At 43.2% G+C, this 72,089-nt stretch overlaps 2 protein-coding genes and 2 pseudogenes across 3 annotated transcripts in view; 3 read left to right on the plus strand and 1 right to left on the minus strand.

Annotated features, from left to right (window-relative positions):
* The first annotated feature begins 3,181 nt into the window (after window positions 1–3,181).
* Window positions 3,182–4,201, plus strand: LOC113886246 (calmodulin-like). Its single transcript, XM_027532303.1, has one exon. The coding sequence runs from the start codon at window positions 3,365–3,367 to the stop codon at window positions 3,812–3,814; it is 450 nt and encodes a 149-aa protein (XP_027388104.1). The 5' UTR covers window positions 3,182–3,364; the 3' UTR covers window positions 3,815–4,201.
* A 17,838-nt stretch (window positions 4,202–22,039) lies between these two features.
* On the plus strand, window positions 22,040–33,455 carry LOC113885996 (annotated as a pseudogene).
* Window positions 33,456–42,899: 9,444 nt separating this feature from the next.
* Window positions 42,900–43,465, minus strand: LOC113885871 (annotated as a pseudogene).
* A 26,171-nt stretch (window positions 43,466–69,636) lies between these two features.
* Window positions 69,637–72,089, plus strand: part of LOC113886365 (pregnancy-associated glycoprotein 2-like) — a 17,731-nt gene continuing 15,278 nt past the window's right edge. Inside the window, exons 1-3 of one of the 2 annotated variants that reach the window (XM_027532525.1) lie at window positions 69,637–69,745; window positions 70,881–71,031; window positions 71,988–72,089. The exon at window positions 71,988–72,089 is cut by the window's right edge and continues 16 nt beyond it. In XM_027532525.1, the coding sequence (XP_027388326.1) occupies window positions 69,693–69,745; window positions 70,881–71,031; window positions 71,988–72,089 (306 nt within the window). In that variant the 5' untranslated portion in view covers window positions 69,637–69,692. The remainder of the gene's footprint in view (window positions 69,746–70,880; window positions 71,032–71,987) is intronic. The other variant, XM_027532526.1, reaches the window with a different exon arrangement.

Here is a 72,089-nt window from a genome sequence, read left to right on the forward strand (position 1 = left end):
TCAATGCAAAGAAATAGAGGAAAACAACAGAATGGGAAAGACTAGAGATCTCTTCAAGAAAATCAGAGATACCAAAGGAATATTTCATGCAAAGATGGGCTCAATAAAGGACAGAAATGGTATGGACCTGACAGAAGCAGAAGATATTAAGAAGAGATGGCAAGAATACACAGAAGAACTGTACAAAAAAGATCTTCACGACCCAGATAATCACAATGGTGTGATCACTGACCTAGAGCCAGACATCCTGGAATGTGAAGTCAAGTGGGCCTTAGAAAGCATCACTACGAACAAAGCTAGTGGAGGTGATGGAATTCCAGTTGAACTATTCCAAATCCTGAAAGATGATGCTGTGAAAGTGCTGCACTTAATATGCCAGCAAATTTGGAAAACTCAGCAGTGGCCACAGGACTGGAAAAGGTCAGTTTTCATTCTAATCCCAAAGAAAGGCAATGCCAAAGAATGCTTAAACTATGAACTTAAAAACTTAAAAAATGTGGGGAGGTGCTCACACAGCATCCACAGGTACAGGGACAGAAGCTCTTTGCGGGGTGATGCCTCCCACTCTAAGGAGATCAGACTGGGACCAAGGCGGGAAAGGAACAGGTGCGGATCTGCATTCCCTCCACCGAGTAGAGACAACGCATCACTGTTTCCTCACTGACAAATCCAGGGACAAAAACGTTTTCTTTCCTTCTTTTGTTCTTTCCTTCTTTCCACTGTTTTGATGTCTCCTCTGAGCTTTCACCCCCATAGAGCTCTCAAACCCAGATGCCTACACAGGCCATACAGGGACACAGGGTCAGAAACCATGTCCTCTGAAAGCTCCATCCCGACTCGGGCACCTTCTGCAGGTAAGAGGTAGACTCAGCGTGGCCAGACCTGCCTGGTCTCCAAGGGAGGCTAGAAACCCATGTCGCCGTGATTGTCTCCCCATTTTTAAATTTCAGTAACCAGTTCAAGTTGTCCCAACCACAGGGTGAGCTGTGGTTTGTCACCATGTGAGACACATGCGAGGAGGACAGAGTCTATGGGAGGAAGGGGTGAGGGGGGAGGGGGGTGGGGAGACCGACATTTTTCAGGTGTCCGGGAGCCCACTTTCTGTCACAGAGCCCTGTGTGGGGGCTGACAAAACTGGAGCAGTGACAGCTGAAACCAAGAGATGGCCCCTGGCCCTTGTTGAGTCCCACTTCATGGGGGAGGGGGTGAGGAGTATACAGCCACTGGCCCCTGCCGTTTTTGTCTCTTGCCCTCAACTTCTTTCCACTATTTTCTATCTTGATGAAATCCAGCTCACATACCTCGAACACAGGAAACTCAATCTAGCAGAAGATGATGAGGCTCAGAGGAGACTATACTACCCCTGGTGAATGGAGGTCAGTGCGGTGCCCTTGGTCACCACCTTCAAAGGGGAGGCTGCAGAATATCCCGGAGGTGAAGGGGCTGTTGGTGAGGGCTCAGCTCAGTATAACTCTCCAGATCTGACATCACTGGGGTGAAAATGAAGGTACTGATGGCTCCTGCTCAACAAGGATCTATCCTGGGACTATTCAGCTCAACAACAAATAGTTTCAACTGATATCAGATCCTGCAACCATAAACTCAAGGGGAAAAAAAGGAAAGACTGAAAGCAAAACACAGAATTTTCTAAGCGTGAGGGCCCTTAGATCAGAGTAAGGTGTGCAGCACTGGAGATGGCTGGTAATGTCCCTCCTCCCTTGCTTCTGCATAACCAGTTAATGCCAGCTCTCCCCTCATACTGAGTGCATAGCAGAAACACAACAAACATGGGGACTAGTGTCTTGGGTTTGCACTTTGGCTCCTCAGCTCTTTAGCTGTGTCATTATGATCAAGTCCCTTAAGCTTAGTTTCCTCATCTGGAAAATGGGCACCATGACGATAATCCCACCTTGGGGAGGTGTGTGCCTGGGAGGAGCAAGAGACCCTGAGAGGGCTTTTTGAGCTCCTGAGTCCAGAACAAATATTAATTATTCTGCCTCATCAGAGTCAATGTGGTGATTACAGGTAATCCCTCCTGACATCCCCAGTCCTCAATACTGAGTCAAGCATAGTGACTGCTGTTTTTGAACTATAACCAGACCTCTGACTGAGCTGATGCTTCCATTTTCCTGACTCCACCAGGAGCTAAAACACTGGCTCCTACTACTCTCCTCCTCGCCCTTACCAGCCAACCTTTCCTTGCCAAGTACTTCAAGCCAGAAATCACACAGTAAGGAGAGTTGTAAAGGCTTTCAGTTTCTTGTCAGTTTCCCACATCTCCTTAGGGTAGAACAAAAAGCTGTTACCATGGGAACTTGCACAGTTCAGTCTCCAAGGGTTATGTGGAACTGACCTTCATTCTGCCCTTTATGTTGAAAGCATTCACTGCTGTCTTAGAAACCTTCCTAAGCCTGCTGCTTAAGGATGATATGTGTTTGACTTGATCTAGCTTTTTTTTCCCCCCAGGGTGATTCTGAACATTCAGTCAAGTAACCAGAGGACGGGGGTTCCCTGGTGGCTCAGTGGTGAAGAATCCACCTGCCAGTGCACAAGACATGGGTTCCATCTCTGATCTGGGAAGATCCCACATGATGTGTAGCAACTAAGCCCAGGCATCACAACTACTGAACCTGTGCTCTAGAGCCCCGGGAACCGCAATCAATGAAGCTCACGTGACCTAGAACCCATGCTCCACGACAAAAGAAGCAACCGCAATGAGAAGCCTGTGCACCACAAGTAGAGAGCAGACCTCATCTCCACAACTAGAGAAAAGCCCACGCAGCAACACAGACCCAGCACAGCCAAAATAAATACATAAGTAAAAATTTTAAAAAATGTAACCAAATATTCAGTAACCTAACTTTCCACAGGACTTGACAAAAGCAAGCCACCTATCATGTGCTTATCCCTTGCCCCCAAACACCATGCCTGCCTCGACAATCTGAAAAGTTGCCCAGTACACTCCAGAAGGGAGAATTTTTTTAGTTTTCTTTCTTTCTACAAATTTCTGGGGTTGTGATTAAAATTGGAGATTCCTCCACACTCCCCAGTGATAAATAGTTAAGACAGTCTGAAAGACAGTGGAAAGAGTTCAGGGCTTCAGAGCCCAATTTAACGAACAGTTAAATTGGGATTTAAATTTAATTTAAATCTGATTCCAGATTTAAATCCTATCTTGGCGGCGGCGGTGCTGGGAGCCTGGCTGGTGCGGAGCCGTTAGCGCAGTTGGCGGCAGCGGCGGTCGGCGGCGGCACAGCGCTCAGCGCACACGGGGCCCCGGCAGCAGCTGTAGCGGAGGCGCCCTGCGGTCCCGGCCCCTGCGCGGCCACCCTCGCTCTCTCGGCCTCCCTGCCTCGCTCGCACCATGGCTGATCAGCTGACCGAAGAGCAGATTGCTGAATTCAAGGAAGCTTTCTCCCTGTTTGACAAAGACGGTGATGGCACCATCACAACCAAGGAACTTGGAACCGTCATGAGGTCGTTGGGCCAGAACCCAACAGAAGCCGAATTGCACGACATGATCAACGAGGTGGACGCTGATGGTAATGGCACCATTGACTTCCCAGAATTTTTGACTATGATGGCTAGAAAAATGAAAGACACCGACAGTGAAGAAGAAATCCGCGAGGCATTCCGAGTCTTTGATAAGGATGGCAACGGTTACATCAGCGCCGCAGAGCTCCGCCACGTCATGACAAACCTGGGAGAGAAGCTAACAGATGAGGAAGTAGATGAGATGATCAGAGAAGCAGACATCGACGGAGACGGGCAGGTCAACTACGAAGAATTCGTACAGATGATGACTGCAAAATGAAGACCTACTTTCAACTCCTTTTTCCCCCCTCTAGAAGAATCAAGTTGAATCTTTTACTTACCTCTTGCAAAAAAAAAAAAAAAAAAAAAAAAAGAAAAGAAAAAGTTCATTTACTCATTCTGTTTCTATATAGCAAAACTGAATGTCAAAAGTACCTTCTGTCCACACACACAAATCTGCATGTATTGGTTGGTGGTCCTGTCCCCTAAAGATCAAGCTACACATGAGTTTTCCGATATAAATACTTGTCCTACCTTAACGATAAGGAAGCACTTAATGGGCTCCTGGCAGGCCCGTCTGCTCATGATTAATCACACTGTTCGGGCTGGCCAGTTTTTCATGCATGCAGCTTGACAATTGAGCACCGTCAGGCGTTTGTATTAAAAATGAAAAGTGAAAAAACAAATTCAAAACCTACTCAGAGGGGTTCTAGTTCAAATTGTTAGTGTAAATTGTAGCCGGTTTACTGAGAAGAGGCGTTTAAAATTGGTTCGCCTCAGGATGCCGTGTGGGTAACTGTCCAGGCGGAGCGCCCCTGCTGCAGGGCGGGCCTCTCTACCGCCCCCTGGCGACCGTGACGCGCTGGCGGTGCGCCCGTCTGTGTCTGCGGCGTTGTCCGCGTTGTGCTGAGTGGAATGGGTGTCAGGCTATCACCATTTATACAAATTTTTAAAAAGAAACTTTTATCAAGGGAGCATCTTTGGACTCTGTTTTTAAAACCTTCCGAACCATGACTTGAAGCCGGCAGAGCAGGCTGTGGCTGTGGACTTCAGCACAACCATCAACATTGCTGTTCAAGAAATTCACAATTTACGTCCATTCCAAGTTGTAAATGCTAGTCTTTTTTTTTTTCCAATAAAAAGACCATTAACTTAAAAAAAAAAAATCCTATCTTGACCTTTTACTGGCTCTGTGACCTTGGGCAAATTATTCAGCCTCTTAACTTTGCTTCTTGATGGTAAAATGGGACTAATTTTGTAACAGAATGCTGTGAAGTACAGTCCTTAGGAGGTGGCATTGCTGTGAGTAATTGCTCCTCAGGTAGTTATCAGGCATCAGTTACCCCTGGACCATTAGGGGTTCTGTTCAGCCACTGGTTGGTACCACAGTGGGCCCCTCCCTTGAACAACCAACTGTCAGTGAGTGACCATTCAACCAACAGTTGCCCAAGTGTGGTCCTCAGACTGAAGTGGTGTATGAGGCAGATCTTGCGGTTCTACATAGGGTCCTCTGGCTCCCCAGCTTTAGGCCAGCAGATGAGCTGGTAGCCCAGGGAAGAGGTTAAGTGCTCTATCCCTCAGGGCTCCAGAGCCCTCACCAACATCTCCCAGCAGTCTTGGGCCAGACTTTCAGGTGATGGTGAAACTCTCCCCCATTCCTGTCTCTTCAACCTAATGGCAGCAGTAGCTAGCCTGGGTCACAGTCTGAAGGACACCAGTCACACATCGCTCCCCCTACCATATTCATTTTGGTGGGCTGAGGAGCCTGAGGGCCGGTTAGGTCCTGGGCACCTGCCTCTGTCAGCAATAACAGCTGGGCTGAGTCTGAGAACCTGGCCCTAAAGAAGCTGCCAACTGAGATCTGTTTCTTCATCCAGGACTGGGACCTGAGAGGGAGAAAATGGTACCTTGGGACCTTGCCCTTTCTTGTCAGAACAGATAATGACATTACTTTGGTAGAGATTTACAGGAACGTCATTACTTTGCTATGCCCTGACCTCAAGAACAAATGATCTGACATCAAGAAGTTTGCAACAATTAACCAGGGCCCTCCATCCCTTTTCCTATGAAAAGGCTTTCCTGAAAGCTTTGCGGGAGTTTGGGGTTTTTAAGGCATGAGCCATCCATTTTCTTGCAGCGCCATGAAATAAACCTTTCTCTGCTCCAAACTCTGATGTTTTGGTATTGTTTGGCCTCACTGAACATCGGGCACATGAACTTGTGGTTTGGTAACTATTATGCATCTTTCATTGCCCTTCCGCAAACTCCAAATCGGTCTTCATACTTGCAATATCCAGGTAACTTCAGTTCAGTTCAGTTCAGTCACTCAGTCGTGTCCGACTCGTTGCGAACCCATGAATTGCAGCACGTCAAGCCTCCCTGTCCACCACCAACTCCTGAAGTTCACCCAAACTCATGTCCATTGAGTCGGTGATGCCATTTAGTCATCTCCTCCTGCCCCCAATCCCTCCCAGCATCAGAGTCTTTTCCAATGAGTCAACTCTTCGCATGAAGTGGCCAAAGTATTGGAGTTTCAGCTTTAGCATCAGTCCTTCCAAAGAACACCCAGGACTCATCTCCTTTAGGATGGACTGGTTGGATCTCCTTGCAGTTCAAGGGACTCTCAAGAGTCTTCTCCAACACCACAGTTCAAAAGCATCAATTCTTTGGCGCTCAGCTTTCTTCACAGTCCAACTCTCACATCCATACATGACCACTGGAAAAACCATAGCTTTGACTAGATGGAACTTTGTTGGCAAAGTAATGCCTCTGCTTTTGAATATGCTATCTAGGTTGGTCATAACTTTCCTTCCAAGGAGTAAGTGTTTTTTAATTTCATGGCTACAATCACTAAACTTAGGATTAATTAAAAAAAAATTACTTCCAGCTAACTCCCTGGTAGCTCAGCCGGTAAAGAATCCACCTGCAATACAGGAGATCCACTTTTGATTCCTGGGTGAGGAAGAGCCCCTGGAGAAGGGAATGGTAACATACTCCAGTATTCTTGCCTAGAGAATTCCATGGACAGAGGAGCCTGGCGGGCTACAGTCCAAGGGATCGCAAAGAGTCAGACACGACTGAGCAACTCAGCAGAGCACATCTCCACCCTTTCTTGAAGCTCACCATCTCCTGCCTCCCTCTTCTGCTTAAAACTCCCTTCACCCTCCACCTGGTAGCAGTCTAAGCACAGCCTGATGTGCTGTCAGGATCTGCCCCTCCATCCTCTTTTTCCACGTGTCTGCTGTGCCTACTCTTGTTGTTTTCCAAACTTTTGAACCCCTCAGCACTCAGGACACATCACAGAGGCCATGCTCTAGGGGGAGGAGGAGGGAGAGTTGGGGAGGGGGAGAGCCCTTCTCTCCCAGCTCAGTCTTTCCTTTGACCACAAGGGGGCTCCCAAGGGACCTTCCCTAAGAGCAGTTGGAAATCCAATGCCCTAATCCTTCACCTCTGCTGACTCCAACCCTCCTCCTCCCTCCTGCTCGAACCCCCCCATCTCCAGCTAGGATTCCTCACCTGCAGTTGTGATGCCTCACCTGCAGGGCACAGAGGGATGGAGGGAGGGCTCTGCATAGTAAATGCTACGTGGTCCTTACAGAGAACCTGGGAGGGCAGGAGGAGTCTTTGGGAGAGGGAGCAAGGAAGTACAGAGGCAGCTTACTTCATCTTTGCATACCTCTCTCTCTTTTTTTTCCAGTCACTCTCTTTGGTAGGGGGTTTATAAGGAGGAAATGAGTTAGTTCTGGGGGAGACTAATGCCCTGCTCTCAGGCCAGACTCAATAAAGGGTCATGATTTTCATCACCATGGCTGAGCTTCCACACTCAGTCCATTCCTACCTCTGCAACTCAAGCCCTTCTCACATGGACACTAAGGAGAAAAAACTTCAGATTCTTCAGAGACTGCATCAGTCAAGAGAATGACAGGACTCAGATGGCTGGATGGAACTCAGATCCATAGCATTCAGCTTTAATCACTACAGAGGCCAAGAAACAGGTCATCTAACATGTAGCCCTCCCTGAAACTTCCTGAGAGTAAAATGCACTTCCACCATTTAAGAGAAGTCTCTTCATTGTCTGGCCTCTGGCTCTGACTTAAAAGCCATTTTAAGCTACTACATGTGGAACTTCATTTCTTTTTATCCCATCCCAGCTGTTGAGATGACCCAGAAAGGATATCACTCTGCAGCTGGCAGTCTCCACCCAACACCACGCTTTCTCATCTGCAGACCAAGTTGAGGAAATAGATTCAACCTTCCTTAAGGAAGTATCAATACAAAGGTCAAGTCGAAGACACAGTCAGGACAAATAACAGGAGTCTGTATAGGGTCACTCAAGTGTATCTGTTCAAAGTTCAAGATCATGAGACTGCTTTTCTTGCTGACCTGGGGTCATTCTAGGCTGCTATAGAGTGGGGGCAGCTCCAGATCCTACACCTGCTAGTAATGTCTGACCCTAAAAACTTGTAGGTACAGGAGAGGCGGGTGTGTTGGGGCAACAGTGTAGCTACAGAAAAAGAGAAAACCAGACCAGAACCTCCTCAAATCTCATGACTTAGGCAGAAATCTACAAAGGCCATTACCACACGGGTGAGAGGGGGCAGTTCTGTATTAGAGCTGCAGTGAGCTCTGGGCTCCTAGTGCAGAATATCCACCAGAAGCCAGGCTCTCCAGCAGCTGCCCACCTGCTTTTATCAGACTCAGCCTTCTCCAGCCCTCTTCCACACCCCCCAGAAATATCCAGAGAACACAGTCAGTCAGAGCTCTCATACACTGCTGAAAAATGTTTTTTTAAAACCCAGTGTTTAGTATCACATTCAATCTTGTACTCCTTGGTTTGGCATTCAAAACTCTGCACCCGTGTACCCAGAGCTGACTCTTTCAGTGAAATCTCCGTCTACTCTCCTATGAGCTGTGGACTCCACCAGCACTCTGTTCTACTGATTCCCAGAACAAACAACATACTTCCAATCACCTGACAAATATTTCACATCTATGAAGATCAATATAATGGGGATCCTGCCCTCTGGGAGCTCACCACTCTGCTGCTCTGTTTTTGCTCTTACCATTTCCTCTACCTGGGCTACAATTTCTTCCCCACACCTTCTCCAACTTGAAAAATGCCTACTGACCCTTCATTGTCAGATATCCGGAAAGCGTTACTTGCTCCTTCTCTGAAAGTCTTCATCCTACTCTTCAGTGATGCTCTGTAAGCACCACATGAAAATTACTACATAGGAATCGTCGTGTTTCTCCAGCAAGACTGAGAAATACCCAGGGACCCAGTGCATGTCTCATGTATGTCAGCATCCTTGCACTGAGGTCAATGCCTAGTATGCATGAGGTGCTCAGTGAGTGCTGACAGCAAGGGGGACCTTCATGTTTTAGCATACTTAGAGGAGCAGGAACCAGATTTACTCTCCTGCCTCAAACAACTGCAAACCAGACACAATAAATGAAACAGTGTTCAGACATTGGACATCAGGTAGTAGAGGATGAATTTCTGGTGTGTGTGTGTTGGGGATTCAATTGTAGGTGAATTCTATGATTGTCTCAACTCTAGACAAAATTTCCAGGACATGGCATAGGGACAGGGTATCCAACCAGAGCCCAACAGTCTTCCCAAGTTGGGAAGAGAGAGTTGGGCCTGGGTAGCCAGAGGTCACAGGGTAGAGCTACACAGAGAGAACTCTGGAAATCTTCATGACAACCCCCTCCAAGTTTCTGCTGAGTGTTGACAATACTGATCAGGTTTAGAGAGAACAATCCTTGACCCTCAAACTGAGCCAAGATTAATTTGTGTCCTCACCTACTGGAGTAGCTGCTGCTGCTAAGTCGCTTCAGTCATGTTCGACTCTGTGCAACCCCATAGACGGCAACCCACCAGACCCCGCCGTCCCTGGGATTCTCCAGGCAAGAACACTGGAGTGGGTTGCCATTTCCTCCTCCAATGTATGAAAGTGAAAAGTGAAAGTGAAGTCGCTCAGTCGTGTCCGACTCTTAGCGACCCCATGGACTGCAGCCTACCAGGCTTCTCCGTCCATGGGATTTTCCAGGCAAGAGTACTGGAGTGGGGTGCCATTGGAGTTACCTCCTAATTCAGATGACATGAATAGAGCATTGACGAGGATATTGCTGTGGTAGTGGGGAAAATTAACTATGGCCTAAAGGCTGGTATGATCTCAGCTAACAAAGCTGAACAGCAAGCCTTCAAAGGATCAAACTGCTTTCAAGTAACTTAACAATGTCCCCAAACAATGCAAGAATATTTATAAAAATATAAAAATATTAAGCACTCAACAGGGTTAAATTTACAGCATCAGACATCCAATTTGGCTTCCCTGGTGGCTCAGACGCTTAAAAATCTACATCCAATTAAAAATTTCCAGTGTACAAAGAAGCAGGAAAATATGTTCCATAGCGAGGGGGAACAATCAATCAGTAGAAACACACACAAAAATACAGATAACAGAATTAGCAGGCAAAGACATTGAAATGTTTACTACAACCATGGCAGATATACTCAAGAAGCTAAAAAATATTGAGTATGTTAAGTAAAGTCATGGAAAATATAAAAGGATCCACATCAAACACCTAGAAATGGATAAAAGTATACTGGATGGATGTAATAGCAAATTAGATACAACAAAAGAAAAAAATCAGTAAACTTGAAGAAATAGCGACTGAAACTATGCAAAACACCCATAAGTTAAAAAAAAAAGAAAATAAACTGTGGGGAAAAAATAAACAGCATCAGAGAGCTTTGAAGCAACTTTAAGAATACTAAAATGTATGTAGCTGGAGTCCCCAAAGAAGTGAGAGACAAGAGAACAGAGAAAATAGCTGAAGAACTATTGACTGAAAAGTTTCCAAAATTGATGAAAGCTTTAAACCCACATATAGAAAAACTCAACCAACTAAAGCACAAGAAATATGAAAACTACACCAGACACATCATAATTCAGTCATTTAAAACAAGTAATAAAAGAAATATAGTGAGAAGGAGGTAAAAAAAAGACAAGGACAGAAGAACTAAAATAACAATAGAGATTTAAAAAATTTTACATTTATTTTTTATTTTTTAATTTTATTTTTTAACTTCACAATTCATGTTGATATATGGCAAAACATTTATTTATTTTAATTGGAGGTTAATTAATTTATACTATTGTAGTGGTTTTCACCATACATTGACATGAATCAGTCATGGGTGTACATATGTTCCCCATCCTAAAAACTCTTCTCACCTCTCTTTCCACACCATTCCTCAGGGTGATCCCAGTGCACTGGCCCTGAGCCCCTGTCTCATGCACCAAACCTGGACTGGCAATCTATTTCACATATGGTAATATACATGTTTCAGTGCAATTCTCTCAAATCATCCCACCCTCACCTTCTCCCACAGAGTCCAAAAGTCTGTTCTTCACATCTGTGTCTCTTTTGCTGTCTCGAATATAGGGTCGTTGTTACCATCTTTCTAAATTCCATATATATACACCTTAATAAACTATATTGGTGTTTTTCTTTCTGACTTACTTCACTCTGTATAATAGGCTCCAGTTTCATCCACCTCATTAGAGCTGATTCAAATTCATTCTTTTTAATAGCTGAGTAATATTCCATTGTGTATAAGTACCACAGCTTTCTTATTCATTCGTCTCCAATGGACATCTAGGTTGCTTCCATGTCCTAGCTACTGTAAACAGTGCTGCGATGAACATTGGGGTACATGTGTCTCTTTCAATTTTGGTTTCCTCAGTGTGTATGCCCAGCAGTGGGATTGCTGGGTCATATGGCGGTTCTATTTCCAGTTTTTAAAGGAATCTCCACACTGTTCTCCATAGTGGCTGTACTAGGTTGCATTCCCACCAACAGTGAAGAGGGTTCCCTTTTCTCCACACCCTCTCCAGCATATACTGCTTGTAGACTTTTGTATAGCAGCCATTCTGACTGGCATGAAATGGTACCTCATTGTGGTTTTGATTTGCATTTCTCTGATAATGAGTGATGTTGAGCATCTTTTTATGTGTTTGTTAGCCATCAGTATGTCTTCTTTGGAGAAATGTCTGTTTAGTTTTTTGGCCCATTTTTTGATTGGGTGGTTTATTTTTCTGGAATTGAGCTGGAGTAGCAGTTTGTATATTTTTGAGGTTAATTCTTTGTGAGTTGCTTCATTTGCTATTATTTCCTTCCATTATGAAGGCTATCTTTTCACTTCACTTATAGTTTCCTTCATTGTGTAAAAGCTTTTAATTTTAATTAGGTCCCATTTGTTTATTTTTGTTTTTATTTCCAGTATTCTGGGAGGTGGGTCATAGAGGATCCTGCTATGATTTATGTCGGAGAGTGTTTTGCCTATGTTTTCCTCTAGGAGTTTTATAGTTTCTGGTCTTACATTTAGATCTTTATTCCATTTTGAGTTTATTTTTGTGTATGGTGTTAGAAAGTCTTTTAGTTTCATTCTTTTACAAGTGGTTGACCAGTTTTCCCAGCACCACTTATTAAAGAGATTGTCTTTTCTCCATTGTATATTTTTGCCTCCTTTGTCAAAGATAAGGTGTCCATAGGCGCGTGGATTTATCTCTGGGCTTTCTATTTTGTTCCATTGATCTATATTTCTGTCTTTGTGGCAGCATCATACTGTCTTGATGACTGTAGCTTTACAGTACAGGCTGAAGTCAGGCAGGTTGATTCCTCCAGTTCCATTCTTCTTTCTCAAGATTACTTTGGCTATTCGAGATTTTTTGTATTTCCATACAAATTGTGAAATTATTTGTTCTAGTTCTCTGAAAAATACCATTGGTAGCTTGATAGGGATTGCATTGAATCTATAGATTGCTTTGGGTAGTATACTCATTTTCACTATATTGATTCTTATGATCCATGAACATGGTGTATTTCTTCATCTATTTGTGTCCTCTTTGATTTCTTTCATCAGTGTTTTATAGTTTTCTATATATAGGTCTTTTGTTTCTTTTCATTGCAATCGTGAATGGAATTGTTTCCTTAATGTCTCTTTCTGTTTTCTCATTGTTAGTGCATAGAAATGAAAGGGATTTCTGTGTGTTAATTTTATATCCTGCAACTTTACTATATTCATTGGTTACCTCTAGTAATTTTCTGGTGGAGTCTTTAAGGTTTTCTATGTAAAGGATCATGTCATCTGCAAACAGTGAGAGCTTTACTTCTTCTTTTCCAGTCTGGATTCCTTTTATTTCTTTTCCTGCTCTGATTGCTGTAGCCAAAACTTCCAAAACTATGTTGAATAGTAGTGGTGAGAGTGGGCACCCTTGTCTTGTTCCTGACTTTAGGGGAAATGCTTTCAATTTTTCACCATTGAGGATAATGTTTGCTGTGGGTTTGTCATATATAGCTTTTCTTATGTTGAGGTATGTTCCTTCTATTCCTGCATTCTGTAGGGTTTTATCATAAATGGATGTTGAATTTTGTCAAAGGCTTTCTCTGCATCTATTGAGATAATCATATAGTTTTTATCTTTCAATTTGTTAATGTTGTGTATTACATTGATTGATTTGTGGATATTGAAAGATCCTTGCATCCTTGGGATAAAGCCCACTTTGTCATGATGTATGATCTTTTTAATGTGTTGTTGGATTCTGATTGCTAGAATTTTGTTAAGGATTTTTGCATCTATGTTCTTCAGTGATACTGGCCTGTAGTTTTCTTTTTTTGTGGCATCTTTGTCAGGTGTTGGTATTAAGGTGATGGTGGCCTCGTAGAATGAGTTTGGAAGTCTACCTTCCTCTGCAAATTTCTGGAAGAGTTTGAGTAGGATAGGTGTTAGCTCTTCTCTAAATTTTTGGTAGAATTCAGCTGTGAAGCCGTCTAGTCCTGGGTTTTTGTTTGCTGGAAGATTTCTAATTACACTTTTAATTTCTGTGCTTGTGATGGGTCTGTTAAGATTTTCTATTTCTTCTTGGTTCAGTTTTGGAAAGTTGTACTTTTCTAAGAATTTGTCCATTTCTTCCAAGTTGTCCATTTTATTGGCTTAAAATTACTGATAGTAGTCTCTTATGATCCTTTGTATTTCTGTATTGTCTGTTGTGATCTTTCCATTTCTAATTTTATTGATTTTGTTTTTCTCCCTTTGTTTCTTGATGAGTCTGGCTAACGGTTTGTCAATTTTATTTATCGTCTCAAAGAACCAGCTTTTGGCTTTGTTGATTTTTGCTATGGTCTCTCTTGTTTCTTTTGCATTTATTTGTGCCCGATTTTTAAAGATTTCTTTCCTTCTAATAACCCTGGGGTTCTTAATTTCTTCCTTTTCTAGTTGCTTTAGGTGTAGAGTTAGGTTATTTATTTGACTTTTTCTTATTTCTTGAGGTAAGCCTGTATTGCTATGAACCTTCCCCTTAGCATGGTTTTCACAGTGTGCCATAGGTTTGCAGTTGTTGTGCTTTCATTTTCATTCATTTCTTTGCATATTTTGATTTATTTTTTGATTTCTTCTGTGATTTGTTGGTTATTCAGCAGCATGTTGTTCAGCCTCTATATGTTGGAATTTTTAATAGTTTTTCTCCTGTAATTGAGATCTAATCTTACCTCATTGTGGTCAGAAAGATGCTCGGGATGATTTCAATTTTTTTTGAATTTACCAAAGCTAGATTTATGGCCCAGGATGTGATCTATCTTGGAGAAGGTTCCGTGTGCAGTTGAGAAAAAGGTGAAATTCATTGTTTTGGGATGAAATGTCCTATAGATATCAATTAGATCTAACTGGTCTATTGTATCATTTAAAGTTTGTGTTTCCTTGTTAATTTTCTGTTTATTTGATCTATCCATCGGTGTGAATGGGGTACTAAAGTCTCCCATTATTATTGTGTTATTGTTAATTTCCCCTTCCATACTTGTTAGCATTTGTCTTACATATTACTGTGCTCTTATGTTGGGTGCATATATATTTTAAATTTTTATATGTTCTTCTTGGATTGATCCTTTGATCATTATGTAGTGTCCTTCTTTGTCTCCTTTCATGGCCTTTATTTTAAAGTCTATTTTATCTGATATGAGTATTGCTACTCCTGCTTCTTTCAGTCTCTATTTGCATGGAATATCTTTTTCCAGCCCTTCACTTTCAGTCTGTATGTGTCTCTTATTTCGAGGTGGGTCTCTTGTAGACAACATATTTAGAGGTCTTGTTTTTATATCCATTCAGTCTTTTGGTTGGGGCATTCAGCCCATTTACATTTAAGGTAATTATTGATAAGTATGATTCTGTTGCCATTTACTTCGTTGTTTTGGGTTTGAGTTTATACACCCTTTCTGTGTTTCCTGTCTAGAGAAGATCCTTTCACATTTGTTGAAGATCTGGTTTGGTGGTGTTGAATCCTCTCAGCTTTTGCTTGTCTGTAAAGCTTTTTATTTCTCTTTCATATTTGAATGAGATCCTTGATGGGTACAGTAATCTGCACTGTAAGTTTTTTTCTTTCATCACTTAAGTGTGTCCTGCCATTTCCTTCTAGAGAAGGCAATGGCACCCTACTCCAGTTCTCTTGCCTGGAAAATCCCATGGACAGAGGAGCCCGGTAGGCTGCAGTCCGTGGGGTCGCTAAGAGTCAGACAGGACTGAACGACTTCACTTTCACTTTTCACATTCATGCATTGGAGGAGGAAATGGTAACCCTCTCCAGTGTTCTTGCATGGAGAATCCCAGGGACAGGGGAGCCTGTTGGGCTGCCATCTATGGGGTAGCACAGAATCAGACATGACTGAAGCTGAAGTGACTTAGCAGGAGCAGCAGCCATTCCTTTCTGGCCTGAAGAGTTTCTTTTGAAGAATCAGCTGTTATCCTTATGGGAATCCCCTTGTGTGTTATTTGTTGTTTTTCCCTTGCTGCTTTTAATATTTGTTATTTGTGTTTGATCTTTGTTAATTTGATTAATAAGTGTCTTGGGGCGTTTCACCTTGGGTTTCTCCTGTTCGGGAATCTCTGGGTTTCTTGAACTTGGGTGACTATTTCCTTCCCCATTTTAGGGAAGTTTTCAACTATTATCTCCTCAAGTATTTTCTCATGGCCTTTCTTTTTATCTTCTTCTTCTGGGACTCCTATGATTCAAATGTTGGGGCTTTTAACATTGTCCCAGAGGTCTCTGAGGTTGTCCTCATTTTTTAAAATTATTTTTTCCTCTCTGCTTCATTTATTTCCACCATAAGGAGTCTTGGTTAGCAACAAAGCCTGCTTGAAGTTTGGTAGAGTATGCCTCTCTGGGCCTGCAATTGCCCCCTTCCAGCTCTGGCTGCCCTCGCCTACATCTTCGGTGGGGGATAGGCCAATCCACAGAGCTAGCCGGCTAGCTCTGCTCAGTCCTTTGTTCTGTGAGTGGGCCTGGAAGTTTCTTAGGTTAGGGCTTTTTGTGGGATAGCTATCCCACAATCTGGTTTGCTATCTCAAGTTAGTTCCCTCAGATTACCCTTGGGGCATTCAGGCCTGGTCTTTACCCTAAGCAATGGAGTTTGCGCCTCCCTGTCCAGTCCCCGTTTACTAGTGATGGCGAGAGCATCTGAGCTGCTTCTCAGCTGGGAGTTGCTGTTAGGAATGTAATCTGTGGTTTTAATTATTTATTTATTTTTCCTCCCTGTTATGTTGCCCTCTGAGATTCCAAAGCTCACCACAGACCTGCCAGTGAGAGTGTTTCCTGCTGTTTGGAAACTCCTCTCTGTTTTAAGACTCCCTTTCCAGGACTCCATCCCTACCTCTTTTGTCTCTCTTTTTATCTTTTGTATTTTTTCCTACCTCCTTTTGAAGATAATGGGCTGCCTTTCTGTGTGCCTGATGTCCTCTGCCAGCATTCAGAAGTTGTTTTGTGGAATTTTCTCAGCGTTCAAATGTTCTTTCGATGAATTTGTAGGGGAGAAAGTGGTCTCCCAGTCCTATTTCTCCACCATCTTAGGACTGCCCCTCAGACCCTCTAATCTTATGCCATGGCCATTGGGCAATTCCAACAAGATTCATGCTTATGGGGTATCAACCAGGACCCAAAAGATTCTGAAGAGCCACCACTGTATGCTCCAGGGACTCAAGTCCTAATTAAAGCCTGGAAATATGGGTCCCCATAGGCTCAACTCCAGACCACATGGAAGAATCTGTAATACTTTCTACCCTCACAGCATTCAAGATACAAGGTCATGACTCCTGGATTCACTACTCATGAGTCAAGCATAGAAGAAAACAGAAGAGTACACTCAATACATCTGTGAGCCCTGGGAGACCTCAGCTACCTATTCAGGACTATAAATGAGTGCTATTTTAATGAACACCCCCAAAATTAAGTTTCCATGGATAAGATTTCTCAGGATAGCTCTAAAGAGCCAACACAGCTTGGCAGGGATTGTACTCCAAAATAGACAGGAGATAGATCTCCTGATCCCTGAACAAGTAGGGACTTGAGCCATCTTGAACGAGATGTGTTGTTTCTGGGTAAATACCTCCAGTCAAGTTAAAGAAAGTCTCACAGTCCTTAAGAAAAACATTCATATCCTACAGGATTTCAGAAAACGAGCTGGAGAGTTCTTGGGGTGGCTGTAATCCTTCTCTTGGCAAGGGGGGAATTTGGAGTTGTCTAATGCTCCAAAATCACTGCAGATGGTGATTGCAGCCATGAAATTAAGACACTTACTCCTTGGAAGGGAAGTTATGACCAACCTAGATAGCATATTCAAAAGTAGAGACATTACTTTGCCAACAAAGTCTGTCTAGTCAAGGCTATGGTTTTTCCAGTAGTCATGTATGGATATGAGAGTTGGACCATAAAGAAGGCTGAGCACCAAAGAATTGATGTTTTCGAACTGTGTAGTTGGAGAACACTCTTGAGAGTCCCTTGGACTGAAAGGAGATAATCTCAGTCAATCCTAAGGGAAATCAATCCTGAATAATCATTGGAGGGACTGATGCTGAATCTGGACCTCCAATACTTTGGCCACTTAATGTGAAGAACCAATTCATTGGAAAAGACCATGATTTGGGAAAGATAGAAGGCAGGAGGAGAAGGGGATGACAGAGGATGAAACAGTTGGATAGCATCACCAACTCAGTGGACATGAATTTGAATGAGCTCTGGGAGTTGATGATGGACAGGGAAGCCTGGCATGCTGCAGTCCTGGTGTGCTGGGGTTGCAAAGAGTCAGACACGACTGAGTGACTGAACTGAATTCGAAACACCAGCAGGAGTGGGCGCTTTCTTCAAGGTTGTTCGAGAAAGCCACACAGATTTAGACTACCACCTTGCCCTAGCCTACCACCTTGCCCTAGCCTACCACCCTACCTTCGATGTCCTAGCCTTCAGTATTACCTTTTCATTCCTTCTTCCCTAGGTTCTGAGAACAGGAAAGAAATAAACATTTTTGAATATCACACACAAAGCCCAGTCTGTGCTAGGTGTTGGCAACAATTTTAATAACAATTGTAAGTTAATGACAGAAGTTGTTATCAAATTGGAGTGAAATCTCCCTATATCCCATTCAACCTTTTCCTTATTCTACTCTGAAAATTTGCCATAGGGTACTTTTTTTTTTATCATGAAAAACTTTTGATGCAAAGAGCCGACTCATTAGAAAACCCTGATGCTGGGAAAGATTGAAGGCAGGAGGAGAAAGGGATGACAGAGGATGAGATGGTTGGATGGCAATCCTGGCTCAATGGACATGAGATTGAGCAAGCTCCGGAAGATGGTGAAGGACAGGAAAGCCTGGTGTGCTGCAGTCCATGGAGTGGCAAAGAGTTGGACCCGACTGAGCAGCTGAACAACAACAATAACAACAACAAAGGCTGGTTCTCATGCCCCCACCCAAATCTTGATTTTCCAATGTAAAAAACCCCCAACATATCTGTCCACACTTCAAGTTCGGTTCGTTCAGTTCAGTTGCACTAGTCCATACTCCCACTTCCTGTCTAAAGGAAGGATTGGAAGCTAGGGGTCAGCACCTTCACTCAGTGTCCAAAGGGTCTTCTCTAGCCTCTTTCTACAGTTTCTGGGTTCTTTAAATATACTTCCTTCCCCTTTACGTCTTTAATCTATTGTATCCTTCTTATGCTTTAGCCTCAGTTTCCTTTGTTCTCCTTTATTCTTGCAGTCTAACATCTCACTCACCTACTCAAAGATCCCCATCAGCCAGAGGATAAAACTCATACTCTTGAATGTGAGTTTGAACTTCAAGCCCACCCCAACCCACCCTGGGACCTGGTCTTGGTTCCCCTCTTCTACCCTGTCCTGTGTATCATTGGTGCTCTTGTCCAGACTATCAAGTCTTTGTCCTAAACTCATGCTGGCTTACACTTCCATACTCCCTCAGAGTTCACTGTGGCCCTGTGCTTGTTTACATCAACATAATGCAGGGAACAGTGACACATCTCACTGCTGGAAAATGCTTTGATAATATTGACTGAAAAAATGTGCAACAGAAAAGTTGAGAATCTTGTTTTAGTCTACAAAATTTCTGAGGACTTCAAGCCCTGAAGCAGCCTCTCAGATAGTTCTAAGGGATTTCCCTGAAGACATAAATGAGGATCCAGAATATACAGGAGTTTTCCAATAAAAACCAGACAGTTGGAACATTGAAAGATTACTTTTAATTAAAGGAGGCCAAATATCTCAAGTTAAGGAATTTAAGAGTGTTTCAATGTATGGGAAGATGCAAGAGCCTGGGCTCATTGAAATCATTTCTTTGATATGTACCTTAGGGCTTCCCTCATAGCTCAATTGGTAAAGAATCTGCTTGCAATGCAGGAGATCCCGGTTCGATTCCTGGGTCGGGAAGATCTTGTGGAGAAGGGAAAGGCTACCCACTCCAGTATTCTGGCCTGGAGAATTCCATGAATTGTATAGTCCATGGGGTCGCAAAGAGTTGGACACAACTGAGCAACTTTCATTTCACTTCATTTAGTTATCTAGGACAAGTATCCACTTTCTTCTCACCCCGAGTCCCCTCTAGATACACAATTGGTGGGGAAGTGGAGTGACTTCAGTAGCTGAGGACTTGATGGAGGGCATCCTTTTGCCATCCTGAATGCCTCTGGACTGACCATTGGGAGTGGCTGTAATGTGACAGCTGGATAACTGTAACATCCTTTGGTTACTGATATGGCAGACAACACTTCATCCACAATAGTCACTGCATGAATTAGCACATGCCTTGCCCCCTGCCTCAGCAACCAGTGTGACACTACAGATGGTGAAGCCTCTATTATTCTACATCTCTAGGAGAAGAAATCTCCAATCAGAGCCCTCAACGACTTGTGATGGACAGAGAGATTTCTTTCTTTGTCCCCACCATGAAGCATGCAGAATCTCAGTTCCCTGAACAGGGATCACAGCCCCATCCATTGCAGTGACAGTGCAGAGACTTAATCACTGGACGACCAGAAAAATCCAAGGTTCTTATTTGTAAATTGTGCATTGCTAGTACTGCTCATACTGCTTAGACTGACTAATATTATATGTCCCTTAGGGCTAAGCTTGCCAGGTGACTGACAATTCCTGGAGTCCAGTACCACACCAGTGCTGCCCTCTTTGATGGGCATTCCCTCCTCCCCACCACCCACACAGAAAACTCCTTTGATCTATTGAGATGCAACTCAGTTGCATCTCCACCAGGAAGCCTTCCTAACTCTCTACCCAAGGCAACATTAGGCATCGGCTTCCCAGGGCTCTGGGAGCATGTCTCTTACAATCTGGTCCCATTTTTTTTCTGAAGTTTTGATTCCTGGACTACAAGGCCCCTGCTAGCGTATGCAAAAAAAAAAAAAAAAAAAAAGCTGGCCTTCTGGGTGGACAAGCTCCCAAGGGGTCTGGATCCTGCAAAGGATCATAAACTAGGCTTTGGGCCACCTTCCCCTGGGCCCAGCATCTGTGTTCCCAGCATAGTCCACACTGTGTTCCTTTATTCCAGGCTCTGTCTACACAGCGAGCATTTTCCACACTAGGCTTACAGCACCTTGAAGAAGTATTCACTAGAAGAATGAATATTTCCTTATAGATGAGATCCTTTCTCAATTTCTCCCTCCATCCCCCACCGTCTTCTCTGCATCACTTACTGGCCCCCCAAGCCTAGGACTAAGGAGCAACTGGAATTAGCAGTTGGACAGGCCTGGATTCAAATCTTGGCTCAGTTACTCACAGGCCCTGTGGCCTCCAGGGAGACATTTAACCCTAAGTTTCCTCATCTGTAAGTTGGGGACACTCTCAAGCTCTCAAGATGCCCATGAAAGCATGTGGGCAAATGCACTCAGTGTATATGGTCTTATTAGTGGATCAGAATCTGTGCTGGGAGACTGGAGTGGCCAGGAAAGGCCTCCCTGAGGGGGAGACATTTGAGATGATGCTGAATGTTTAGAAGGAGCAAGCCATGCAAAGAACTGGGAGATCATTCCAGACCCAGAAATAGCCATTATAAATCCCCAAGGTAATCAAGCTTAATAAAGGGCTACTTTCCACCTCCATTCTTCCTTTCACATTTGGACACTGGCCAGAGATCACTCACCATGAACTCATCACATACTTCACTTGTGAAATACCAGCAATGAGCCATCTCTATCCTCCCTAGAAAGGAGACCCCGGGGCTGTCACAGAGCTGAGTCATCTCTGAGCCCAGAGCTGTGTAGACAAGATGGTTATCACCAGGGGCATCAGGTGCCAGGGGCACCACGAGTGACTCTTTCCTTCTCCATGTTCTTATCCTCTCCCCTAAGCCCCCAGGGAACTGATAGAGCCAAGAGACAAGTAAAGGCTCTTGTCTCATTTTCCCCTGTGTGATCATGGGGGACCCTGACCACACTGCTGTCTGGGAAAAATCTCTTTCCTCCATTATTCTCCAAAGGTGGCCTGTGACTAACATCAGCACCTGACGCTTAAGTCTAGTAGAACTCAACTCACAATCAATTGGATCTGGGAATGCCCAGCCTTGCCCTGTGAGTCTGTCCTTTTTCTCTAACCAGATCCTTTAAACAAAAACCTCAAAGAACATGATTGGTTGCATTCCCTCCCCTCCACCCTGCCCAACTGAGGTCTTCAGAGATCCAAGGTCTTTTTTGAGCATCAAAGAGGGGACAAGTTTCTTGAATACAGGCTAGTCTCAGCCCATCCAACATCGCTCAGCCAGGGGTTCCCTGAAGAAAGAGTAAGACACCGCATCCATTGATGATGGACTCAGAGCAGGGAGTGGTAGACCAGTTGGCACTCAACTTCTGTGAGACAGAGGACCTTAGGAGCCTTGGCCACTGAAACTTTTCACCATTTGGGTCCTTAGGGATGAGGTTAGTTGTTATAAGGCAGAAGTTACCAACAGGGAAGGTTGTAGATTCCTCAGAGGAAACATGAATTGGGTTGATGAATTGCCTCTCATAAAGGAACTCTGGGTATAAGACATGCCAGGACACTTAGATAAATTAGGAAACAATTAGGGCAGGTATGAGCATATATAACTAGGAGCTCCTTGTCACCACTACATGCTAAGAACCTGCTCATTCCTGAGTACTTGGACCCAGGAAAGAAGCATGAAGTGGCTTGGGCTCCTCGGGCTGGTGGCCCTCTCAGAGTGTGTAGTCATGTAGGTACAGGGACTGTAAGTGGCATCCTCTCTTTCTGGGTTAGGAGGTAATATGCAATTATTCTTTGACAGTTTTAAAGTTCAACCCTCACTTATTGATAAGTCCTTGCCATGGGTATAATGGGGCTCCAGGGTCTTCAGTAGGCCTGCAGAGTTGCACAATTCTGGGGGTGCCAGTCACAAAATGATCTATATTTAGATGGCACTCTGGAATTCTTCAGTGCACAACCTATGCAACTGTAAGTGTGGTTCTGTGGAATAGCATTTCTCTTTCATTTGCTTCTAGGTCTCCTCTCTCCTCTCTCTCTAATTTTGTGTGTGTGTGTCTGTCTTTATCTTGATGTCTCCCATTTATCTTTTCATCTTTTTCAATGTCTTTTTGTGTTCAGAATTCTCTGTGTTGTTTTCTTTCAGTTTTTCAATTTTGATGCTTCCTTGATTCTTTATCCTCTTAATTTCCCTAATTTGTTTCCCATCTTCTAGCTTCCTCTCTCACCGCTCTCTTCTCTTCAACCCTGGAGAAAGCGTGGTGGGGTAATTCTTGTCTGTTTTCCCTCTGACAAGCAGTGTGACCATAACCAAGTCGCAGACTCCCTAAATTTCAAATTCCTCCCCTGTAAAAAAGAGGATATTGATGCCCCTTTTAACTCCCTCTCAAAGCTTAAGAAAGATACAGTGGGATGGCCACAGCAAAGGCTTTCATTGTTGAGACTTCTTATATAACACATACATTACATCCATCATGTTACTTAACATGCAAAACATTCTACACTGGGAGTGGGGATTATTACATTCCACCTTTTTATCAAAGGGAAACCGAGACTCCAAATGGTCATATGGCTTACTCATGATTACACATGATGCTTTTGAACTGTGGTGTTGGAGAAGACTCTTGAGAGTCCCTTGAACTGCAAGGAGATCTGACAAGTCAATCCTAAAGGAAATCAGTCCTGAATATTCATTGGAAGGACTGATGCTGAAGCTGAAGCTCCAATACTTTGGCCACCTGACGGGAAGAACTGACTCACTGGAAAAGACCCTGGTCCTGGGAAAGGTTGAAGGCAGCAGGAGAAGGGGATGACAGAGGATAAGATGGTTGGATGGCATCACTGACTCAATGGACATGAGTTTGAGCAAGCTCCAGGAGTTGGTGATAGACAGGGAAGCCTGGTGTGCTGCAGTCCATGGGGTCGCAAAGAGTTGGACACAACTGAGTGACTGAACTGATGATTAAACAGCAGAACCTGTATTCAGATGGAGGTCTCTGACATGGTCTTTGCATGGTATTCTGATAAAAAGATGATACACATAAAAATGCCTGGAAAATATACAGTACTCTTATAATACCAGGTATGGCAGTCATACTATAACACAGACAGCTGAGTGCTGCTTCTTCATTTCCTTTTCTGCATGCTTGGTGGAAGAATCCCTCTAATGAAGATGAAGACCATGCGAGAAACTCTCATGGAAAAAAAAAAAAAAAACTTGCTGAACAATTTCCTGGAGGAACAAGCTTACCACCTGTCCCAGAATTCCTTTCATGACCAGAAATTCTTATCTCAACCCCTGAAGAATTTAATGGATGTGAGTATATTCGGAGGATGGTGCTCCACAGCGCCCCCTGGTGCTCTGGCCTAGCACTGGGGCTCACCTGGAGGTGCCAGGTGGGATGTTGGGTCTGGGGCTCCTGCAGGAGGCAGAAACGGTGGGGAACAAGGACCCCATTCCCAGAGGAGAAGGCACTCTTATCCTCTACTCTTAGGCTGTGTTGGCTGGGCCCAGGATTATTAGCTAGCTGGTGAACACCCATTTCTGTGCCAAAGATATTAGTTTGAGGGAGATTGTTCTTTCTGAAAGAAGTGAGCCATTGAGTTACAGATAAAGGGTGAACTATAACCAATCAAAAGATAAAGCCAACTGTACATCAAGTGTGAAACCCCAGGCAGAGAAAGTTTATCCTCTTAAGATCCAGGAATGATAATAGTAAAAATGTACTGAGCCGATAAGGCACTTGAGGACGTAATAATCTGACACTATATTCATAGTTATTGACTTTAGAAAAAGTCTTACTTCTTCTTCACGAATGCACAGGCCATCCTTAGATAGAGGCAAAGAGTAAATACATGTCAAATGGAAGGGCCACCTGTGTGGTGTATATGGGACGTGGTCTGAGTTTAGAGGGAGTGGCCTGAGGGTGACCTGGGAGGACCACATGGAGAAGGAGGCACTCAGACTGGGGCTTGAAGAAGAGGCTGCAGAGTTTTTCAGATGAAGTCAATGGACTGCCCTGGGGGTCCAGTAGTTATGACTCCGGGCTTCCAGTGCAGGAGGTGCTGCTTCAATACCTCATCGTGAAGCTAATATCCCACATGCTGCAGAGCACAGGGCGGGAGGGGGGGGGGAGATCAAATGCAGACACCCTTGTGAGCAAAGCCTGTTAGCTGCATAGCATTTGGAAGATGATCTCAGGACACATGTGACACCCAGAGGGAGACAGCAGTGTGGGAATTGAGGGGAGCCAGATCTGCACTGACCACCCTCTTTGGCTCCCATAGCTAGCCTATTTTGGTAACATCACCATTGGAACACCCCCTAAGGAGTTCCAGGTCCTCTTTGAAACTGGCTCATCTAAACTGTGGGTGCCTTCCATCAACTGTTCCAGTCCTGCCTGCTGTGAGTACCCACCCCTCACCCCATCTTGTACTCACCTTCCCACCCCCTTCTCTACCCTTGGCAACTGACAGACACTCATCTCTTGGGTCTGCAGATACACATATTACCTTCAACCCTCAAGAGTCCTCCACCTTCTGGTATACAAACAAGTCCTTCAACATCATCTATGGATCTGGGAGGATGAGCTCAGATCTTGGTTATGACACCATTCAGGTAACATGGCAACAGAAGCTGAGTCAGGACTGGCTTGGGAACGACCACTGCTTACACCTCAGGACCCTGTTCCTAGGGAGACAGCACCCTTGCTGACACACAAATTCCCAGAGTGACTAATTCAGAGAGGGGCCTGGAGTGTGGACTTGCAGCTCCTTTGCCCATGAGAAGCTCAAGGTTCATTTTGTTGGGAGCAGGGAGAGATGAGGAAAAAGCACCCACTTTCATATTTTCAGACTGAGCTGGGCACTTTCTTGCAAATAACTGGTTTAATCCTGCAACAACCTCACACAGCAGGTACTATGATTAGCTCCATGATACAGATGAGGGAACTGAAGTGCAGAGACCAAGGGCCTGGCCAAGGTCACACATCTGGTAAGTAGTAGAGCTGGTCTGCCCAGTCATGACTCAAACTGGTGTGGGGTGTTTGGGGAGAGGACAAAAGTGATCTGGGTCCTCTGGGGGAAGTCTGGGGCTTCAGGTATCCAGCCTGGGAAAGCAGAGATCACAGATGTAGGAGGGGCCTGATAAATGGTTTCTCACTCTGTTGGGCTTTTGAGAATCTAATAAAAGCTATGACCTGCTTCCTCCAAAGTACCTGAGTATTCCACCCCCCACCCCCCACCACACACACACACACACACACACACACACACACACAAATAGACATCCCCAAGTGCATGTTTCCCAGGCAGAGTTTTCATAAGAACCCTTCCAGTGACATTGTATAATGGACTTCTGTCTTCTGGGCAGATGCAGAATCCACAACGCACCTCAATGAATTCTGTCCATTTCTGTCATCAGATCATAGTGATGCCAAAGAGAAGGCTACCCTGCACTCTATGCATTTTGTCCACAAGGGGGAACCGCTTGGTCCTGAGTCTTGATTGACCCATATGTACAGAAGGCATGAAGTCAACTTCACTCATTCAGATGATGTTTGCCAGAGGAGCAGCTGTTGTTAAATACACAGCCCCACACAAATGGAACCTGAATTCTTGTCGCAGCTTGGTCTCACCATCTGAGATTAAGTGAGGCCAAGGCCAGGTCTCAGCTATTCTCTGTGGTTCTAATGCTACTGGCATACCAACTTGTCTCAGCTCCACTTCCCAAACCATGATGTTGGAACATCATGATGATCTCCTCTTCCACAGATTGGCAACCTTGTTAGCACTGCCCAGCCATTTGGCCTGAGCCTGGCGGAGTTCGGGTTCAGTCATGTGCGCTTTGATGGCACATCAAAGTGGGCTTGAGATACCCCAGCTTCTCCACCCCAGAGATAACCCGCATCTTTGACAACCTGGAGGAACAAGGTGTCATTTCTGAGCCTCTCTTTGCCTTCTACTTGAGGACGTAAGTCTGAGCTGGACAAGCTCTCTCTTCAAATTAGCTGTAAGATGCTTGCAGTTGTGTGAAAAATTATAGACCACCTTTTTCCTGACGGATAGTCTAGCCCATGGAAATTGTGACCCCAAGGTCACATCTGGCCCCACCACTGGTTTTTGTAAATAAAACTTTATTGAAACACAACTGTGCTTGTGGGCTCAAGGGCAGCAGCTTGGTCCATGGGGATGGAGGGAAGAGAGAGCAATGATAGATGTCAGGAAATGGGTTGGAGGAAAAGAGAATAGGATTTTCTGAGGGACTTGATATGGAAGAAAAGAGAGGGATGGCGGGAACGTTTCCGTCCTTGCTAACATTTCACTGGGAGCCCAGGATGAGCTACACAGTTTGCAGGAGCCAGTGCAAAATGAAACTGTTGGACCCCTTGTTCAACAAGTATTAGGAATTTAAAGACAGGGTGACAGAGGTGAGGGGCCTGCTGAATATGGGGCCTCATGGGTAGTACATCATGGATGGTGCAGGTCACACATCAGTGAAGCTGACCCTGGGTGCCCCTGAGCCCATGCCCTTGGTGACTTCAGGACTTGGCTTTTCTGAAAAATGACAGTTTAGGTAAGGAAAATGCCAGACCCCTCCAGCATGGTGTACCCTGAGGGGATCTGGGAGCACTCAGGTTACTGGAGGGGACCAGGCTCTCTTTAGAAGCCCAGTCAGTTTGCCCAGCTTTGAACCTCTTCTGTGCCACTCATTGGTTGGTGACCAACTTTGGTTGGGTTCTCAATCCTTCTGAACCTCAATTTCTGCATTTATAAAATGGGGACTCTAGTAGTGCCTCTGATGGGTGGACAAGCCCAGCCCTCACACAGTGCCTGGCAATTTCTCTCCTCCAGAGAGCCCCTCTCTTCCTTCTCACGACAGCCAGAAGGAGAGTGGTAGCATGGTGACGATTGATGGAGTGGACCACGCCGACTACAATGGAGAGCTCAACTGGGTACCAGTGACCAAAGCTGGGTACTGGCAGATAGCCATGGACAGGCAAGCCTCTCCCTCTGAGGGTCACCCCAAGTGACGCTCTCACACGTGTGCATGGACACATGCTGACATAAACATGCTCTCAGACACTCTGTCAAACACCCAAACGTACACTGCACCCCACAGACACACATACAAGCACACAGAGAGATACAGATGCACACACACAGAGACATACATACAAACACACAGAGACACACAGATGCTCACACAGGCACAGATACAAACATGCACAAGCAGACAGATACACACACAGACACACATACACAGACACACACACAGATACACACACAGATACACACACAGACACACACATACAGGTAACACACACACAGACACATACACAGATACACACACACAGATACACAGACACACACACACAGATACACACACACAGACACACACACAGATACACGCACACACAGATACACACACAAACACACACACAGACAGTTACAAACACACAAACACACACAGATACACACACAGACATACAAACACACACACAAACACACAGAGACACACAGATGCACACACAGGCACAGATACAAACACACACAAGCAGACAGATACAAACACACACAGACACACACACAGATACACACACACAGACACACACACAGATACACACACACAAACACACACAGACATATACAAACACGCACATAAACACACAGAGACACACAGATGCACACACAGGCACAGATACAAACACACACAAGCAGACAATACACACACATGGATACACACACACAAACACACACACAGATGTATACAAACACACACAGAAACACACAGAGACACACAGATGCACACACAGGCACAGATACAAACACACACAAGCAGACAGATACACACACAGATATACACACATAGAAACACACACACAGACAGATACAAACATACACACAAACACACAGAGACACACAGATGCACACATAGGCACAGATATAAACACACACAAGCAGACAGATACATACACACACAGACATATACAAACACACACACAAACACAGAAACACACAGACAGACACACAAACACACACACACAAACACAGATACACACACAGACACACACAGACACACACACAGACACACACACATAGACACACACAGACACACAGACACAGACACACACACATATACACACACAGATACACAAACACAGATACACACAGACACACACAGACATACACACATAGACACACACAGACACACATACACAGACACACACACAAACATAGACACACACAGACACACATATAGACACAGATATAAACACACACAAGCAGACAGACACACACATAGACACACACACAGACATATACAAACACACACACAAACACAGACACACACACACAGACACACAAACATACACATAAACACAGACACACACCCATGGGTTCATAATCACCACAGCCTCCTGCAGAGACTTCTCACCAGGTCCTGAGATGATCCAGAGAGGACTGGGCAGCCCGGGGAGGGCTGCACTCACTGTGCTGTGAGGCAGGGAGCATGGCTTGAGTGAACAGAGGATCACAAGAGTTTCATCATAGGGTTGTGATAAGATGACCAACTGTCCAGGGTTACCGGGACCAAGCGAGTTCTCAGCACATAGAACAGGCAGTTAAAAAAACAAAGTCCTGAAAAAAATGGGGAAAACTGATCTCCTTTGGGAGAGGTTAGTCAGTTGGAGTTAGTCAGTTAGTCAGTCACCAGTGGAGAGAGGTTGACTGCAGTCTTGAGACCTGAGAGCAACTCATAAAAAGAGATATCCCATGTGACCATAGCTCCCCACCCCACATACTGGGCACACGGTGGGGCAAGGGCTGTGACTTACAGAATCAGGAAGCTGGGTTCCAGAAGTGGCTGAGAACAAGGGGCAATAATTGAGGAGATTCTATGTGATACTCTCAGAGAAATAACTGAGCTGTCCTTTGGAGGTCCTCTGGGCTAGCTTGGGCATCCCCTGGCCAGGGCCTCAGTGTCTGAGCCTGGTGAGGAGCCAGTGCTGGGAGACAATCTCTCCCAGGGAGCCTGTGTCGCCCCCACCACCACTCTAAGCATCTGTTGCCCCAGGGAACCTCCATTTTCACTATGTTGGTTGACCCATCATTGGTCAGAAACCAGATACAGGTCTCTGGGTGTTCATCATTCATTTTTTCAATTATTCATTCATTCCTTCAGCAAACATTGTGCATCTACTGTGTGCCAGGCACTTTAGTGAGGCAATGAGAATAAAACTTGCCCTAATATCTAGTAAGGCATATGTACATGAAATGACTCACACACATAGTGAATTACCACTTTGGTGCATGCTAGACATGAGGAAGAGTCTAGAGAGAGTGACCAAGACAGGAGACTAATCCACTCCAGGGGAAAGACTTCCCTACAAATGTGGCAATTAAGCTGGAACCTGGAAAACGAGGAGAAATTAGCTAGACAAAGGTGATGGTGGTCTTCTAAGAAGGGTGACAAGAACCTGTCAAGGCCCTGAGGAGTGAAAGGGCCTGGTGGTTTCAAGTACTGCATTCAAGGATGTCAAAGAATGTGACATGACCAGAGCAAAGGAAAACAGAGTCAGGGCAAGAGGTGAAGCCCTGACTGTTCAGGAGACTTTCAGGGAGGATACAGTTGTGGGGGAGACTCAGAGTGACCCTGGTGCATGCTTTGTCCCACTGTCTCCCAGCATCTCCGTGAACGGGATGGTGATTGGTTGTTCCGATGGGTGTCAGGCCCTTGTGGACACTGGGACCTCTTTGCTAATTGGCCCAAGTAGAGTGGTTACCAACATCCAGAAACTCATCGATGCTATTGCCTCCAAGGATCACAAGGTGAAGGGTCATGCCACAGGGTCACTCCTGGTCTCTTTGCATACCAAGGATCAGCAGGACCAACCTCCCACCTCCCTCTTTCTCTTACAGCATGTGGTTTCACGTTAGAGCATTGGGGCCCTGCCTCCTTTCATCTTCATGATCAACGGCACTGACTACCCTGTGCCCCCTCAAGTCTATATTCGGTAGGTGAGGGGCCAATCCTGTGGGCTGGCTCTCAAACCTGGGACTTGCAGGAACCCTCTTTGGGCTGCTGCTGGGAGGAGGGCGCCCTCTGCAGGCAAAGTCACACCATTGCAGATGTTGCTGAGCCCCTGTGGCTGGCCAGTGCCTCCCACAAAACCAACACGTGAGAGTAAAGGACAGTCTGGCACATCTATCCTCTGGAAAGAAATGTGGAGAGACCATCCCATGCTGGCATGATACCTGGCATAAGGAGAAGGGAACGCTAAAGTCCTCTGCCCTCAAAAGGCTTCAGTTCAACCAAAGCCTTCAAAGGGATAAACCTGGAAAATCAGCTCTAGCAATCTGTGAAATAGGCCATGTGACAAGGAGGATGGCTGGGGACAGTCCCAATGTGCTGTCCCACCATGGGGGTTGACAGTCTCCCTTCCCTTCTCACAGTTGTCCTGGTTTGGGTGTTAACCTACCTGGTTACCCCAGTCCTCGGCTACAACTTCTCCTTGCTAAGCCCCAGTTCTCCCCTCTGTGAGTTGGGGTACCCGACCCCTCTGTGGGGAGGTTGGATGCTAAGGTGAATAAAGGGTGCACAGTGACTGCACAGCTCTGGCACAAGGTTAAGACTTAATGTCAGCTCCCTATGGGAGTTCAGAGCAGGCTGACAGGCTCAAAGAAGGCTTTGAGGAAAAGAGGAAATTTCAGTAATTCTAAACCCCCAGCCTCATGGAGGCATAGGAAGCCTGCTTGTGTTGAGGCAACACTATACTGGATTCCATGCACATGGTACCCCCTGGGGTTGTGCAAAGGGGTGCTGGGGGCACATTAAGGGTGATGAGGTCTACAGACGAAGGGGGCATCAGGGTAAGTCACTGAACTCAACCTGGAGTGCCATGGAGGGTAAGAGTATGTCCAGGAAGGCTTCCTGAGTGCAGTATAAAGAACAAGTTGTGGGTCCTGCTATATTTAAGATGGATAAACAACAACGACCTACTGTGTAGCCCTGGAACTCTGCTCAATGTTATGTGGCAGCCTGGATGGGGAACCTTGGGGGAGAAAGGCTACATGTATATGTATGGCTGATTCCTTGTACTGTCCACCTGAAGCTCACGATATTGTTATTTGGCTATAAAATAACAATATAAAATCAAATTATATTTCCTCATCACCTGAGGAAGTGGGGTACACCCAAGAACAAGAAGGGCCAAGACATGTGGTTGTCATGAGGCAGGGGGATATGGGAAAGGAGGATTAGGAGTTTGGGCTTATTAAATGAAACCATATGGAGGATGGATAAACAACAAAGTATTAAAATAAAAAATGTTTAAGAAGAGAACAGTTTGTGGTGAAGAGAGAGAAAACAGGCATTCTCTGCAGAGTAAACTGTGAGTGGAGGTGAGAAGGGAAGAAACAGCAGAGCATGAGGGGAGCTACAGGACACTCTTGGTCTTTTAAAAAAATGATTGAAGTATTGATTTTTTAGTGCTGCATTAAGTTCTGCTGCAAAGCAAAGTGACTCAGTTATACATATACATATATATATATTTTTCATATTGTTTTCCATTGCAATTTATCACAGGATATTGCATATAGTTCCCACTGTTATACAGTAATACTTTGTTGTTTATCCATCCTCTATATTAGTTTTTATTTAATAATCCCAAACTCCCAATCCTCCTTTCCCATACCCACCTGCCTCATGGCAACCACATGTCTTGGCCCTTCTTGTTCTTCGCTGTACCCCACTTCCTCAGGTGCTGAGAGAACCACTTGATTCTTACCAAAGGAGGGAAATGAAACCAAAAAGTATGCCGGGTCTGGATATCGACAGGGGTGGCAGGTAGTGGCCCAGGGTGATTGATGTGTGTTTCTGTCTCCCCAGAGTTCTCAGAACGTCTGTATTAGCAGCATTCGAGGGGGCACAGAGGGCTTGCACCCCACGGAGACCTGGATCCTGGGTGACGTCTTCCTGAGGTTGTATTTCTCAGTTTGTGAAACAACAGGGTTGGCCTGGCTCCTGCAGTGTAAATGCTGTGGCTGTTCAGGAATCAGGCAGGCCCACTCCAAACACACATTCTCTCAACTCAGTGCATACCTGCCAGGGATGCTGGTAAACTATGTTTGAAGCTCTGCAAGCCCTATTCTCAGTAAAGAATAAAGGATTCATCTCAATGATGCTGATATGAATGGGTGCCTCTCTTTGGGTAGCAGAGGTGGATGGTATCTGGGCAGGACCTAGAATCAAGTCTGAACTACTAGTGAGAGGAGCCCAACTCCAACTGACTTCAAGGAAAGGGGAGGCTTATTGGAAGGATACTGGGGATCCGGGATCTGGGACACAGGATCCAGAGCAGATCCAAAGATCTCAGGGACAGGATCCAAGAAATCAGAAGCCATCAGCTCACAGTTTGACATCCTCACTCTTTCTCTTCGATTCTCTTAGCCTGACAACTTTCTTCCCTCAGGCTTCTACACCTACTGAAGGACTCTGCAGCTTGCCCCAGGGCTTTATATCTCTAAAGCATCTAGTCAGTATGGAAAGAAACTCAGAAGGCATCAGAGCTCCAGGGAGGGATCTGATTGACCCAACTCAGATCTTGAGTCCAGTTCTGGACCAATTGTATTGGTCGGGGCATGGAGTCCTATAATTGGCCCTAGCATGGTCATGTGGCCCTGACCCTGCACCAAATGTGATTGACATTTTACTCCAGAATCACATGACTAGAGATAGAGAGGCAGCCACAAAGGAAGTGTCAGGGGGAGGTTCTAGACCGTGGAAGAGTTTATGGTTGCCCCACTAACTCCATCACCTCCTCATTCAGAGAGATGGTAAGGGGTAATAAAATTATACTGTATTCTTGCCATTCTGGAGGAACATTGGCAGTGGCCTTCTGCTGCAGGGAGATCTGGGTAAGGCCCTTTACACTGAGATGGTTCCCTTCTCTTTCTCCACCCCAATCACCAGCTCTCTTCCACCCACACCTGCTTTGTCCTTTCCAGTGCCACTTTGCAAGTGACAGCCCCGTGTGGATTCCTGAACCATCCCCCTCCTCCAGGGTCCAGCAATCTCCTACCTTTGACCTCCAGTGATGCTGGGGAGGATGCCATTCATGTAAATGGGGGAATCCAGGGTGCACAGAGCCCTCAGCCTCTCTGAGCTTCTTTCACGGGCAGAGCCACAAACCATTTGGTTCAAGCTGCCATGGTTTGCTAGTTTTAGAGTAGAAGTATGACTTTTTCCCATTTGGAGACCCTAGGCAGAGGCCCAGGCTGGGGACAGCAGGGTCAGAGTCAGATCCAGAATAGAGAAGGAGCAGGAAAGAATAAATAAGGTGGAAAACACAGTTATCTTTTCTTTCAGTACAAATTTACTAAGCACCTACTATGTGCTAGGTGCTGTGGTGGAACCCAGGGATAGAGAGCTGGGCTAGGAACTTACCTCCAAGTCATGGAGACAGATAAAGGGACAACTCCCAACTGGGAGGGCCAGATGGAGAAAATAACGATAGTGTGGATGGGAGGCCAGAGGAGTAAAGGGCTTCCTCTTGAGGAAGACAAGGAAAGGCTGGCATAGGGTGAGGGGATGGGTGTTGACTTTAGGCTTGTCACCCTGATCCTGAAACACAGCCTTAAACCCTGAAGTTACTATCTGTGTGCAGCTTGGCCATATGTCCTGGGTACATGTGCCTGGCCACTTTGGGAATGCCCTGGGTTATGAGCGACATGCAGGGAGTGAAAGAGGTCCAGTTGCAGAGCTGATTAATAAGGAAAAGGTGAGAGCAGAATCAGTTATTTTTCTTTAACAGTAAATATCATGAACCAGGCTTAATGGGGAGGCAAGTGAACAGTTTGTCAAACTCATTCTCCAAGTTTTCTCCATGGAACCATAAACAATGGTGCTGTTGGTGAGAAACCACCAATAAGAGCAAGAATAACAGCTCTGGTTAATTACAGATGCTAGCTCACTGTCTCCCCATGAGCCCCGGGAAGGCATGACCCCCATTGTACAAAGGAAAGATGTCTCCTATCTTCTGGCTCCAACACTTGTGACAGATATGTAGCCACTCTCAAGAAATACACTTTAATTAGATGAATGGATGAGTTAGTAGATGCTTCCACTTGAACACACTCCTGCATCCATGTCAGGAGACACGCATGGTCTCAGCATGGCTGCCACCATATCACCTGGAAAAATCACCCTAGATCAGCCTAAGCCCAGGATGGGAGCTGGTGCCTGTTAATGTACTCCTTACTCTTGAGGCTCTATATTTGTAGCCTGTGCCACCAACATGAGGATAAATCTGATCTTTAAAGCCACAGTCTTACTCCACCTTCCTTCCACTTTTATCCATTCCAAATTGTAGATCAAAGATTTATAGACTTCAGTGATAGAAAAGGTAGGAAAAACAGGAAAGAGGAAGATCTTGAACCCTTCTTGTAAGAGTGCAAATTAGTACAGTCTTGGGTGATGGTTTGTCCTAAATATAAGTACAGCTTTTGTCCCAGGAATTTTGCTTGTAAGATTTATATAAATCTATGACTAAAAGCACCCACAAACATAAAGAAGCAAGGATAAAGTCCTCAGAGTCTCTAACAAAAGTGAAAATCCGAGCCATCCCAAAGTCCATTCAACATAAAGTGTCCACAGCAGAGACAGGCCACCATGCAACCACCTGCCTGAAAATAGTATTCAATGCTAAGAGAAATCCTTCCAATAGGAAATTGAGAGAAAAGAACAGAATATAAAACAGCATGATCCCAGGCTTGCAGAGCAAATGGAAGACAGTGCAGCATCCTCACCAGGCATATATATCCTGGATTTTCTGCCTTGATTCAGATCCCAGGACAGAAGTCAGAGGGTCAGGCACAGGTGACAGCAAGGCCACCGTGGGAGCCACTGCAGACCCATGGGGCCCGAGACAGGGTGGAGAGGGCTGGGAAGTGGGGAGGCATCCACAGGTACAGAGACAACAGCTCTTTGGTGGGGGTGATACCTCCCACTCTGAGGGGATCAGACTGGGCCTGAGACAGAAAAGGAACAGGTGTTGATCTATGTTCCCTCCACAGAGACAACGTATCACTGTTTCCTCACCTAGGATCTAGTGGAAGATAACTGGAACCCTAACTGAAGCAGCACTTCTGTTTTCTTGGCTCTAGGAGGAGCTAAAGCACTGGCTCTGATTACTCCCTTCCTCACCCTTACCAGCCACCCTTTCCTTGCCACTACTTCAAGCCTGAAATCACACTGCAAAGAGAGTTGTAAAGACCTTTGGTTTCTTGTCAGTTTACTTTATCTCCTAGGGTAACACAACAAGCTGTTCCCATGACAACCTGCACAGTTCAATCTCTCCATATTATAGGGGACTAAAAGATCTTCATGACCAAGATAATCATGATGGCAAGATCACTCACCTAGAGCCAGACATCCTGGAATGTGAAGTCAAGTGGGCCTTAGAAAGCATCACTACGAACAAAGCTAGTGGAGGTGATGGAATTCCAGTTGAGCTATTTCAAATCCTGAAAGATGATGCTGTGAAAGTGCTGCACTCAATATGCCAGCAAATTTGGAAAACTCAGCAGTGGCCACAGGACTGGAAAAGGTCACTTTTCATTCCAATTCCAAAGAAAGGCAATGCCAAAGAATGCTCAAACTACCCCACAATTGCACTCATCTCACATGCCTAGTAAAGTAGTGCTCAAAATTCCCCAAGCCAGGCTTCAGCAATACATGCACCGTGAACTTCCAGACATTCAAGCTGTTTTTTTTTTCTTTTTATTTATTATTATTTTACTTTACAATATTGTACTGGTTTTGCCATACATAATCCACTACAGGTGTACAGTGTTCCCCATCCAGAACCCCCCTCCCACTCCCTCCCTGTACCATCCCTCTGGGTCATCCCAGTGCACCAGCCCCAAGCATCCTGTATCCTGCAATGAACCCGGACTGGCAATTTGTTTCTTATATGATATTATATATGTTTCAATGCCATTCTCCCAAATCATACCACCCTCTCCCTCTCCCACAGAGTTCAAAAGAGTGTTCTATACATCTGTGTCTCTTTTGCTCTCTCGCAAACAGGGTTATCGTTACCATCTTTCTAAATTCCATATATATGCGTTAGTATACTGTCTTGGTGTTTTTCTTTCTGGCTTACTTCACTCCTTATAATAGGCTCCAGATTCATCCACCTCATTAGAACTGATTCAAATGTATTCTTTTTAATGGCTGAGTAATACTCCGTTGTGTATATGTGCCACAGCTTTCTTATCCATTCATCTGGTGATGGACATCTAGGTTGCGTCCATGTCCTGGCTATTATAAATAGTGCTGCAATGAACATTGGGGTACATGTGTCTTTTTGCATTCTTGTTTCCTCGATGTGTATGCCCAGCAGTGGGATTGCTGGGTCATAAGGCAGTTCTATTTCCAGTTTTTTAAAGGAATCTCCACAGTGTTCTCCATAGTGGCTGTACTAGTTTGCATTTCCACCAATAGTGTAAGAGAGTTCCCTTTTCTCCACACCCTCTCCAGCATTTATTGCTTGTAGACTTTTGGATTGCAGCCATTCTGACTGGCGTGAAATGGCACCTCATTGTGGTTTTGATTTTCATTTCTCTGATAATGAGTGACATTGAGCATCTTTTCATGCGTTTGTTAGCCATCTGTATGACTTCTTTGGAGAAATGTCTGTTTAGTTCTTTGGTCCATTTTTTGATTGGGTCGTTTATATTTCTGGAATTGAGCTGCAGGAGTTGCTTGTATATTTTTGAGATTAGTTGTTTGTCAGTTGCTTCATTTGCTATTATTTTCTCCCATTCTGAAGGCTGTCTTTTCACCTTGCTTATCGTTTCCTTTTTGTGCAGAAGCTTTTTAATTTTAATTAGGTCCCATTTGTTTATTTTTGCTTTTATTTCCAGTATTCTGGGAGGTGGGTCATAGAGGATCCTGCTGTGATTTGTGTCAGAGAATGTTTTGCCTATGTTCTCCTCTAGGAGTTTTATAGTTTCTGGTCTTATGTTTAGATCTTTAATCCATTTTGAGTTTATTTTTGTGTATGGTGTTAGAAAGTGTTCTAGTTTCATTGTTTTACAAGTGGTTGACCAGTTTTCCCAGCACCACTTGTTAAAGAGATTGTCTTTTCTCCATTGTATATTCTTGCCTCCTTTGTCAAAGATAAGGTGTCAATAGGTGCATGGATTTATCTCTGGGCTTTCTATTTTGTTCCATTGATTTATATTTCTGTCTTTGTGCCAGTACTATACTGTCTTGATGACTGTGGCTTTGTAGTAGAGCCTGAAGTCAGGCAGGTTGATTCCTCCAGTTCATTCTTCTTTCTCAAGATTGCTTCGGCTATTTGAGGTTTTTTGTATTTCCATACAAATTGTGAAATTATTTGTTCTAGCTCTGTGAAAAATACCGTTGGTAGCTTGATAGGGATTGCATTGAATCTATAGATTGCTTTGGGTAGTATACTCATTTTCACTATATTGATTCTTCTGATCCATGAACATCATATATTTCCTCCATCTATTAGTGTCCTCTTTGGTTTCTTTCGCCAGTGTTTTCTATATATAGGTCTTTTGTTTCTTTAGGTAGATATATTCCTAAGTATTTTATTCTTTTCGTTGCAATGATGAATGGAATTGTTTCCTTAATTTCTCTTTCTATTTTCTCATTATTAGTGTATAGGAATGCAAGGGATTTCTGTGTGTTGATTTTATATCCTGCAACTTTACTATATTCATTGATTAGCTCTAGTAATTTTCTGCTGGAGTCTTTAGGGTCTTCTATGTAGAGGATCATGTCATCTGCAAACAGCGAGAGTTTTACTTCTTCTCTTCCAATTTGGATTCCTTTTATTTCTTTTTTTGCTCTGATTGCTGTGGCCAAAACTTCCAAAACTATGTTGAATAGTAGTGGTGAGAGTGGGCACCCTTGTCTTGTTCCTGACGTTAGGGGAAATGCTTTCAATTTTTCACCATTGAGGATAATGTTTGCTGTGGGTTTGTCATATATAGCTTTTATTATGTTGAGGTATGTTCCTTCTATACCTGCTTTATGGAGAGTTTTTATCATAAATGGATGCTGAATTTTGTCAAAGGCTTCCTCTGGATCTACTGGGATGATATATAGCTTTTATTTTTCATTTTTTTAGTGTATTACATTGATTGATTTGCGGATATTGAAGAATCCTTGCACCCCTGGTATAAAGCCCACTTGGTCATGGTGTATGATCTTTTTAATGTGTTGTTGGATTCTGATTGCTAGAATTTTGTTAAGGATTTTTGCATCTATGTTCATCAGTGATATTGGCTTGTAATTTTCTTTTTTGTGGGATCTTTGTCAGGTTTTGGTATTAGGGTGATGGTGGCCTCATAGAATGAGTTTGGAAGTTTACCTTCCTCTGCAACTTTCTGGAAGAGTTTGAGTCGGATAGGTGTTAGCTCTGCTCTAAATTTTTGGTAGAATTCAGCTGTGAAGGCTCAAGCTGGTTTTAGAAAAAGCAGAGGAACCAGAGATCAAATTGCCAACATCTGCTGGATCATGGAAAAGAAAGAGAGTTCCAGAAAAACACTATTTCTGCTTTATTGACTATGCCAAAGCCTTTGACTGTGTGGATCACAATAAACTGTGGAAAATTCTGAAAGAGATGGGAATACCAGACCACCTGATCTGCCTCTTGAGAAACCTATATGCAGGTCAGGAAGCAACAGTTAGAACTGGACATGGAACAACAGACTGGTTCCAAATAGGAAAAGGAGTATGTCAAGGCTGTATATTGTCACCCTGCTTATTTAACTTATATGCAGAGTACATCATGAGAGACTCTGGACTAGAAGAAACACAAACTGGAATCAAGATTGCCAGGAGAAATATCAATAACCTCAGATATGCAGATGACACCACCTTTATGGCAGAAAGTGAAGAAAAGCCTCTTGATGAAAGTGAAAGTGGAGAGTGAAAAAGTTGGCTTAAAGCTCAGCATTCAGAAAACTAAGATCATGGGATCTGGTCCCATCACTTCATGGGAAATAGATGGGGAAACTGTGGAAACAATGTCAGACTTTATTTTTGGGGGCTCCAAAATCACTGCAGATGGTGATTGCAGCCATGAAATTAAAAGACGCTTACTCCTCGGAAGGAAAGTTATGACCAACCTAGATAGCATATTCAAAAGCAGAGACATTACTTTGCCAACAAAGGTCCATCTAGTCAAGGCTATGGTTTTTCCTGTGGTCATGTATGGATATGAGAGTTGGACTGTGAAGAAAGCTGAGTGCCAAAGAATTGATGCTTTTGAACTGTGGTGTTGGAGAAAACTCATGCGAGTCCCCTGGACTGCAAGGAGATCCAACCAGTCCATCCTAAAGGAGATCAGTCCCGAGTGTTCTTTGGAAGGACTGATGCTGAGGCTAAAACTCTAATACTTTGGCCACCTCATGCGAAGAGTTGACTCATTGGAAAAGACCCTGATGTTGGGAGGGATTGGGGGCAGGAGGAGAAGGGGACGACAGAGGATGAGATGGCTGGATGGCATCACCGACTCGATGGGCCTGAGCTTGAGTGAACTCCGGGAGTTGTTGATGGACAGGGAGGCCTGGTGTGCTGCAATTCATGGGGTCGCAAAGAGTCAGACATGACTGAGCAAATGAACTGAACTGAACTGAACTTATATGCAGAATACATCATGAGACACACTGGGCTGGAAGAAGTACAAGCTGGAATCAAGATTGCCAGGAGAAATATCAATAACCTCAGATATGCAGATGACACCACCCTTATGGCAGGAAGTGAAGAGGAACTAAAAAGCCTCTTGATGAAAGTGAAAGAGGAGAGTGAAAAAGTTGGCTTAAAGCTCAGCATTCAGAAAACTAAGATCATGGCATCCAGTCCCATCACTTCATGGGAAATAGATGGAGAAACAGTGGAAATAGTATCAAGAATTTATTTTTAGGGGCTCCAAAATCACAGCAGGTGGTGATTGCTGCCATGAAATTAAAAGATGCTTAACTCCTTGGAAGGAAAGTTATGACCACCCTAGATAGCATATTAAAAAGCAAAGACATTACTTTGCCAACAAAGTTCCATCTAGTCAATGGCACCCCACTCCAGTACTCTTGCCTGGAAAATCCTATGGATGGAGGAGGCTGGAAGGTTGCAGTCCATGGGGTCGCTGAGAGTCAGACACGACTGAGCGACTTCCTTTTCACTTTTCACTTTCATGCATTGGAGAAGGAAATGGCAACCCACTCCAGTGTTCTTCTCTGGAGAATCCCAGGGATGGGGGAGCCTGGTGGGCTGTCGTCTATGGGGTCGCACAGAGTCGGACACGACTGAAGCGACTTAGCAGCAGCAGCAGCAGCAGTCAATGCTATGGTTTTTCCAGTGGTCATGTATGGATGTGAAAGTTGGACTGTGAAGAAAGCTGAGTGCCAAAGAATTGATGCTTTTGAACTGTGGTGTTGGAGAAAACTCATGCGAGTCCCCTGGACTGCAAGGAGATCCAACCAGTCCATCCTAAAGGAGATCAGTCCCGAGTGTTCTTTGGAAGGACTGATGCTGAGGCTAAAACTCTAATACTTTGGCCACCTCATGCGAAGAGTTGACTCATTGGAAAAGACCCTGATGTTGGGAGGGATTGGGAGCAGGAGGAGAAGGGGACGACAGAGGATGAGATGGCTGGATGGCATCACCGACTCAATGGACATGGATTTGGGTAGACTCCGGGAGTTGTTGATGGACAGGGAGGCCTGGTGTGCTGTGATTCATGAGGTCACAAAGAGTTGGACATGAATGAGTGACTGAACTGACTGAACTGAACTCCATTCCGCCTTTCATGTCAAAAACACCTGATGTTGACCTTAGAAACTTTTCTAAGCCTGCTGTTTAGTGAGAAAATATGTGTTGATCTGATGAGCATTCTTTCCCCAGGATGATATCAGCTGTGAAATCAAGTAACCAGACATTCAGTCACCAACTTTTCTCAGCACTTGACAGAAGCAAATCACCAAGCATGCTTCTCTTATTTGCCCCAAAACACCTTCAAAGTGACCTGCCCCACAAGTTGCAAAGTTGCTAAGTATACTTCAGAAAGGATACTTTTCTAGTTGTCTTTATCTTTACAAATTTCTTGGGTTGGGTTCACAGTTAGAGATCTCTCCACATCTCCCAGTGCTAAATAGTTTACACAGCATGAAAGGTAGGGGAAAGAGCTTAGGGCTTGAGAATCTGATGAAAAAGAAAGTTAAAGTGTTAGTCGCTCAGTCATGTCCTACTCTTTGGAACACCATGCACTGTAGTCTGCCAGGCTCCTCTGTCCAAGGAATTCTCCAGGCAAGAATACTGGAGTAGGTACTCATTCTCTTCTCCAGTGTATCTTCTTGACCCAGGGATTGAACCAAGCCTGAATTTCAGGCAGATTCTTTACCATCTGAGCCATGAGGGAAGCCCCTGGTCAAGCTGGGATTTAAATTGGGATTATTGGGCTTCCTTGGTGGTTCAGATGGTAAAGAGTCTGCCTGCCCTACATGGTTAGTATGGTACAGTCTCATTATCATTATTTTGTTGGGTTTAGTGAATACATTTATATTTTAAATTTCTCTTATTTTTTATTTTATAAATTTATTCCTAAATAAAATTTATTTAAATCACCTAAACTGTACAAATACAAAATTGTGATTACAAACATGCTTTTCAATATTTATTTTTAATTTTCTTCTTTCCTTCTTCCTTTTTTTTTAATCTACACAGTGTTTTTATATTTATTCAACTATAAGCAAACAGCAGAATTAATACAACATCCAGAATGACTTTTTTTTACACCAAAGAGTGATCAAGTTAACAAGCACAGACTTTCAGATTTCTGGATAATCTTTTACCCAGAACTGCTGCTTATCTAGATGGCCAGGCTTTAACAGCAAAGTGACTTGCTCTCTGTAGCTTTTTCTGGTATTGTTCTATAAAGGAGCCAGAGTGGGACACTGACACCCAGTAACCAGCCTGAGGCATTGGGGGTTAGTGGACATGTGGGCCCCTCATTGTCTTGGTGAGACAGGGCTGTGAAAACATATGCCATTAGGAGACTTCATACACAGTTCTGTGCTCGGGCCCACAAAAGTAGAGGCAGTCAATCTCTTCTTTGTTTTCAACCTCCCTTAAAGATTCTTTGATGCTCTGTTCTAATATTGCAAACCTGGTCTTTTTACCAGAATTTTTTTTTTCTTCTTTAAAATCTGGGTTGTCATTCTCACATTAACATTTTGATAAACTCCATCACAGTAGCAAAGTAACCCCCACCAAAACAGAGTTCAAGTTTGATCAAAACATAAACCCCCTAGAATTATACAGGGCAGGCAGAAGGGAAGAAAAGTCACCCTAAACCTAAATCTGACTGCTCAGGACTCGGGCAGGGAGTGGCAGGGTAGGGGGGTGGGTTGGGGGGTGGGTTGGGGGGTGTGTGTGGGCAGAAATCTACATTCATCACTAAAGGGAAACACTGTTTGGGGACTCTGGGACAGTGTCCCACTCCTCTACTTCTCAGACAGCCGTTCGTAGAGCTTGGACACATAATCATCCCATTCAGCCTGGTGACACGTACTGGTCACTGGGGTCCCCGAGGTCATACTTTTTGCAGAAAGAGGCCACTTTGAATTTGCCACGGTAGTCCCCAGATCAGTTGCTGAGAATGCACTCATCAAACTTCAGTGGTCTTTCCTGCTCATAAACCAGTCAGATGTAGTGATGCAGGCCTGTGCCCTTGGGAGGCCCAGAGCCCACATAATCTGAGAGGAATGTGCCACTGCTGATGTCATTGCCCTTCATGTTGACCACCAGAAAGTGGTGCCATTTCCTGTATTTGGGGGTCCTGCCTGCTGGGAGCATCCAGATCTGTTAAGACCAAGGTGTACAATTTACATGAATCAAGCCTGTCCCATGCATTGCCGGTGGGCCAGTTCTTAATCTGGGTGGGTGTCAGCACTTTGGCCAGTTTGTCGACCTTCACCCAGCCGTATTTGACCTGCAGTGGGTGCTGCAGCCTCTAATCCACTTCCTGTAGGCTCAAGGGCCCGGACCACTTCTTGAGGTCCCCCGGCATCACAGAGCTGAGGGGGTCGGACAGCAGGGAAAGAGGCTGGTGGACTCCTGAAGGAGGGCAGCATAGGTTCCCAGCGGTCTGCCTTTCCTTCCTTCCTTTCTTGTTTTCCCCATATATTTACAGTCTAGCATATGTCCTCTCTTTTGATCTTATCCAAATCTATATCTACAGGCCAAAAGAGATGGAGGAGCAGCATGGGAAGAACCAAAGAACAAAGCGCAGGGACATGAATGAAGGGTGGTGGCCCTTGTTACTCATAATGAATGTTCTGCAGTAGGATCACTCCCACTGCCCTTCTGTGTACCCACCACCTTCAGGTTTGCCATGACCATGGAAGTTATTTTGGCCAGTGGAATTTGGTAGAGGTGATATGTCACTTCCAAGTGAAGCATTTGGAGTCAGATCCTAATTTGCCTCACACTCCCTTCCCTTGTATCCAGAAGGTGCCTCCATCCACTTTGCTCCCTGAAAGGGTGTGATGAGTAGGGCCCCCTGTCCACCAAAGTCAGATGTGAGTGAGAAATAAAGCTTAGTTATGTTGAGACTTTCAGATTTGGGGTTTTTATGTGTTCATAGTGTAAGTCACCTTCTCTTCACTGAATCAGAAAGGTGTAACAGTCACTCCTATTTGTCTCATTCATTTGGTAACTAAAACCCCAGTTTATGGCCATTTAGCTAAAAAGTTCATTTCCTAGCCTTTCTTTCACTTAAAAATGCCTCTGTGACTTCATTGCAACCAGTGAGAAATGAGTGAAAGTAATTTTATAACTGTTGGTTATGCTCTTTAAGGAAAGGTGCATATCCTGCTTCCCCTTCTCTGGAATGCAGATATAATAACAGGAGCTAGAGCAGCCATGTTAGACCAGAGGTGAATATCATGTGTTGAAGATGACTATCAACAAGAAAAACTAGGGTTCCTATCACTGTGGACTGACTGGAACTATTATTGCATGTAAATGTATTGCATTTAAGACAAGATTATTTAGACTTTGATTACAGCCAGTTGAGCTTTTAACCTAACACTCATAACCCAATAACAAGTCTGTGTGTTAGCCTTGTTTTGACATTAGAGTCTGGAGGATAGAGACAAGACCTACTCACGTGGACTTGTAAGAGAGTCAAGTTAGAGCTCTGCCCCTCTGGAAGCTGTGGTCTAGTGTGGGTTTCAGAAACTCAAGCAAGAAAAAGCCATATGGCAGAGACAGCTTCAGGATGCCATAGGAACATTTGTGAGGTGAACCTATATCAGTCCTGGTGTCAAGGAATTGCCTGATTAGGGAACCGTCATAGGTCAGCCTCCCCAGAAGTAGCCCATGACTCAAGGTTTCATGTACAAGTGATTTATTTCAAAGTTCCTCTCAGAAGGATTTCCCTGGTGGTCCAGTGGTTACTGATCTGCCTTCTGGTGCAGGAGACATGCTAGACCCCTGGTTTGGGGAGATTTCATATTTTGAGAGCTACTAAGCCCATGGGCCACAAGAACTGAGATCTCAGGCCATAGATCCTATGATCTGCAACAAGAGAAGCCATTGCAATGAGAAGCCCACTTACCATATCTAGAGAGTAGTCCCCACTCTCTGAAACTAGAGAATGCTCGTGCAGCAAGGAAGACTCAGCACAGTTAAATTTTTTTAAAAAGGACCTTCCAGAGAAACCAGTGAGGGCATAGGGGAATCAGGACAGGAAAAGGATGAAACTAGCCTGAGTGTGATTGCATGCAAGTCTTGGGGAAGGAAGCTGCAGCCTGTTTTCACAGGGAACTCTGGAACATAAGTTTGCCTCAAAAGTATCCCAACCCAAGGCTAGAGAGCTGGGATTTCACACTCCCACAAGCACCTACATCTCAGCCTTCAACTAACCTGGTGTCTATGAGGCCCTGCATTAGGTCCTCCAAAAATAAGTCAAAGGGGCCCATTAGAAGCCAAAGCACACCAAAGCCAGGGAAACACGATCTCAGATAATGCTGAGGTGTCCTCCACCTGCTCTGCCCTCTCCAGCATCACATCAGGAATCCCAGGAGGGGAAAGAGCCCCTTTTGGTAGCTGGATGTAATATTTCCTTTTTTATAAATTTTATTTTTATTTTGTATGGAGTATAGTTGATTTTTGCTTGCCAGTGCAGGAGATGTAAAAGATGTGGGTTTGATCCTTGGGTCCAGAAAATCCCCTGGAGGAGGAACTGGCAACCCACTCCTGGAAAATTCCATGGATGTAGAAGTCTGGCAGCCTACAGTCCATGGGGTCACAAAGAGGTAGAAAGGACTTAGTGACTGAGCATGCACGCATAGTTTATTTGCAATATTGTATTAGTTTCAGCTGTATAGGGATGTGATTCCATTATACATATATAGGTATCCAATCTTTCTTATATTCTTTTCCCATATAGGTTATTAAAGAACATTGAGTAGGGTTCCCTGGGCTGTACTGTAGGTCCTCCTTGATTATTTATTTTATATTTAGTAGTGTGTATATGCAGAGAAGGCAATGGCAACCCGCTCCAGTACTCTTGTCTGGAAAATCCCATGGACGGAGGAGCCTTGTAGGCTGCAGTCCATGGGGTCGCTAGGAGTCGGACACGACTGAGCGACTTCACTTTTACTTTTCACTTTCATGCATTGGAGAAGGAAATGGCAACCCACTCCAGTGTTCTTGCCCAGAGAATCCTAGGGTCGGGGGAGACTGGTGGGCTGCCATCTATGGAGTCGCACAGAGTTGGACATGACTGAAGTGACTTAGCAGCAGCAGCAGCAGCAGTGTGTATATGTTAATCCCAAACTCTTGGTTTATCACTCTCCTCCTACCTTTCCATTGGTAACCATATGGAAGACTAGGAATTTTTTTTTTCTTTTTTTATTGAAGGATAATTGCTTTACAGAATTTTGTTGTTTTTGGTCAAACCTCAACATGAATCAGTCATAGGTATACATATATCCCTTCCCTTTTGAACCTCCCTCCCATCTCCCACCCCATCTCACCCCTCTGGATTGATACAGAGCCCCTATTTGAGTTTCCTGAGATGGTAAATTCGTGTTGTCTGTCTATTTTACATATGGTAATGTAAGTTTCCATGTTACTCTTTCCATACATCTCACCCTCTCCTCCCCTCTTCCCAGGTCCATAAGTCTATTTTCTATGTCTGTTTCTGCTTTGTAAATAAATTCTTCATTATCATTTTTCGAGGTTCCGTATATATGTGTTAGAATACAATATTTGTCTTTCTCTTTTTAACTCACTTCACTCTGTATAACAGATTCTAGGTTCATCCACCTCATCAGAACTGACTCCTTTTTATGGCTGAGTAATATTCCATTGTGTATATGTGCCACAGCTTCTTTGTCCATTCATCTGTTGATGGACATCTAGGTTGCTTCCATGTTCTAGCTATTGTAAATAGTGCTTTAATGAACAATGGGATACATGAGTGTTTTTCAATTTTGGTTTCCTCAGGGTATATGCCTGGGAGTGGGATTGCTGGGTCATATGGTGATTTTATTCTTAGTTTTTTAAGGAACCTCCATACCACCTTCCATAGTGACTGTATCAGTTTACATTCCCACCAACAGTGCAAGGGCATTCCCTTTTCTCCACATCCTCTCCAGCATTTACTGTTTGTAGACTTTTTGATGATGGCCATTTGACTGGTGTGAGGTGATATCTCATTGTAGTTTTGATTTGCATTTCTCTAATAATGAGTGATGTTGAGCATCTTTTCATGTGTTTGTTAGCCATATGTATATCTTCTTTGGAGAAATGTCTGTTTAGGTCTTTTTTTCCTCACTTTTTGATTGAATTGTTTGTTTTTCTGGCATTGAGTTGTATGAGCTGCTTATGTATTTTGTAAATCAATCCTTTGTCAGCTGTTTCCTTTGCTATTATCTTATCCCATTCTGAGGGTTGTCTTTTCACCTTGCTTATAGTTTCCTTTGCTGTGCAAAAGCTTGAAGTTTAATCAGGTCCCACTAATTTATTTTGTTTTTATTTCCATTACTCTAGGAGGCGGGTCAAAGAGGATCTTGCTTTAATTTATGTCGTCGAGTGTTCTGCCTATGTTTTCCTCTAAGAGTTTTATGTTTCTGGTCTTACATTTAGGTCTTTAATACATTTTGAATTTATCTTTGTGTATGGTGTTAGGAAGTGTTCTAATTGCATTCTTTACATGTAGCTGTCCAGTTTTCCCAGAACAATTTATTGAAGAGGCTGTCTTTGCCCCATTGTATATTTTTGCCTCCTTTGTCAACAATAAGGTGCCCATAGGTGCACCGGTTTATTTCTGGGCTTTCTGTCTTGTTCCATTGGTCTATATTTATGTTTTTGTGCCAGTACCATATATGGTACTGTACGTATATGGTACAATTGTCTTGATGACTGTAGCTTTGTAGTATAACCTAAAGTCAGGAAGGTTGATTCCTTCAGCTCCATTCTTCATTCTCAAGACTGCTTTGGCTATTCAGGGTCTTTTGAATTTCCATATGAATTGTGAAATTTTTTGTTCTAGTTCTGTGAAAAATGCCATTGGTAATTTGATAGGGATTGCATTGAATCTGTAGATTGCATTTGTTAGTATAGTTATTTTCACAATATTGATTCTTCCTACTCAGGAACATGGAATATCTCTCCATCTGTTTATGTCATCTTTGATTCCTTTCATCAGTGTCTTATAATTTTCTGTGTGTAGTTCTTCTGTCTCCTTAGGTAAGTTTATTCCTCGATATTTAATTCTTTTTGTTGCAATGGTGAATGCGATTGATTCCTTAATTTCTCTTTTTGATATTTCACTGTTAGTATATAGAAATGCAAGTGATTTCTGTGTACTGATTTTGTATCCTGCTAAACTTTGCTAAATTCACTGATTAGCTCTAGTAATTTTCTGATACTATCTTCAGGGCTTTCTATGTACAGTATCATGTTATCTGCAAACAGTGAGAGTTTTATTTCTGCTTTACTGATCTGGATTCCTTTAATTTCTTTTCCTTCTCTGATTGCTTTATCTAGGACTTGCAAAACAAGGTTGAATAGCAGTGGAGAAAGTGGACAGGTTTGTCTTGTTCCTGATCTTAGGGGGAATGCTTTCAGTTTTTCACCATTGAGAATAATGTTTGCTGTAGGCTTATCATATATGGCCTTTACTATGTTGAGGTAGGTTCCTTATATGCCCATGTTTTGAAGAGTTTTAATCATAAATGGGTGCTGAATTTTGTCAAAGGCTTTTTATGCATCTATTTAGATTATCATATGATTTTTATTTTTCAATTTGTTAATATGGTGTATCACATTGATTGATTTGAGTATAATGAAGTATCCTTGCATCCCTGGAGTGAACCCAAATTGATCATGGTGTGTGAACATTTTGAAGTGTTGCTGAATCCTGTTTGCTAAAGTTTTGCTAAAATTTTGTAATTGGGTTGAGGATTCTTGCATCTATGTTCATCAGTGATATTGGCCTGTAGTTTTCTTATTTTGTGTTGTCTTTGGTTTTGGTATCAGGGTGATGGTGGCCTTGTAGAATGAGTTTGGAAGTGTTCCTTCCTACGCAATTTTTTGAAGAGCTTTAGAAGGATAAGCATTAGCTTTTCTCTAAATGTTTGATAGAATTCTCCTGTGAATCCATCTGGTCCTGGGCTTTTGCTTTTTTGGAGATTTTTGATCACAGCTTCAATTTCAATGCTTGTAATTGGGTTGTTCATGATTTCTATTTCTTCCTGGTTCAGTCTTGGAAGATTGAACTTTTCTAAGAATCTGTCCATTTCTTCCAGGTTATCCATTTTATTGGCATGTAGTTGTTCATAATAGTCTCTTATAATCCTTTGTATTTCTGCATTGTCTGTTTTAACCTCTCCTTTTTCATTTCTGATTTTGTTAAATTGATTCTTCTCTCTTTTTTTCTGGATGAGTCTGGCTAAAGGCTTATCAATTTTGTTTATCTTCTCAAAGAACCAGCTTTTAGTTTTATTAATCTTTACCATTGTTTATTTCATTTTTGTTCATTTATTTCTGCTCAGATCTTTCTGATTTCTTTCCTTCTACTAATCTTGTGTTTCCTTTTTGTTCTTTTTCCAGTTACTTTAGGTGTAAAATTAGATTGTCTATTCACTGTTTTTCTTGTGACGTAGGATTGTATTGCTATAAACTTCCCTCTTAGAACTGCTTTTGCTGCATCCTATAGGTTTTGAGTTGCTGTGTTTTCATTGTCATTTGTTTCTAGGAATTTTTTGGTTTCCCTTTTGATTTCTTCAATAACCTGTTGGGTCTTTAGAAATGTGTTGTTTACTCTCCACGTGTTTGTGTTTCTTACAGTTTGTTTTCCCTTGTAATTGATATCTGGTCTCATAACATTGTGGTCAGAGAAGATGCTTGTATGATTTCAATTTTCTTAAATTTACTGAGGTTTGATTTGTGACCTAAGATGTGGTCTATCCTGAAGAATGTTCCATGTGCACTTGATAAAAAGGTGTATTCTTCTGCATTTGGATGGAATGTCCTGAAGACATCAATGAAATCCATCTCCTCTAATGTTTCCTTTAATACTTGCGTTTCCTTATTAATTTTCTGTTTTGATGATCTGTCCATTGGTGTGAGTGGGGTGTTAAAGTCTCCCACTATTATTGTGTTACTGTCAATTTCTCCTTTTATGCCTGTTAGTGTTTGTCTTATGTATTGAGGTGCTTCTATGTTGGGTGCATAGATATTTACAATTGTTATGTCTTCCTCTTGAATTGATCCCTCGATCATTATGTAGTGTCCTTCCTTATCTCTTATAATCTTGTTTATTTTAAGGTCTATTTTATCTGATATAAGGATTGCTACTCCAGCTTTCTTTTGCTTCCCATTTTCATGTAATATAATTTTCCATCCTCTCACTTTCAGTCTATAAGTGTCTTGAGGTCTGAAATGGGTTTCTTGTAGACAGCACATACATAGGTATTGTTTTTGTATCTATTCAGCCAGTCTGTGTCTTTTGGTTGGTGCATTTAATCCATTTGCATTTAAAATAATTATTGATATATATATGCTCCTATTGTTATTTTCTTAATTGTTTTGGGGTTGATTTTGTAGATCTTTTTTCTTCTCTTGTATTTCTTGACTATATAAGTCCCTTTAACATTTGTTGTAAAGCTGGTTTGTGGTACTGAATTCTCTGAACTTTCACTTGTCTGAAAAGCTTTTTATTTATCCATCAATTTTGAATGAGATCCTTGCCAGGTACAGTAATCTTGGTTGTAGATTTTTCTTTTTCAGTACAATATCCTGTCATTCCCTTCTGGACTGCAGAGTTTCTGCTGAAAGATCAGCTGTTAAGCATATGGGGTTTCCCTTGTATGTTAATTGTTACTTCTCCCTTGCTGCTTTTAATATTCTTTCTTTGTGTTTAGTCTTTGTTAGTTTGATTAGTATGTGTCTTCGTGTGTTTCTCCTTGGGTTTATATTGTATGGGACTCTTTGTGTCTCTTGGACTTGATAGACTATTTCCTTTTCCATGTTGGGGAAATTTTCAACTATAATCTCTTCAAAAATTTTCTCATACCCTTTCTTTTTCTCTTCTTCTTCTGGGACCCCTATAATTCAAACATTGGTGTGTTTGATATTGTCCCAGAGGTTTCTGAGACTATCCTTAGATCTTTTAATTCTTTTTACTTTATTCTGCTCCTCAAAAGTTATTTCCACCATTTTATCTTCCAACTCACTGATTCGTTCTTCTGCTTCAGATATTCTGCTATTGATTCCTTCTAGAGTATTTTTAATTTCAGTAATTGTGTTGTTTGTATATTTGTTCTTTAATTCTTCTATGTATTGGTTAATTGATTCTTGCATTTTCTCCATTTTGTTTTCAAGGCTTTTGATCATCTTTACTATCATTATTCTGATTTTTTTTTCGGGTAGTTTGCCTATTTTCTCTTTATTTATTTGGACTTCTGTATTTTTACTTTGTTCCTTCATTTTTGTAGTATTTCTCTGTCTTTTCATTATTTATTTTTAACTCATTGTGTTTGAGGTCTCCTTTTTCCAGTCTTCAAGGTTGAATTCTTTCCTCCTTTTTGTTTCTGTCTTCCTAAGGTTGGTACAGTGGTTTGTGTAAGCTTCATATAGGGTGAGACTTGTGTTGAGTCTTTGTTTATTTTTCCTCTGATGGGAAAGGCTGAGTTAGGTGGTAATCCTGTCCACTGATGGTTGGGTTTGTATTTTTGTTTTGTTTGTTGTTTATATGAGGCATCCTGCACAGGGTGTTACTGGTGGTTGGGGGATGTTGGGTCTTGCATTCAAGTGGTTTCTTTCATGTGAGTTCTTACTACTTATACTCCCTAGGGTTATTCTTCTGGCAGTCTATGGTCTTGGAGTCAGTGCTCCCATTCCAAAGGCTCAGGGCTTGATCTCAGAAGGAGCATTTGTTCTCTTTCTTTCCTTGTTTGATTCCCCTCCATTCTCAGTGAGGTCTTCTGTGACCAGAGGGCCACTGGCACTACCAAACTGCAGGGGCTTGTTGTTGCTGACAGGGTCAAAGGGCAGCTGGTTCAATCCACCACACTTCTTTGTGTTCTCCAAGAACTGATCTCAAATCAGGTCCCATTACAGCTCCCAGCTACCAAAGCACTACTTCTTACAGAGCCGTGGAAAATCTGGAGGTGCCACAGCTTCCAGGCAGGCACCCTACACCAGGAGATGGTCTTCTGAATTCCCCGCCTGGCACTGTCAGCTTAGGCCTGGCACCCAGGCCCAGGTTGGACTCTCACCCACCCTGTTTGTTTTTAAGAAATCATACTAAAGCATATATATGGAATTTAGAAAGATGGTAACAATAACCCAGTGTACGAGACAGCAAAAGAGACACTGATGTATAGATCAGTCTTATGGACTTTGTGGGAGAGGGAGAGGGTGGGGAGATTTGGGAGAATGGCATTGAAACATGTATAATATCATGTATGAAATGAGTCACCAGTCCAGGTTCGATGCACGATACTGGATGCTTGGGGCTGGTGCACTGGGACGACCCAGAGGGAGGGTATGGGGAGGGAAGAGGGAGGAGGGTTCAGGATGGGGAACACAGGTATACCTGTGGCGGATTCATTTCGATATCTGGCAAAACTAATACAATATTGTAAAGTTTAAAAATAAAAAAAAATCATTTTTGATGAAGTGGAATGAGCCACCAGCCAGAGGAAGGAGTACTTTCACCCCAGTGGAGAACATTTTAACATTGCATTTAAGTCCTCATTCCCCTAAAACACACACACACACACACACACACACTTTTTAAGAGCAAGAACAGGGACTGGTGTAATTGATAAGTGAAAGTCGCTATGTTGTGTCCGACTCTTTGTGCCATGGACTATACAGTCTTTGGAATTCTCCAGGCCAGAATGCAGGAGTGGGTAGCCTTTCCTTTCTCCAGGGGATCTTCCCAACCCAGGGATCGAACTTAGGTCTTGCACATTGCAGACAGATTCTTTACCAGCTGAGCCACAAGGGAAGCCAGTAATTGATAAAGGGCTCATTATAACAGGCGAGGCTCAGTCTCTAGGTTGGACCACTTTGGTGTTACACTGCAGCCCCCACACTTTAATCTCCATTGACCTTGGCACCTGCTGTGATAAGGCTCCAGGTGGTCAAACACAGGTCCCCAAGCCCTAAGGTGAGCTAGATGTCAGAGGCAACAAACGTGCCTCTTCTCCAGGCAGCAGTCCTGAGGCAGCCCCCAGAGAACCTGGAGGTCAGACAGTCTCCATTCACCCCACTTAGGCATGGAGTCCCACAAAGCAGCACCTTCATTCCACAGCTGGACAGCCCCATACAGCAATCCCACAGCTTTCAAGAGGCTGACTCAGGGCTCAGACTTGTCTGAATCCCAGTTTCTGTTTTGTCACTAACATCACTTTGTCTACAGCAACCTCAGCCTAGTCCCTAGTCCCTTCTGGCCTTGATTACAGAGATGGAATCAGATGGTCCTTCAAATCATGACATAACCCTGAGGGCAGCTCCCAAGTGCTGAACAAGCTCCTCACATACAGCAGGTGGAACAGACATGAAATTGAACCCAAAATATCTGATCATCTTTGCCATCTACACACTGTCCCTCACCACCTGACACTACCAGGATGGAGTCACTACCCACTGATGTCACTGACTTTCAACATATGACCCAAGGAGGTCAATGCAGAGGTCAGGAGTGAGTCATGCTGCACTCTGGAAAAACTAACAGAACATTCCTTCAAAGAAATATTTTCAAAAGAAAACTTTATGAGCCTAATATCTTGTACCTTTGCATATCTAGAAAAGCACTGACATCATGAACAGAGATATCCACTCCTCATGACTAGCAGCAAGCCTCTTCTAAATGTATGCTTGACTCACATACCCCTTTCCCCAAATCACATGCTTACCGACCTCCCCCCACACACCTCTTAGGCAATGTTCCTCAGATCTATGTGACAGGCTGTCTCCTATATACCACATTTTGTCCCAAACAAAACTTAACTCAGAACACTCACATTGTGCTTTTTTTAAAAAATTTGACAACTTTATATATAAAACTCATATAGCACTTACAATGAATCAAAACACCCTACACATATTAACTCATTGGCTTCTGTTATTATCCCCTATTTAAAGGTGGGGAATGTGAGGCACAGACAGAGGAAGTAACTTGTCTCAGGTCACACAACTAGTGGATGGCCAAGCTAGGATTTGAACCCAGGCTATCTGGCTCTAGCACTGTGTTTTCACATGCTGTGCTCTAGGCCCACTCACATTTTATAAGTAGTGTCATATACATTTATCTTTAACTCAAGTTCAGTCTCTCCTCTCCAGGCCAGACAGTACATATACCTTACTCTTTTCCCTCCTCTGTAGAATCTTTTGAGATTTCCAGACTCTTGTGGTGTCAAAAGGAAAATGAAGGGAGGTGATGTCTGTGCAGACACTGTGGTGTCACCATCATATTCCAGCTCCCCCAGTCACATGGTGACATGCCATTGCTCTCTGTCTCTGGGCAAGTCACAGAGGTTCCCCTCCCAAGGCCCGGGTGGAACAAGGGACAGTTCTAGGGGGCCACACCAGCTCCTATAAAGGCCATGTGCTCAGTAATCAGATTATAACACCTGCCAGTCTCTGGTCAGAAGTTCTGCCCCTTCCTGCAGACATGACAGAAGGAGAGCCAGCCTCAGTGTGGACCACCTATCTTAACCTAGAGAGAGCTTCCTCCTTTCCATTCAGGCTCTTACTCCTTTGCCCACTTCCCCTTTTAACTTCATTTAATTTTGCCTTCAAAACATAATCAGGGAGATGGGAGCTTTCTTCAGTGTAGTTTTAGAATGCCACAAAGCTTTTGACTATGACCCCCCTCCTAGCCTTGAGTATTACCTTTTCATTCTTTCTTCCCTAGGCTCTGAGAACTGGAAAGAAATTAACATTCCCAAATATCACACACCTACCTCAGTCTGTGCAAGGTGCTGGCAAATAGCAAAGAACAAGGGTAAGTTAATAACAGAAGCTGTTATCAAATTAAGTGTAATCTGCCTATATTCCATTTAACCTTTTCATTGTTCTACTCTGAAGTTTCATGGAGAATATAAATGAAGCTTATTTCGTATGTGTGAAAAACTCTTAGAGACTTGAAGTTGGTCATTATGCTTCCACCAAAGTCTTGATTCTGCAATGTAAACAACCCTCCAAAATATCTGTCCACACTCCCACTTTTCAATGAAATGGAAGCTAGTGGCCATGACCTTCTCTAAGTGTCCAAAGGCTTCCCCACCTTGTTTCTACAGCTTCTGGGTTGTCTTAATGTACCTCCTTCTGTTTAACATCTTTAATCTCCTTATGTTTTATCCTTTCTTTCCATTTTTCTCCTCCATTATCCATAGTTTTAACATCTTACACACCTACTCAAAGATATCCACTGCCCACAGGATAAATCCCATGATCTTGAATGTTGGCTTGAAAAGCAAGTCTTCCACCCCCAACTCTGGGACCTGGTCTTGGTTCCCCTTTTCTACACTGTCCTCTGTATCATTGGTGCTGTTGTTCAAGTTTTCAAGTCTTCATCCTAAACTCACCCTGGATTATACTTCCATACTCCCTCATATTTCACTGTGGTCCTACGGCTTGTTTACATCAACATAATGCAGGGAGCAGTGACATGGCTCACTCCCTGCAAATGCTTTAATAGTGTTGACTGGAAAAAAAAAGCACAACCTAAGTTGACAATTATGTTTTATCTGGCAAACTTTCTGAGAACTTCAAGCCTGGGGACAGCCTCTCATAGCTCTAAGGGACCGCCCTGAAGAGGTAAAGGAGGAGGCAGGGTATATAGGAGTTTTTGCAACAAAAACCAGATATCAAAGCATCAAAAGATAACTTCATTAAAGACAGATTAAATATATCTAAAGTAAATTTTAGGTATTTTTTAAATGTTTGGGGAGATGCAAGTGTCTGGGCTTATTGAAATCATTATTCTGATATGAACCATAGCAATCTAGGGGAAGTATCCACTTTCTTCTCATCCTGAGTCCCTTCTAGGTACACAATTTGAGGAATAAGTGACTTCAGTAGCTGAGGGCTTTTTGGAGGGCATCCTTTGTCATTCTGAATTCCTTCTGGGTGGACCATTGGGGGCGGATATACTGTGATAGCTGGATGGCTGTAACATCCTTTGTTTACTGATATGTCAGGCAACATTTTTCATTCACAATAGTTAGTGCATGAATTAGTACATGCCCTTCCCCCTGCCACAACAACGAATGGCACTGCAGACGGTGACGCCTCCATCAGTCTGCATCCCCAGGAGATGATTTCTTTAATCAGAGCTTCTGACAACTTGTGATGGACAGAGACTTTTTTTTTTTGTTGTTCCAACCACATGGCATGTAGGATCTTAGTTCCCCCTCCAGGGTTTGAAGCTCTGCCCCTTGCAGTGGAAGTACAAAATCTTAACCACTGGACCACCAGGGAAGTCTGAAGGCTCATATTTTGATATTCATTAGGGCTTGTATTGCCCATACTGGCCAGACTGACTGACATATTCTTATGGCTAAGCTTTTCAAGTGACTGACAGTCCCCGGAGTCCAGTCAATGCTCGTCCTGCCCTCTTGGAGGGTATTTAATGAGGTCCATTTGCTGAAGATAAATGGATATATTTCTGATACAATTTCCCAGTAGTGTCATTGTCTTGAAACATTTTGCCTGCCAAACCAAACTACAAAGGAATTATTTTGAAGTATCTTATTAATCAAAGAAGACAAAGAAACCACTCAAAGCTCCAACCCAGCTTGAGATGAACAGGGCTACCTGTTAAACTCTTACTTCAGTCAAAGTAAAGATGATAGTATTTTATGACTCCTTCCAGGACTCCCAGGGCCTATTCCTGCATTAGATCTATCCAGGCCTGTCCCTTGGGTACAACAAGAGGAGCCTGGCCTGGTCACCAGATGTGTATAAGATGGTGCTCCGTGCCTTAACCCTCATTTGTGCACTTTGTTTAGATTCAGTTTTGGTGGTTCAATCCCAACAGTGGGACTATGACAGCATCTAATAAATGACACATACATATGCCCTTTAACTCAGCAATTCTGCTTCCAGGGATCTACCCAACTGATACTCTGGTGAGAATATAAAATGCCATCTGTACAAGCTATTTACTGCATATTGCTTTTAAAGCAAAAGATCAGAAACTAACCTGAAGTGACATCCACAAGAGAGTGTGGAATAAGGCACAGGGCATCCAGGCACCTGGGCATTATTTGGATGAGGGAGAAATGGAATGGCTGACATCTTCAGGGTGCACTGTGTATTTAGTTCTTTTAAAAAGGAGGGTCCAAAATAGTTATTATATTTTGTTGTTTCTATGTAAGCATATATGTCTATTTTCATTAAGAAAGAGTAGAAGAATAAGCCAAAAACTACTAAAATGTAATTTATGGGTGAGGGGCAGGGAAGTGAGATTTTTCTTGTTTTATACTTTGATTTGCAACCATGCAAATGTGTTACAGCACCAAAAATAGATAAATCACATCTGTCAAAATTGAGAACAAAAGTCTAATTGCATCAAGTAGGTGACTAGCTACACATAACAAAACATTACTTAATTGGCTTTAAAATTCAGAATTATGACTCAACATTCAGAGTGGAATATCTTCTAAGGACAAAGACAAACAAAAATACTGCCCATCCAAAACAAAAGTAAAAGAAACCCAAAAGCAGAAAAGGAAAGAAGTCTGAAACTATATTCAACAACTTATTGTTGCTGATATCGCTTCTGTTATTGTGACAGTATTGTATGTATTTTACAGGTTAAAGCAATTCAGTAATTAAAGCTAATGTTGTTCTGAAATAAGACTTTCAGTGGTTAGAGAAAAGAGGTTCACACATAACATAAAGGAGCTTAAGTAAAACCCTGCTATCTTAAAACTTCTGTTGAAAGCATAAGTTTGTACCAACCAATTACATTCCTTTTTATTTATTTAAGGAAAATATGGCTCTCAACATTGAAAAGCCTAGAAGCAATGACAACTTGATAACTGTAGCTATCCTAGGTCTAACTTGTGCTTTCTAACTGCATTTCCCACCAGAGGATCCATGAATTCTTAAGGAGATGACTGATTTCAGAATTGGGTAAGGAAATGCACTAAATAATCTTGGGAATCTTGAAGGTCCAGAAAGTTGAGGGACGTCAAAGACCAGAGGGGACTGGACAGAAAGTTTAGAATTTTATCTTAAGAGGCCAAAAGTGAGAAACTTTTGGCCATTGCCATAATATCCAATATTTTGGAAAAAATTAAATGGGTTAAAAAGTCAGATATTTTAAAAGCTAAGAGACAACATCTAATCGGTTACTGTGACAGATTGTTAGGGCATCAACTCACCATTCTGAGCACTGAGAAAGGAAAATAATTATCAATATTTACGCTGCTTTTGTTTCTATGAAGAATATTTCATGTAACTGCAGGTAAAGAAACCTTTTTTAAAAAAATTAATTTATTTTTTATTGAAGGATAATTGCTTTACAGAATTTTGCTGTTTTCTGTCAAATCTCAACATGAATCAGCCATAGGTATACATATATCCTTTCCTTTTTGAAGCTCCCTTCCATATCCCTCCCCATCCCACTCCTCTAGGTTGATACAGAGCCTCTTTTTGAGTTTCTTGAGCCATACAGCAATTCCCGTTGGCTATCTATTTTACATATGGTAATGTAAGTTTCCATGTTACTCTTTCCATACATCTCACCCTCTCCTCCCCTCTCCCCATGTCCAGCCAAGAATATTGGAGTGCATTGGCCAATCTCTCCACAGAATCTTCTTTTTAACTGAAGAATTTCAGTAATTAAATTCAGAAAGAGTGGTAGAAACAGGAAACCACTGTTTTGCAACATCTTTGTGAAAAAACAGATCTAGGCAAAGGTATCAGTGGATGCTAAAACAGTGAATGAAAGCTAGAGAGGGAGTACATAATGCATGTATGAGGTTGGCAACATCAGGACCTAGTGCATATGAGCATCTATCAGAGTGAAGCAACTGGAAATTATGAGCCTTTTGAAGTGGTACTGTTAGAAATACGTATCTGTATATGAAATTTTCCAACAAAAAAGTTTGAACTCAAGTGTAGATCTAACTACCAGTTTTCAGGGAAATAACACATAGAAAGGAAGAGAGAAGCAATCCTCTAAGCCAGCGGTCTCTAGCCTTTTCAGCACCAGGGGCTGCTTTCCTTGAAGACAATTTTCCATAGACCAGGGTTGGGGGATGGTTTCGGGATGATTCAAGGGCATTACATTTATTGTGCACTTTATGCCTATTATTATTACATTGTGATATACAATGAAATGATTATACAACTGTCCATAATGCAGAATCAATGGGAGCCCTGAGCTTGTTTTCCTGGAACTAGACTTTTCCATCTGGGGGTGATGGCAGAGGGATGTGGAGCAGCTGTAAATACAGATGAAGCTTCACTCACTGGCCTGCTGCTCACCTCCTGCTGTGCTGCCTGGTTCCTAATAGGCCAAGAACTGGTACTGGTCCTGGTACCAGTGTTGTGGACACTTGTTCTAAATCCAATATTTGGGACATTCGACAAACCAGCCTACCTCCTTCCACTTTTTAAAAAAAATTTTTTTAATTTTATTTTATTTTTAAACTTTACATAATTGTATTAGTTTTGCCAAATATCAAAATGAATCCATCACAGGTATACATGTGCTCCCCATCCTGAACTATAAAACTATAAAACTCCTCCCACTTTTTGAACAAATAAATGGCATAAAAATTGGGAGAGAGACAGTTAATTTAGTTTTAAAAGAGAACAATCAAGTGCAACATATGAACACATTCTCTAAAGAAACTGTGAAAAGACATCAGTTTTTTGAGAATCAGGGAAATTTGAATATGGACTGGTTATTAGATGTTAATATTTTGGAAACAAAATACATTGTGGTTATGTATATTTTGTGAAATGTAATCTCTTTCTTAAAATATTTCAGGAAAAATTAATAAATAGTTAAAAAAAAAAAAGAAATAAATGAGGGTATCTTAATTTGAAAACAGGTCTGCATGGCCGCTATGGATTGAATTGTGTCCACCCCCTAATTCAGATGTTGAACCCTTAAATTCTGATGTGATGGTTAAGGGGTAGGCCATTGGGAAGTAATTAAGTTGATATCGGGTCTTGATGGTTGTCCCTCATGAGGGGACTAGCCTCTCCCTCTTTCTATCTCTTATTCTCCCTCTTCCTCCCTCCCCCTCCCTATGACATGTGAGAACATAGCAAGAAGGGAATTGATGCAAGTCAAGAAGGGTCCTCACCAGGAACCCAATTGTCCACCACTTTGATCTTGCACTTCTAGTTTCTGGTCTATGACAACTTGTGGGACTAAGAGAGCAGTTTTGTACTTATTGATGAGAGGGAATTTTAGAAAAACATCCACTTGCTTTCTTTATGATCTACTGGATGTTGGCAGCACTTTAACAGAATCATCTTTTAGGATTTTTAATAACTCACCTCCACTAGCATTGTTCCTCGTAATGCTTCCAAAGAGCCATTTGACTTTATACTCCAGGATGTCTGGCTCTATGTGAGTGTCCCCAGCATCAAGCTCACCCAGGTCATTAAGACCTTTTTAATCTAGTTCTTCTATGTATTCTTGCCATCTCCTCTTAATCTCTTCTGCTTCTGTTAGGTCCTTGACTTTTCTGTCCTTTATTGTGCCCAGCTTTGAATGAAACATTACTTTGGTATCTTCAGTTTTCTTGAAAATATCTCCAGTCTTTCTCATGCTATTTTCCCCTCTATTTCTTGCACTGTTCACTTAAGGAGGCTTTCTTATTTCTCCTTGCTATTCTTTGAAATTCTGCATTCAGTTGAGCATATCTTGTTTTTTCTCATTTGCCTTTCTCTTTTCTTCTTTTTCAGCTATTTGTAAACCTTCTCAGACAACCACTTTGCCTTCTTGCATTTTTTTTCCCTCTGGGATGGTTTTGGTCACCATCCCTGTACAATGTTACCAACCATAGTTGGTACCATCCATAGTTCTTCAGGCACTCTGTATTGGATCTTCAGCTTTGGCATCAAATGAATATTGTTCTGCTGCTGATGCTAAGTCGCTTTAGTCATGTCCGACTCTGTGCGACCCCATGGGCAGCAGCCCACCAGGCTCCCCCATCCCTGGGATTCTCCAGGCAAGTACACCGGAGTGGGTTGCCATTTCCTTCTCCAATGTATGAAAGTGAAAAGTGAAAGTGAAGTCACTCAGTCATGTCTGACTCTTAGCGACCCCATGGACTGCACCCTACCAGGCTCCTCCATCCATGGGATTTTCCAGGCAAGAGTACTGGAGTGGGTTGCCATTGCCATCATGTTCTACTACTTCCCAAAACAAAACACATGATTTCAATCACGTGACAAATAGTCAACTTCGGGAAAGATTAATACCACTGGGGTCCTGTCCTCAATACTGTCTCCACTCCAGGTGGAGAGAACTTATATCCAGCTTCCCCAACAGCAAGGTAGCATGCCAGTCTGAGTGTAGAGTCAAAATTCTGAATTTTAAAGCCAATTAAGTAATGTTTCGTTATGTGCAGATCCCCTGGAGGAGGAAGTGGCATTCGACTCCAGTATTCTTGCCTGGGAAATTCCATGAACAGAGGAGCCTGGAGGTCCATGGGGGTCACAAAAAATTCAGACACAACTGAGCAACTAAAGAACAAGAACAACAAATGGCAGGCAACACTTTTCATTCACATTAGTCAGTCTATGAATTAGCACATGATCTTCCCCCTGCCATGGCAACTGGTGACACTGCAGATGGTGAAGCATTCATCAGTCTGTATCCCAGGAAGACAATGTCCCAGGTCAGAGCCCCAGACAATAGTGAGATCCTTTCTCAGTGTCTCCCTCCATGCCCCACCCTCTTGTCTTCTCTGCATTACCTCCAAGTTCCCTAAGCCCAGGACTAAGGAGCAACTGGATTAACCATTAGACAGATATGAATTTAAATCTTGGCTGTACTACTTAAGGCCCTATATCCTTCAGGAAGATGCTTAATGCCTTTCAACCTCAGTTTCCTCATCTGTAAATTAATGACAATTTCAAGCTTTCAAGGTGCCCATGAAAAGCACACAGGAAAATGAAGTCAGTGTCTATGGGCTTTTCAAAAGGATCAGGCTCTGTGCTTGTGATACTGGAGTGGGCATAGAAGACCTGCCTGAGGAAGACACATTTGAGATGATGCTGAATGTGGAGAAGGAACCAGCTATGCAAAAAGCTGGGAGAAGAACATTCTACATGTGAGAAATAGCCATTGCAAAGGCCCAAGGTAGCCAAGCTTAATAAATCATTACTTTTTCACCTCCAATCTTCCTTCCACTCTTGGAACTTGGCTACAGGTCACCCACCAAGACTTCATCAAATACTTCACTCATGAGATACCAGCAGGGAACCATCTCAACCTTCCAGAAGGGAAACCCTGGGGCTGTCACAGGGCTGAGTCAGCTCTGAGCCCGGGGTCCAGTACACAAGGCGGTTATTGCCAGGGGCACCACAAGTGACTCTTAACTTCTCCATGTGCTTATCCTTTCCCCTAAATCCCCAGGGAACTGATTGAGCTAAGAGACAAGTAATAGCTCCTGACTCATCTTCCCCTGTCTGATGGTCCCGTGATCCCCTGATCATACTGCTCTCTGGACACAATCTGTTTCCTCTATTCCTTCTCTGGAGGTGGCTTGTGAATAACGTCAGCACCTGACCCTGAAGACTGGTGTCTGGAACTTAACTCACAATCAGCTGTGACTCAGGGATGCCTAGCCTTGTCCTGTGCATCTGTCCTTTTTCTCCAACCAGATGCATAAACCAAATCCTCAGAGAACATGACTGGTTTACTCCCTCTCAAGGCCTTCACAGTTCCAAGGTCTATTTTGAGCATCAAAATGGGAACATATCCCTTGAATTTAGGCTAGTCTCAGCCTCCAACCTCACTCCACCAGGGGTTTCCTGAGGAAATAGTACTATACTGCATCAAATTTGCCAGAGAGTTGAACAGAAAATGCTCCTCACTGTGAACACAGGTCCATGTCACCCAGTCTCCCAATGGTCTGTGTTGTGTGAATGAGGAGCGAGAGCTCTGGGCCTGCTGAGCTGGGAGTGAGTCAGTTACCACCTGCATGACAGCTTCCTGGGGCCACTCCAGCTGGGGCTGCCCCCACTGTGTCTGGAACCCAGCAGAATCAGCTCCCAGTATTGCTTTTCTGCTGCTACTGGAAGGCAAGTCAGCTGATAGAATTGCAGCCAGACTGGAGGCACAAGGGGAAAGTCCTTTCACCCTCACGCTTGCAGACCTCTGAGGGCTGCCCAGCATTGGATGCAATTGAGTTTCCTCAGATCTTTCCTTTCTCAGAGGTCTCCCAGCCCAAAAACCAGAGGTCTTGGGTCCCAAGTCTTCACTAATTTACCTGCAGCCTTAGAGTGAGTCATACACCCCAGGGTTCAGTTTCCCATCTCTTGGATGAGGGAGACTGGACTTGCTCCAGAATACTTGTTCCAGACTGAAGCTCAATGTCAATCAGTGGACAAGTGGCTCAGAGGTGCATGTTGCCAAGGATGCTGAGGCTGCATGTGGTGGGAAGGGGGCCATGACTGCCTGGTGATGCTCATGGATCCTGAGCTCAGGACTGGGAGTTGTAGACCACTTGACACACAGTTGTGTGAGGCCTTGCCCACTGACACTTTCCATCACTTGGGTTCTGTACGATGAGGTTCTGTGTGATGAAATCAGGTAGTTATAAATCAGAAGTTACCAACTGGAAGGCTGTAGATTCCTCTGCAGAAACCTGAGTTGGGCTAATGAATTAGCTCTCCTAAAGGAATTCTGGACAGGACATGCCAGGATTCTTAGATAAATTAGGAAGTATTTTAAATGCTTTAGATGACCTGCCATTTTGCTGTCCAGCTTGGGATGATGCCCACAGTTAGAGTGGAATCAAAGGGCCCCTGGGGGAGGCTGTCCCTCTCCCTGTGGCTCATTAGCAGTGAGTACGGCTCTGTCCCTTCATGTCCAGAGCAGGAATTCCAGCAGGAAGGAAGTGACCTCCAGTAAGGTTAACCAAAAGACAGTAGGCCTGGTCCCCTGGCAGGCACCATTCTTTTCCCAGTGCTTATTCCTTCCTGGATCCTGAGCAATCTGCCCACCTTTTGGTAACTGGGTTATGAACTCCTCTTCTCTTCCCTTCCAAATGTCCCCACAGCCCCTCTAGTGGTTCCCTCCCCACCCAAGCCCTCTCCCTCACTTGCAGATGGCATTAAGAAGAGAAAATCAGGAAGGGGGCTGTCCAGTTCATTTTTAAAAAATATGTTCCCATTCCTTCCACCTCCAGGCCCTGACCTGATTCATCAAAATCTCCAGCTGGATGAACAAGCAAGTTAGCAGGAGGGTGCAGATGGGGGTGAGGGTGGGGTTGTTGGCTGTGGGTGATGGTGATCAGATGACAGAAGAGCTGGATAGAGAGCACGTGGGTCTCCAATCACTCAGTCTTTGGGGGGCCTGCCCAAATCTGCTTTTCTTGGGCCCCTCAGGGTACCACTAAGACCGAGACTTCAAAATAGACATTTTTTAAACTTCTTACTACAAAATGACTTCAAACATAACAAAAATAATAAAGAATAGTGCCATGAACCCTGTATTTCATCATTCGGCATCAATAACTGCAAAACTACTCTCTTAGTCCCAGAGGTTGTCATAGACTGGAGACTAGAAGTGCAAAATCAAGGAGGGAACAATTGGGTTCCTGGTGAAGACACTCTTCTTGACTTGCATCAGTTCTCGTCTGGCTGTGTTCTCATATGTGGTAGGAGAAGGGACGGAAGAAGAGGGAGAATAAGAGAGAAAAAAAGGGAGAGGCCGAGCGATTGAACTGAACTGAACTGAATGCCATCACGAAGACCCTACTATCATAACCCCATGTCAACTTAATTACCTTGCAAGGGCCCTACCCCCTAATACCATCACATCAGGATTTAAGGATTCAACATCAGAATTGGGGGATGGACACAATTCAATCCATAGCAGCTATGCAGATCTGTTTTTAAATCAAGACAGATCCTCACTTAGTTAGTTTTTACTATTTATTAAATTTCCTGAAATATATTAAGGAAGAAATGACCATTTCACAAAATGTACATAACCACAATGTGTTTTGTTTCAAAACAATTAACACTTAATATCCAGCCCATGTTCAAATTTCCCTGATTCTCAAAAAACAGATGTCTTTTCACAGTTTATTTAGAGAATGTGTTCATATGTTGCACTTGATTGTTCTCTCTCTCTTTTTTTTTAACTTTACAATATTGTATTGATTTTGCCATACATCAACATGAATCTGCCATGGGTGTACACGTGTTCCCCATCCTGAACCCCCCTCCCACCTCCCTCCCCATACCATCCCTCTGGGTCATCCCAGTGCACCAGCCCCAAGCATCCTGTATCCTGTGTCGAACCTGGACTGGTGGTTCGTTTCTCATATGATATTATACATGTTTCAATGCCATTCTCCCAAATCATTTCTTTTAAAACTAAATTAACTGTCTCTCTCCCAATTTTTATGCCATTTATTTGTTCAAAAAGTGGGAGGAGTTAGGCTGGCTTGTCGAATATCCCAAGTATTGGATTTAGAACAGGGGTCCACAACGCTGGTACCAGGACCAGTACCAGTCCTTGGTCTATTAGGAGCCAGGCAGCACAGCAGGAGGTGAGCAGCAGACCAGTGAGTGAGGCTTCATCTGTTTTTACAGCTGCTCCACATCCCTCTGCCATCACCCCCAGATGGAACAGTCTAGTTCCAGGAAAACAAGCTCAGGGCTCCCACTGATTCTGCATTATGGACAGTTGTATAATCATTTCATTGTATATCACAATGTAATAATAATAGGCATAAAGTGCACAATAAATGTAATGCCCTTGAATCACCCCGAAACCATCCCCCAACCCTGGTCTATGGAAAATTGTCTTCAAGGAAAGCAGCCCCTGGTGCTGAAAAGGCTAGAGACCGCTGGTTTAGAGGATTGCTTCTCTCTTCCTTTCTATGTGTTTCAGTTTCCCTGAAAACTGGTAGTTAGATCTACACTTGAGTTCAAACTTTTTTATTGGAAAATTTCATATACAGATACATATTTCTAACGGCACCACTTCAAGAGGCTCATAATTTCTAGTTGCTTCACTCTGATAGATGCTCATATGCACTAGGTCCTGATGTTGCCAACCTCACACATGCATTATGTACTCCCTCTCTAGCTTTCATTCACTGTTTTAGCATCCATTGACACCCTTTCCCTAGATCCGTTTTTTTTCACAAAGATAGTGCAAAACAGTGGTTTCCTGTTTCCACCACTCTTTTGGATTTAAATACTGAAAATTTTCAATTAAAAAGAAAATTCCTTTGACTGTTTGTAATTACATGAAATATGCCTCATAGAAAGAAAAAGCATATATATTGATGATTATTTTCCTTTCTCAGGGCTCAGAATGGTGAGTTGGTGCTCTAGCAATTGTCAGAGTGACAAATTAGATGTTGTCTATTAGCATGTAGAACATCTGACTTTTTATGCATTTAATTTGTTCCAATTGATTGGATGTTATGCTAAACTAGCCCCAAGTTTGGCCTCTTTATGTGGATTTCTAAACTTTATGTCTAGTCCCCTCTGGTCTTTGACGTCCCTCAACTTTCTGGTTCTTCAAGATTGCTAAGATTATTTTGTGCATTTCTTTACCCAATTCTGAAATCAGTCATCTCTTTAAGAATCCATGGATCCTCTGGTGGGAAATGCATTTAGTAATCACAAGTTAGACCTCAGGATAGCTACTGTTATCGACTTATCTTTGCTTCTAGGCTTTTCAGTGGTCAGAGCTAGGAAGTCAGATATTCTTTAAAAAATAAAAAAATGAAAAATTTGATTGGTACAGACTTATGCTTTCAATAGAAATTTTAAGATAGCAGGGTTTACTTAAGCTTTTTTTATTTTATGTGTGAACGTCTTTTCTCTAACCACTGTAAGCTTTACTTTAGAAGAATTTTAGCATTTATTACTGACTTGCTTTAACCTGTAACATACATATGATACTGTCACAATAACAGAAGCTATATTAGTAACAATAAGTTGTTGAATATTTTTTGTTTTTGTTTTGAATGAGGGGGTTATATTTGTTTGTCTTTGTCTTTAGAAGACACTCTAGTCTGAATGTTGAGTCATAAGGCTGAAATTTAAAGCCACTTAAGTAATGCTTTGTTATGTGCAGCTAGTAATCAGCTTGATACAATTAGGTATATTAGTCTTTGTTCTCAATTTGACAGGTGTGATTATCTGTTTTTTGATTCTGTAACACATTTGCATTGCATATCAAGGTATAAACAAGAAAGATCTCACTTTCCTGTCCCTCACCCATAAATTATATTTTAGTTGTTTTTGTCTGATTCTACTGTTTCTAAATGAAAATAGACATATATGTGTATACAGAAGCAGCAAACTATAAGAATTTTTTGGATTTTCTTTTAAAAAATCAATACACAGTACACCCTGAACATCTCACCCACTCCACTCCTTATTCCATCCACATTTTACCCAGTTGTTGGGATGCTCTGTGCCTTATTCCACACACTCCTGTGGATGGTCACTTCTGGTATCTTGCTGATATTTTGCTTTTAAAAACAATGTGCAGTAGACAGCTTGTGCAGGTGGTTTTTTATATTCTTGGCAGTGTGTACAGTTGGGATTGATCCCTAGAAGTAGAACTGCTGAGTTAAATGGTGTATGTGTGTGTCATTTGTTAGATATTCCCTCTGTCGGTATTGAACCAGTGAAATTGAATTTAAACAATGTGTAAAAATGAAAGTTAAGACACAACGTCCCATCTATCCACACCTGGTGAGCATGCCAGGTTCCCATTGTTGTATCCAAGGGATAGGCCGGGATAGACCTCATTTGGAAATAGGCCCTAGGACACCTGCAAGCAACCATAAAACACTATTGCCTTTACTTTGGCTGAAGTAAGAATTTAACAGTTAGCCCTGTTCATCTCAGGCTTCCCTGATAGCTCATTTGGTAAAGAATCTGCCTGCAATGCAGGAGACCCCTGTTTGATTCCTGGGTCAGGAAGATCCTCTGGAGAAGGGATAGGCTACCCACTCCAGTATTCTTGGGCTTCCCTTGTGGCTCAGCTGGTAAAGAATCCGCCTGCAGTGTGGGAGACCTGGGTTCGATGCCTGGGTTGGGAAGATCCCCTGGCAAAGGGGAAGGCTACCCACTCCAGTATTCTGGCCTGGAGAATTCCATGGACTGTATAGTTCATGGGGTTGCAAAGAGTCGGACACGACGGAACGACTTTTGCTGTTCATCTCAGGCTGGGCAGGAGCTCTGAGTGGTTTTCTTTGTCTTCTTTGACTGATAAGACATTCCAAAATTATTTCTTTATATGTTTGGTTGGGCAGACAAAATTTTTCATGGCATGGGCCCTACTGGGAAATTATATCAGAGATATATCCATTCATCTTGAGCAAATGGACAGTATTAAATTCATTGGTTTATATGTGCCTGGTGACTTAGTTTATAAATAGAAAGAAAACTAATATGTTTAATATGGATTCAATCACTTTACATCAACCAACTTGAATTAAATCCCTCTCTGTCCCCACTGCACTCTCACCTCTAGGCCAGAAATAAAAACCTACATAGACTGAAGGCCGAATCCAGCACTCTGTTGTGGAGATTTTATTCTCACAATTTTTTTCTGAAAAAAGAAAAAAATGTTGCTAACATTAAAATCAGGAGATTGTACACAAGTATCCAGACTTCTGACTTCTCTTGAAAACTTGGCCTACTGGCCCGCTTTCCAGCATGATTGGAGCGGAGGAGAGGCTGCCCTCAGTGGTAAGGCTTGTGCTGCCCAGTGTTTAGCATAGCCACCTAGTCCTTGTATTCATTTTCTTGCCTCCTGGGCCATGAATTTGTGAGAACTGCCCCAGACTGCTAGCTTGCTGAAGATATGGACCACTTGTGTCTTGATCCTCTTTGACTCTTTCCAGCATCTAACCCAGACACCAGCACACAGGGTTTTCTGTATAAGCTTGTTGGATTATATAAAGTATCTTGTGGATGCATGACGTTTATTCCAATATTGAAACCGTGCAATTGAAATATTGCTCTAGTCTAGCTCTTTGATGCAGACTGGCATCACAGGTGCCCCTGATCTGTGCCATCTCTCCCACTACCTAAAGTGACTCGTATGTCCCTGGGCTGCCCCTAAAGTCTTTTTGATGGCTTTTCCTTCTTGCAATCTCCTCTCCAACTGAGGACATCAATGCATATCTCACGAAGTGCCTAGGAAGACCACATGAGATCACAAATGTCTAGCCTGGCCCCTAATGTTCACTTTTATCACGTTAATAGCAGTGTTTTGTCTCGAGGTCGGCAAATTTTTCCACACTCTCAGATAATGCATGCACTTCAGTTTAGTTTTCTAGCCAAGCCTCAAGGAAGAGATTATAGTAGACTCTTTGTATTCTGAGAATCTTCAAAGTCCACTCCCCAAGGGCACTGATTGAGGTAAAGATTTTATCGAGAGGTTTCTATTTTTATCAAATCTAATAATGGCCTAAAGGGAACAATTAAGGTAGTTCTGAACATATATAACTGGAAGGGCCTGATCACCACTGCAGACCAGAACCGGATCTTCTGCGAGCACTTGGAGCCGGGAAAGAAGCATGAAGTGGCTTGTGCTCCTTGGGCTGGTGGCCCTCTCAGAGTGCATAGTCATGTAAGTACAGGGACTGTAAGTGGCATCAACTTCCTTTCTGTTTTTTTTTTTTTTTCCTTATTTTCCTCATATTCTTCTACCTGTCAAGGTTAGAAGGGAATATAATCATTCCAAGATGGTCTTAAAGTTCAACTCTCACTTATTGGCAAGTACTTTGCCATAGGAAATGTGGGTTCCAAGGGTCTTGAGGTAGACCTGCGGGGTTGTACAACTTTGGGCGTGCGGTCATGACCTATATGAAAATGGAACACCTTGCAATTGTTCATTGCTCATCCTATGCAAATGTACGTGTGGTCCTGCTGAGTAGCATTTTCTACATTTTATTCTAGGTGTCCTCTCTGTTCTCTCTCTACTTCTGTGTGTATGTGTTCACGTCTGCATCTCTATATCTCTCTCATTTATCTCTTCATCTATTTATTTCTCCATCTCTTTGATGTCTCTGTTCATGTAGATCTCTCTGTTTTTTTTTTTTTTCCTTTTCTTTTCTCTTTTCAATTTTGACTCTTTCTTGTTTCTCTAGCCTCTTAATTTCTCTAATTTGTTCTCCTTCTCCTGGATTCTTCTCTCACCCCTCTCTTTTGCTTCAACTCTGGAGAACGATTAGGCTACATCTAGACTGTTTTTACCTCGAACAAGCCATGTGATCACAGTCACTTCACAAACACCTTGCATTTCAAATTTCTTCCCTGTAAAGAGAGAATCAGAATCCCCCTTCTTCCTCCCTCCCTAACCTTCTATGAGAAAGATATAGTGGGGTGGCAACAGCAACGGTAATGGCTGTCTTTGTTGAGACTCCCTATATATCAGGTACATTATATCCAAAATGTTATTTAACAGCCAAAGCATTCTATATGGGGGGTGGGTGGGGGTTATCCCTTCCACCTTTTTACCGATAGGGAAACTGAGACTCCAAATGTTCAATTGGCTGACCCAAGATAACACAACAGAATCTGTATTCAAACCTATGTCTTTGCCCTGTGTTTGCACAGCATTCTGATAATAGATGGCAGTCAAAAAAAAAAATGCTTGGAAAATATACAGTGCTATTACAATGCCAGGTATGACTGTTATACTATAACACTGACAGTTGACTACTGTTCCTTCTTTGTTTCCTTTTCCTCATGCTTGGTGAAAGAATGCCTCTAACTAAAACGAAGACAATGCGAGAAATCCTGAGGGAAAAAAACTTGCTGAACAGTTTCCTGGAGGAACAAGCCAATAGAATGTCCGATGATTCTGCTAGTGACCCCAAATTATCTACTCACCCCCTGAGGAACGCTCTGGATGTGAGTGGGTTGGGAGGCTGGTGCTCCACAGCGCCCCCTTGTGCTCTGGCCTAGTAGTGGGGCTCATCTAGAGGTTCCAGGTGGGATATTGGATCTGGGGCTCCTGCAGGAGGCAGAAACAGTGGGGAACAGGGGCCCCATTCCCAGAGGAGAAGACATTCTCATCCTTAACTCTTGGTCTGTGGTAACGGCCCAGCAATGACCAGGTGGCAGGTAAACATCTATTTCTGTGCCAAAGATGTGGCATTAGTTTGAGGGAGATTGTTCTTTCTGAACTAAGTGAGCCACTCAGTTACAGGTGAAGTGGTAAGCCATCTCTAATAAAAAATAAAGCCAACTGGAAATCAAGTGTGAATCCCCAGGTAGAGGAATTCAGCTTCCAGAGATCCAAGAATCAAAACAGCAAAAATTTACTGAAACCCTATAGCACATGATGCCATAAGAATCTAACACTATAATTATTATTTACTTGAAAAAGGTCTCATCTCTTATTCAAGAATGGCCAAGCTACCCTGAGAGATGTGCAAAGAGTAAATACATGTTTAGTGAAAGGGCCAATTGTGTGGTGTTGATCAAACATGGTCTGAGTTTAGAAGGAGTGGCTGGGGTTGATTAAGGAGGATTTCCTGGAAAAGGAGGTGCTCAGGATGGGTTTGAAGAGGAGATTAGAGAGCTTCTCAGATGAGGTCACCGGACTTCCTTGGGGGTTCAGTGATTATGACTCTGGGCTTCGAATACAGAAGGTACTGCTTCAATGCCTGGTCATAGAGTTAAAATCCTGCATACCACATAGCACAGGAAAAAATATCAAATGCAGGCACTCTGAGCAAAGGTTGTGAGCTGAATGGTGGTTGGAAAGTGATTTCAAGAGCCATGTGACACCCAGAGGAAGGCAGCAGTCTGGGAATCGAGGGGAGCCCTATCTGCACTAATCCACTTCTTCCTGGCCCCTCTAGATGGCCTATGTGGGTAACATCACCATTGGAACACCCCCTAAGGAGTTCCGGGTTGTCTTTGACACGGGCTCATCTGACTTGTGGGTGCCCTCCATCAAGTGC

Source organism: Bos indicus x Bos taurus, chromosome 29, assembly GCF_003369695.1.
Source record: "Bos indicus x Bos taurus breed Angus x Brahman F1 hybrid chromosome 29, Bos_hybrid_MaternalHap_v2.0, whole genome shotgun sequence".
Taxonomy (NCBI): Eukaryota; Metazoa; Chordata; class Mammalia; order Artiodactyla; family Bovidae; genus Bos; species Bos indicus x Bos taurus.

Coding starts and splice junctions, on each gene's coding strand:
- LOC113886246 (XM_027532303.1), top strand. CDS start 3,365: ATGGCTGATCAGCTGACCGAAGAGCAGATTGCTGAATTCAAGGAAGCT.